A 72089-nucleotide genomic window follows, 5' to 3' on the forward strand; every position below is an offset into this window, starting at 1 on the left:
GAAGAAGGTAGGTTTTGAAGAGAAAACTGGGGTCTTTTATGACTCAAAGTGGTCATTTCTGAAAAGTTGAATTTGTTCTCTGATGGAAATCGTCTCCTATTATTGTTGTTGGAAGAATTGGAAAAGTGATATTCCTGGCGGACAAATCTCATATTATCAATTTTCCATCCTTAGTTCTAGGTCATTGATTAGTACTGCATGATGAGACGATGTCTGCTCCAATTTTTACTCAATTGTTTCCACTTTGCTCATCATTGTGTTTTGTGTATGGGTCACGTTTTTTATAGTGTTGTCAATGTTGTTCAGCACTTTGTTTTGGAAGATGGAATTTTCTGCCAGGAATAGGACTACTAAGAATAAAAAGAATTTGAATCTAAAACTACCAAGAACAAGGCTGGAAGGCAGGTACATCTTCAGTGCCAGCTCCCGTCGTCCACAACACAACTCCAAGATCTACACGCAAGGTGTATAAGTGTAGTATGAGTAGAACCGACCCCTTGTACTCAGCAAGTATCATAACTAACTTCGATGATGTAAAAGAAGCAAGAATTATAAATGATACTCGCCAATCACGTGTACAAGTTCATAAATTCCAATAAGTATAGAATAAAAAAATGATCAAATCATGAAATCACAGATAAAACCATCTCGGTGCTCACATAAGTTTCTTAACAAATTCTGCTCTATTAAAAATCCCTAATATAAAGAAGATATATAGATAAATAGGGTAAATAACCAAAGAAAATTGAAAGTAAAGATGAAATGCAATAACCAAATATCAATATGTTCCGGCATGCTACCGATACAAATAGAAATAATATCCTGGTTCTCAGGCCCACATCAGAATCTCAGTAACTGAACCAAACAAATAACACACTCTCCCAAACCTCACATCAACAAGAAACCCTTTGGGCTCTAATAATCCGCGTGTACACCATCAAGAGAGAAATATTAGAGGGTGACCCTAGGTGGATGGATCCATATCCATATGCTATAGGGATAACTCACGTGCTATCAGCCCAGCGTGGTCATATGATCAATATCATAATCCGCCCGGCGTGGTCACAAGCTTAATATCACAGATCCTCCTGGCTTGGTCATAGGCTATATCACAATCCACTCGGCATGGTCACATGAACAATATCACAACATGCATGACGTGGTGGCAGGAACAATATCACAATACTTTTGGCGTGGTCACATGCATTCCAACATAACCTGCCCTACGTGGTCACATGCATAGCAACACAATCCGCCCAGTGTGGTCAAAAGCATAACAACACAATCCACCCGACGTGGTCACAAGCATACCATCACGATCCGTTAGGCGTGGTCACAGGCATAACAACATAATCGGCCCGGCATGGTCAGAGGAATCTAGTCCAAATAATATCACATAAAAGCAAATATTCAAGAATACATGTATATGATCAATGAATATCAGATTTCATACTCGTGGACTGGTATGAATGGCACGCTAAGGTGTATGCATGTGCAAAGTGTGCTATCATAGCTCAAATCGGCAATTTCATAACGAAAATAGCAATTATCAAGTTTATTCAGGGGGTTAGCCTCTATGTAACCTCAAACATGGATCAAATAATTCCCAACAATGTTAAAAATATGAGAAACATCATGGAATGAAGCTTAATAATCAATCCAAGGTATGTCATCGCTTAGCACTACCCCGAGCATGGATAAATATCTCAGTGCTCGAACTCGGGCTTAAACCCATACATATGCATACCCATAGCACATAGAAATCATAAATAACTCAAGCAACTAGTGCCTCGACAATGTTTAGGTAAGATACTTACCTTAAGCAAGCCAAATCGATAATCCAAAAGTGCCATCCCGTACAAATCGACCTCCGAACGGCTCGAAACAAGCCAAAGCAACTCAAAACATCAAATAATGCCATAGGAAACAAACCCAAACGATAAAGGTTGAATAATTAATCAAATACTCAAAGTCAACAAAACAATCAGCCAGGGCTCGCAACTCGAAACTCGACAAAACTCATAAATTATGACAACCCATTAGAATATGAGTCTAGCCATATAGGTTTCATCCAAATCCGACCTCAATTTCATGTTCAAAACCCAAAAATTCATTTTCTTAATTTCAAGTCAAAACCCTGAATTTTCTTTTAGATCCATCAATCAAATGCTCAAATCGAAGGTAGAATCGTGAATATAATCAAACAAAGTAAAATAATACTTATACCAATCCAAATCAAGAAAATCACGTCCAAGATCGCCCAAATCCTAGCTCTATAACTAAAAATGTGATAGAATGAGTTCAATGTCCGAAATAGAGTACTTATATGCACTACCCAGTGGTACCCTACGCGATCGGAGTTGTACCCACAGCTGCTAGACCTTCACGAACACGGACACACATGCATGAATGCGAAGAAGAACCCATTATGTTCTACCTAGTCCAATTCAACACTACGCGAACGCATAGCCCTTAAGCGGACGTGAAGGATTAAAGCCCAAATCATCGCGAGCGCGAACACTCTACCGCGATCGTGAAGAAGGTCAGCTCCCATAACACTATGTGGTGGCGTATACCACTTACCGATCGTGAGGAATGCTTGAAACCTTAGAAACCAGCAGAAACCAACAATCACACATAAAGGACAAACGGTCTGAAACTCGTCCGAAACTCACCCGAGCCCCTCGGGATCCCGTCCGAATATGCCAACAAGTCCCAAAACATAACACAGACCTAGTCAAGACCTAAAATCACACATAATAACATCATAAAGATGAATCATATCTTTATTCCAGCTTAATGAACTATTTCAAATTTCCAAATTATAAACTTACGCCGAATAAGTTTAAACAACTTGGAATCACCTCACATTTTGTACACAAGTTCAAAATGGCATAACGAACATATTACAGCTTCTGGGATAATAATCTGAACCGAATATCATCAAAGTTAAATGTAGGTCCCTATAAAAGTTTGCAAAAGAAAATAATGTTTCGTGGTGCCGAATTGATTTTATGTGTTGAGGATTATAGAAATTCTTCGCGGCTTGGACTTTTTGGGTTGAACAATGCACTGAGCGATAAAGGAAAATTTTTGGCAGAAAAATGCATTTCTGCGGTCTATTATGTGACCGTAGAATCACTCTGTGGACCGCATAATGGTCGTAGAGTGAGACCAGAGAGGGGCAAATTTTGGATGCCATTCAGCGATCGACTATGCGACCGCAGAACTGTTCTGTGGTTTAATATGCGACCGCTGAATAGGTCTGCGGGCCGCATAATAACCGCAGACCCAGGAAAATTTTTGGCCAGCTTTGGACACCAATTATGCGGCAGATATGCGGTCCGCATATCGATTATGCGATCGCAGACCTTGTTCCGGAGCTCCATTTTTGGGTTTTTAAAACCCGACCTTACTACATTAAATACATTCTTTGGACCATTTATGAGCTAAAATCTAACATTTTAGAGTGAGAGAGAGAGAGAGAGAGAGAGAGAGCCCTAGAGTGAGAAGGTGTTCCTCAATAATTGATTCTTCAATTCTTTCTCAAATCTTGGAAGATTAACAAGGAAAAACCCACAAGGTCTTCATCCTAGAGGTAAGATTCTACACCTTAACCCCTAATTTCGAAATTATCTGAAAATGGATAATTAGCAAGATAATGTTTGGGCATGAGAGTTGTTCTTTTTACATGTATGTAATATAAAGAAGTGTAGGAATATTGTTGAACTAAGCATGGTAAAGAATGGGTTGTGGGATGATGGAATCCTCCATAAAAGGGCTCGAAACCTTAATGCACACCTAGTGTTTGATAAAATGCTCAAATGAGCTAGAACCATGATCATCTTCCTAATTTTGGTTCAATTTGTTATATTTATACAATAGATTGAAGTTGCTAAGAATTCCGGAATATTTTAGAGTTTAAGGAAGCTCAGTTGAGGTATGTTGGCTAAACTTCCTTCTTAGAATTGAATTCAATATTGTTCCCGTAAGTTTCAAATATGGATGTCTCAAGTTCCTTATTCTATGTTCCAGATTGTTCCTAATAAATTTGAATGTCCCAAATAAGCAAAGTGTCGAGAATTATGTAATCAAAATGTGTTTCGAATGTTCCTATCACATTATGTTATCTTTTGGAAATGTGTTCAAGAATGATATGTGTATTAAAATGCTATGTCTTTGACTGGTGTTTCAAAGGAAGGTTATGATGTCAAATTGTGTGAGAAAACTCAATATGCTTAAGACTCTTAATTACTCATATGTGTACCTAAAGTATTGATTGGAAATGTCTTATTGTTGGTAACCTATAAAGATGGTTGGAAGTGAAATAAGTGAATTGGGGATATAAAGTGTGGCCAACATGCCAAAAGTGAAAGTTATACTTGTGGCCAATGGTGCCAATGAAATGAGATGATGTGAGAAAGATTATGAAAAGAGTTTTAATTCAACTATTCTAAAATTGACTTTGAAAATACAACAACAACAACAACAACCCAGTATAATCCCACTAGCAGGGTCTGGGGAGGGTAGTGTGTATGCAGACCTTACCCCTATCCTAGAGTAGAGAGGCTGTTTCCAATAGACCCACGGCATCCTTCCCTCTAATAACTCCCCACCTTGCTCTTGGGGTGACTCGAACTCACAACCTCTTGGTTGGAAGTGGAGGGTGCTTACCATCAGAGCAACCCACCTTGTCTAAAATAGAATTGCCTAAAAGCTTATAAACTCAAGTGATGCCCATATGTGGCTGGTTTAGCTAATGCTATGTTTAGTGAATATTTTCAATGTGTTTTGCATTCTTACATATTCGTGAGTGAAAATTGAGTATTGTCCTTTTTGGGAAAAAGTAATTCAAGAAGAAACGATGTGTTACTTGTTTATGATTTTAACTTGTGCTTCGATTGCCAATAATTTTACTCTATTTCCCGGAAAGAAATCCATTAGGTTTAAAGTCTTCATTACTAATGAACCTAAAGTTGTGATTTACGGAATATTGTATATGTTGATATTAGGATAATGATCCATAAAAGGAAAGATATGAAAGTGTGGAATATGAAATATGACCATTGTGCCATGAAAGAAGAATCATATGTATGGCCAAGAGAGCCAATGAAATAATAATGTTGTATGTGGTTGAAAGTACGGATTACGTGATATAGGGTGTGAAAGGTTATGAGATGTACGTATTTGTACTTTTATTTCCAATGTGTTATAATCCCCTACGTTCTTGTGAGTAAAGGATCTGATGTTACTAAATACTCTTAATGTTCAATGATCACCCATGGAAAGTACAAGTAAGTGATAGTATGAACATGAAATGTGATCATTTCCTAAATGAGAATTTCTAAGTGTTGTATGTCCCAATAGTTTCAACTATAGTTGTATGATTCTGAAATAATATATGTAAATGACTTTGATTGTTAAGTCCCCAAGAGTCATGAACCTAGATAATGACCTCAAGCGATCAAGGGAGTGGATAATGAGATGGAAGGGAGATGTCCTTTGTTAAATAATGATGAACCTTAAGAAAATGAATTGGGCCCATGTGCCATTGAAATCGACTTATTGATTTACCATGCATGCGCTAATCTAATGAGTTGTGTTTCTCTATGATGAGCATGAACATGAAGTATTCCAATGATATAAGTAATTGCAATATTAAATGTAATGACAAACTATGTTACTTTGAGTTTATATATGGTATTGTGATTGGGATTACATCTCCACCCGCATGTATTAGGGTGAGGCGGCATGACACCTTTGTGTAGGGATTGTGGTATTGTGGAATACACCTCCACCTGCGTATATTGGGGTGAGGCGGTAGGATCGCTTTGTGTAGGGATTATGGTATTGTGGAATACACCTCCACCCACATATATTGGGGTGAAGCGGCTTGACCGCTTTATGTAGGGATTGTGGTATTGAGATACACCTCCACCCGCATATATTGGGGGTGAGGTGGTAGAACCGCTTTGTATAGGGATTGTAGTATTGTGGAATACACCTCCACCCACATATATTGGGGTGAGGCGGCATGACCGCTTTATGTTGGGATTGTGGTATTGTGATACATCTCCACCTACGTATATTGGGGTGAGGTGGAAGGACCATTTTGTGTAAGGATTATGGTATTGTGGAATACACCTCCACCCATATATATTGGGGTAAGGCGTCATTACCGCTTTGTGTTGGGATTGTGGTACTGTGATACACCTCCATCTGCATATATTGGAGTGAGGTGGTAGGGCCGCTTTGTGTTGGGATTGTGGTATGGTGATACACCTTAACTCGCATATATTAGGGTGAGGCGGCAGGGTCTCTTTGTGTAGAAGTTGTGGTATCGTGATACACCTCCACCCTCATATGTTGTGGGTAAGGCGGCAGGGCCCCTTTGTGTGAGGGTGGTTATAAAGGATCCCCAACTTAATATCGATAAATTTGAATGGAAGCTCTTAATAAATTTTCTTGACGTTAACGGCTATCTAAGCCCATTTATTGTTACCATGATTCATCATATTCATGTTGGATTTCCAAGACCTTGATTAGGTGTATTTGTATTGTGTAAGTGAACGTTGTGAACTGTCTATGAGACGCATAGGTGTATAATATGATATGTGAACACTAAGACCGGTATACGAAATATATATGTGTAAAATAAGGGAGGAAGGTGCCAATTTTGTTGGCATTGTTTGTACATGTTGTTAGAATTACATTATATTAAGTATTCCACATATAGCGCAGTTGATCCTAAAAAAAGGTTAGAATGATGCAAGTATAATAAGACTTGAAATGTGATTTTATTGGATGTTTCGTAGTTTCTTGATGTACTTTATTTGGCTCTTATTTGAGTTACCGTATTTTCATATGTTGTTTTGACTGCCTTACATACGAGTGCCATTCCACAAGTACTCATGTCCCTTTTACCGGGGGCGCTACATCTTTTAATGGATGCAGGTATACTTCTACAAGATGATATGGATCTTTATTAGGGATCTTCTTCACTACTCAGCTTATGGTAAGCCCGCTACAGTTCTAGTGGGTGTTCGGGTCTAGTTCGTTTTATGTATATTGGTATCCATTGTCATAGAAGCTCCATGTACACTGTGGGTCATGTAATTAAAGATTTGAGTTTTGTCATGTATTTATGTTAATACTATTTACATCTATTTATTGAGCTGTGTAACCACCATAAAAAAGAAAATATGGGTCACTGAGCCAAATGTATTCAATATGGAAGTCATGATGTAATTATGCTTTGATAAATCATGCATGAGTTATGATGAGAGGTTGATGTAATTTAGGCTTGCTTGACTGGGTTCAATCGGTTGAGCGCTGGTCGCACTCCTCGAGTTTTGGGTGTGACAAACTTAGTATCATAGCATGGTTTAGGAGTCCTAAGGTGTCATGGAACTGTGTTAGTAGAGTCCCTCTTATCGGTGTGTTGCCGGTCACACTTATAATAGGGAGTCTACAACGACATTTAGGAAATGTGTCTCTTCTTCCATCCTCAATCGTACGTTAAGGTTCCAATTTATTTACGGAGTTCCCTAAGGATTAAAGGAATGACGCACATGACATGTATAATATATGAATGATGGTGTGTTAACAATGGGGCTGCTTGTGTGTAGTATGAAAAACTGAGTTACATAAGATGCTAATAATAGATTTTGACCCTCATTCGAGGATGAATGATGCTAAGTGGGGGAGAATGTAAGGCCCCATAAACTTTTGCAAAAGAAAATAATGTTTCGTGGTGCCGAATTGGTTTTACGTGTTAAGGATTATAGAAATTATTCACGTCTCGGACCTTTTGGGTTGAACAATTCACTGAGGGATAAAGGAACATTTTTCGCAGAAAAATGCGTTTCTGCCATCCATTATGCGACCGCAGAATCACTCTGCCGGACCGCATAATGGCTGCAGAGTGAGACTGGAGAGGGGCAAATTTTGGATGCCATTCTACGGTCGACTATGTAACACCCCAGAAAATTTTGAAGTACTTAAGTGCTATTAATCAAGTTGATGTGCGCTAATTATATTATTTTATATGTAGTCAAGGACTACTTTATGAATGATATCAATTGATCATGATAATATATGTATGAGGTGTATTAAGAATGGTTTATGGTCTAAGAAGAGCCCTAAGGCTAAGTCAAGTTGAAAATTATATGATGGGATAATGTTTCAAGTGAGTTCGAACAAGACCTAACTTCAAACGAGCATAACTCTCAACATATGAAGAGTTATATGGTTTATAACCTATCAAAATAACATCAAGATCTTGTTCAAGCCTTGAAATCCAACAAGGAAATCTCACAAGATCTTCTTTCAAGAGGTAAGATTCAAACCCCTAGTCTTCAATTTCGAGTTTGGGGTAAAAGATGGGTGATTGGGAGTATGATTCTGGGGTCTAAGAGTATTAATTTTACATGCTTGTACCAATAAAGTTTGTGGGAAGATTGTTGAGCTAAAATAAGTAAAGATTGGGTTGAGGAGTGAAGGAAATATTGTAGAAGAACCTTGTAGTCAAATTTGCACATCTAGTGTTTGATAAAAAGTCTAAATGGCTTAAAGTATAGAAATCTTGCTAATATTGGTGCAATTGTGTTTCATTGTTGTAGATTGAAGTTTTTTAGTGTGGTGGAACGTCGTAGTATTATTAAGGGGTGAATTCCAGGTATGTTGGCTAAACTTCTTTCCTAGAATTAAATTCCATGATGTTCTTGTAAGTCTCAAATTTTTCTTTATAAACTAACTATTCCGAATAAGCTTTGTGCTAAAAGGTATATGTTCAAAATGTGTTCCAGATGCTCTTATCATATGATGTTATCCTTCGAGAATGTGTGCAAAGCATGAGTTAGGTATAAAAATGCAATGACTCCAAGTAGTGTTTCAAGTGAAGGCTATTATACCAAATTGTGTTAGAAGTCTCAATGTGCATAAGACTTTTAATTGCTCATAGGTGTACTAAAAGTCGTGATTAGGGATTCCTTGTGGTCGGTAATCTATATAGATGCTTGAAAGTGAAAGTAGTGAGTTGGGGATATAAAGTGTGAAGTAGTGAGTTGAGGATATAAAGTGTGAAGTAGTGAGTTGGGGATATAAAGTGTGAACACCGTGCCAAGAATGAAAGTTATACTTGTGGCCAATAGCACCTATGAAATGAAATGATATGTGAAATATTATGAAATGAGCCTTGATTCAACTATTCCGAATTGACTCCGAAAATAGAATTATCCAAAAGCTTATGTACTCAAGTCATGTCCAAATGTGGTTGTTCTAACTAATGCTATGCTTGGTGGGTATTTCTATTATGTTTTGAGTTCTTACATATTCATGAGTTGAAATTGTGTATTGCCCTTTTAGGGAAAAGAATTTCAAGAGTATTCTATATGATGATGTTTATAATGATAATCCTTTAAAGTAAAGAAATAAAAGTGCGGAATATGATATACAGCCACAATGCCATTAATGAAGAATAATAGGTATGGCCAAGGGATCCAATGAAATAATAATTTGTAATTAGTTGAAAGAAATTGTGAAGTGATATATGGTATGAAAGGTTATGAGATGAACGTATTTGTACTTATGTTTCCAATGTGTTATAAGCTCCTACACCCTCATGAGGAGAGGCTATGGTGTTCCTAAATATTTTAAATGTTCTTGATGTCCTATGATCACCCATGGCAAGTACAAGTAACTGATGGTATGAATATGAAGTGTGGCCATTTGCCTAAATGAGAATTATAAGGTGTTGTATGTCCCAATGATTTCATCTATAGTTGTATTCTTCTAAAATAATGTATGTACATGACTTCGATGTTATCCCCCACGAATCATGAACTTAGCTAATGACCTTAAGATGAAAAGAGACTATATAATGTAGTGGAAGAGGGATGTCATATGTTAAGAGACGATAAATCTTATGGATATCGCATTTGGTCCATGTGCCATTGTAATCGACTTATTGATTTACCATGCATGTTCTAATGTAATGAGTTGTATTTCTCCATGATGAGCACGGACATGAAGTATTCAAATGATATGAGAAATTACGATCGTAAATGTAATGACAAACTATGTCGCTTTGAGTTTATATATGGTATTGTGATACACCTGCACCAGCATATATTGGGGTGAGGCGGTAGGGCCGCTTTGTGTTGGGATTGTGGTATTGTAATACACCTCCACCCGCATATATTGGGTTGAGGCGGTAGGGCTGCTTTGTATAGGGATTGTGGTTTTGTGATACACCTCTACCCGCATATATTGTGGTGAGGCGGTAGGGCCACTTTGTATAGAGATTGTGGTATCGTGATACACGTCCACCCGCATATGGTGGGGTGAGGCGGAAGGGCTGCTTTGTGTGAAGGTTGTTATAGAGGATCCCCAATTGATATCCATAAATTATTAATGGAAGCTGTTAGTAAATTGACTGGACGTTGATGGCTATCTAAGCCCTTTTATTGTTACCATGATTCATCATATTCATGTTTTATTCCAAGACCTTGAATAGGTGTATTTGTATTGTGTAAGTAAAGAGAGTGAACGGTCTATCAAACGCATAGGCGTAAAATATGATATGTGAACACTAAGGACGGTCTATGAAATATATATGTGTAAAACAAGAGAGGAAGGTGCCACTTTCATTGACCTTTATTGTACATGTTGTTACAATTGCATTATATAATGTATTCCACGTATAGTTCATATGGCTCAGTTGATCCTCAAAGAAGTTTAGAACGATGCAAGTATAATAAGACTTGAAATGTGATTCTATGGGATCTTTCGTAGTTTCTTGATGTATTTTATTTGGCTCTTATTTGAGTTACCGTATTTTTATATGTTGTTTTGACTGCTTTACATACGAGTACTATTCCACATGTACTCACGTCCCTTTTGACGGGGGCACTGCATCTTTTAATGGATGCAGGTATACTTCTACAGGATAATATGGATCTTTGATAGGGATCTTCTTCACTACTCAACTTATGGTGATCGCGCTACAGTTCAAGTGGGTGTTTGGGTCTAGTTCATTTTATGTATTTAGGTATATATTATCATAGAAGCTCCATGTACACTGTGGGTAATGTAATTAAGGATTTGAGTTTTGTCATGTATTTATGTTCACAGTATTTATGAGGCTAGGCACCCATCATGAGAAAGATTGTAGGCCATTGATCCAAATGTATTCAATTTAAAAGTCAAGATCTAATTATGTTATGGTAAATCATGCATGAGTAATGATAAGAGGTTAATGTAAATTAGGCTTGCTCGACTGGGTTTATTCAGTTGAGCGCCGATCGCCCTCCCTGAGTTTGGGGCATGACAAACTTGGTATCAGAGCATGGTTTAGGAGTCCTAAGGTGTCATGGAGCTGTGTCAGTAAAGTCCCTCTTATCGGTGTGTTGTCGGCCACACTTATAATATGGAGGGTACAACGACATTTAGGAAATGTTTCTTTTCTTCTATCCTCGATCGTGCCTTAAGGTTCCAAGTTATTCTCGGAGTTCCCTTGTTAATACCAAGGAATGTTGCACATCGTGCTACAAAATGAGAAAAAGCCTAATGATTAAAAGAGTGATGCACATGACAGTCATAATGTGTGAGGTGCCCAATTGTCCTTGTAATGGAGGAATGAAAAGCCAAGGATACGACCAGAGCTAAGAAGAGTCATAAAGTTTTCTTCGAGAGTCATAGTTGTTGATTTCATATATGGTGCAAAGTGGTGTTATCTATATGTTGTTTAAGATTGATTTCTGTGATTCTCTGACAGGTGGATAGGCCTAGTTACAGGGGAAACTCTGTCGAAACTCTTAAGAATTTGTTAAAATAGCCAAATCTTAAGGTCCCTAAGTAATTTGAAATTTTGGAAAGGATGTGTGAGACCGATGTAGTCATAAGCGCCTATGTATAATGGTTGGGGGTAAAATGATGGTAAATCTATTCTTTGAAGGGACTTGTAAAACATTTGAGGACGTATGTTCTTAGGTGGGGAAGAATGTAACACCCCGGAATATTTCGAAGTACTTAAGCGTTATTAATCAAGTTGATATGCGCTAATTATATTATTTTGTATGTAGACAAGGACTACTTTATGAATGATATCAATTGATCATGATAATATATGTATGAGGTGCATTAAGAATGGTTTATGGTCTAAGAAGAGCCCTAAGGCTAAGTCAAGTTGAAAATTATATGATGGGATAATGTTTCAAGTGAGTTCGAACAAGACCTAGCTTCAAACGAGCATAACTCTCAACATATGAAGAGTTATATGGTTTATAACCTATCAAATTAAATCCCTTTGAGTCTATTTTCCAACTCATGAAACCGTTCATCATTTGGATATGTATACAGTAAGTTATGGCCATTTTATTAGAAATGTGTCATATACATGCCTAGATGCGCGGCTGCGCATATTTGAGAGTTTTTGCCTCAAGTGCGCGGCCAGATACGCGGCCGCTTGCCAGGTGCGTGACCGCACATTTAGGAACCCATTAAATAACACTAAGACTAGGTAGAGAGAGGGGTTAAGTCATTTCTTGAGCGAAAACCTGATATTTTAGAGAGAAGTGAGAGTGTTCTAGAGAGAGGAAGTAGATGAAGTGTTTTGTTCATCAAGATCTTGTTCAAGCCTTGAAATCCAACAAGGAAATCTCACAAGATCTTCTTTCAAGAGGTAAGATTCAAACCCCTAGTCTTCAATTTCGAGTTAGGGGTAAAGGATGGGTGATTGGGAGTATGATTCTGGGGTGTAAGAGCATTAATTCTACATGCTTGTACCAATAAAGTTTGTGGGAAGATTGTTAAGCTAAAATAAGTAAAGATTGGGTTGAGGAGTGAAGGAAATATTGTAGAAGAACTTTGTAGTCAAATTTGCACATCTAGTGTGTGATAAAAAGTCTAAATGACGTAAAGTATAGAAATCTTGCTAATATTGGCGCAATTGTGTTTCATTGTTGTAGATTGAAGTTGTTTAGTGTGGTGGAAAGTTGTAGTATTATTAAGGGGTGAATTCCAGGTATGTTGGCTAAACTTCTTTCCTAGAATTAAATTCTATGATGTTCTTGTAAGTCTCGAGTTATTCTTTATAAACCAACTATTCCGAATAAGCTTTGTGCTGAAAGGTATATGTTCAAAATGTGTTTCGGATGCTTTTATCATATGATGTTATCCTTCGAGAATGTGTGCAAAGCATGAGTTGGGTATAAAAATGTTATGACTCCAAGTAGTGTTTCAAGTAAAGGCTATTATACCAAATTGTGTAAGAAGTTTCAATGTGCATAAGACTTTTAATTGCTCATAGATGTACTAAAAGTCGTGATTAGGGATTCTTTATTTTCGGTAATCTATATAGATGCTTGAAAGTGAAAGTAGTGAGTTGGGGATATAAAGTGTGAAGTAGTGAGTTGAGGATATAAAGTATGAAGTAGTGAGTTGGGGATATAAAGTGTGAACACCGTGCCAAGAATGAAAGTTATACTTGTGGCCAATAGCGCTGATGAAATGAAATGATGTGTGAAATATTATGAAATGAGCCTTGATTCAACTATTCCGAATTGACTCCGAAAATAGAATTATCCAAAAGCTTATGTACTCAAGTCATGTACAAAGGTGGTTGTTCTAACTAATGCTATGCTTGGTGGGTATTTCTATTATGTTTTGAGTTCTTACATATTCATGAGTTGAAATTGTGTATTGCCCTTTTAGGGAAAAGAATTTCAAGAGTATTCTATATGATGATGTTTATAATGATAATCCTTTAAAGTAAAGAAATAAAAGTGCGGAATATGATATACAGCCACAATGCCATGAATGAAGAATAATAGGTATGGCCAAGGGATCCAATGAAATAATAATGTGTAAGTAGTTGAAAGAAATTGTAAAGTGATATATGGTATGAAAGGTTATGAGATGAACGTATTTGTACTTATGTTTCCAATGTGTTATAAGCTCCTACACCCTCATGAGGAGAGGCTATGGTGTTCCTAAATATTTTATATGTTCTTGATGTCCTATGATCATCCATGGCAAGTACAAGTAAGTGATGGTATGAATATGAAGTGTGGCCGTTTGCCTAAATGAGAATTATAAGGTGTTGTATGTCCCAATGGTTTCAACTATAGTTGTATTCTTCTAAAATAATGTATGTACATGACTTCGATGTTATCCCCCATGAATCATGAACTTAGCTAATGACCTTAAGATGACAAGAGACTATATACTGTAGTGGAAGAGGGATGTCATATGTTAAGAGACGATAAATCTTATGGATATCGCATTTGGTCCATGCGCCATTGTAATCGACTTATTGATTTACCATGCATGTTCTAATGTAACAAGTTGTGTTTCTCCATGATGAGCACGAACATGAAGCATTCAAATGATATGAGAAATTACGATCGTAAATGTAATGACAAACTATGCCGCTTTGAGTTTATTATGGTATTGTGATACACCTCCACCAGCATATATTGGGGTGAGGCGGTAGGGCCGCTTTATGTTGGGATTGTGGTATTGTAATACACCTTCACCCGCATATATTAGGGTGAGGCGGTAGGGCCGCTTTGTATAGGGATTGTGGTATTGTGATACACCTCCACCCGCATATATTGGGGTGAGGCGGTAGGGCCGCTTTGTGTAGAGATTGTGGTATCGTGATACACCTCCACCCGCATATGGTGGGGTGAGGCGGCAGGGCTGCTTTGTGTGAAGGTAGTTATAGAGGATCCCTAACTTGATATCCATAAATGATTAATGGAAGCTCTTAGTAAATTGGCTCGACGTTGATGGCTATCTAAGCCCTTTTGTTGTTACCATGATTCATCATATTCATGTTATATTCCAAGCCCTTGAATAGGTGCATTTGTATTGTGTAAGTAAAGAGTGTGAACGGTCTATCAAACGCATAGGTGTATAATATGATATGTGAACACTAAGGACGGTCTATGAAATGTATGTGTGTAAAACAAGAGAGGAAGGTGCCACTTTCATTGACCTTGTTTGTACATGTTGTTACAATTGCATTATATAATTTATTCCACGTATAGTTCATATGGCTCAGTTTATCCTAAGAGAAGTTTAGAATGATGCAACTATAATAAGACTTGAAATGTGATTCTATGGGATCTTTCGTAGTTTCTTGATGTATATATTTGGCTCTTATTTGAGTTATCATATTTTTATATGTTGTTTTGATTGCCTTACATACGAGTACTATTCTATATGTACTCACGTCCCTTTTGCCAGGGTCGCTGAATCTTTTAATGGATGCAGGTATACTTCTACAGGATGATATATGGATCTTCTTCACTACTCAGTTATGTTGTCCCCACTACAGATCTAGTGGGTGTTTGGGTCTAGTTCATTTTATGTATTTAGGTATCTATTGCCGTAGAAGCTGCATGTACACTGTGGGTAATGTAATTAAGGATTTGAGTTTTGTCATGTATTTATGTTCACAGTATTTATGAGGCTACGCACCCATCATGAGAAATATAGTAGGCCATTGAGCCAAATCTATTTGATTTAAAAGTCAAGATCTAATTATGTTATGGTAAATCATGCATGAGTAATGATAAGAGGTTATTGTAAATTAGGCTTGCTTGACTAGGTTTTCTCGGTTGAGCGCCGGTCGCGCTCCCTGAGTTCGGGGAGTGACAGACTATGCGCCCGCAGAACTATTCTACGACTCATTATATGATCGCAAAATAGGTCTACGGGCCACATAGTATCTGCAGACCCAGAGAGATTTTTGGCCAGCTTTGGACACCAATTATGCGGCCGATATGCGGTCCGCATATCGATTATGCGATCGCAGACCTTGTTCCGGAGCTCCGTTTTTGGATTTTTAAAACCTGACCCTACTTATACACAATTTGGGCCATTTTTGAGCGAAAATCTGATATTTTAGAGTGAGAGAGAGCCCTAGAGTGAGAAGGTGTTCCTCAATAATTGATTCTTCAATTCTTGCTCAAATCTTGGAAGATTAACAAGGAAAAACCCATAAGGTCTTCATCCTAGAGGTAAGACTCTACACCCTAACCCCTAATTTCGAAATTATCTAAAAATGGGTAATTAGCAAGATAATTTTTGGGCATAAGAGTTGTTTAATTTACATGCATGTGATATCTAGGGGTATAGGAAGATTGTTGAACTAAGCATGGTAAAGAATGGGTTGTGGGATGATGGAATCCTCCATAAAAGGGCCTTGAAACCTTAAAGCACACCTAGTGTTTGATAAAATGCTTAAATGAGCTAGAACCATGATCATCTTCCTAATTTTGGTTCAATTTGTTATATTTCTACAATATATTGATGTTGCTAAGAATTTCATAACATTTTAGAGTTTAAGGAAGCTCAATTGAGGTATGTTGGCTAAACTTCCTTCTTAGAATTGAATTCAATGATGTTAACGTAAGTTTCAAGTATGGATGTCTCAAGTTCCTTATTCTATATTTCGGGTTGTTCCTAATAAATTTGAATGTCCCAAATAAGCAAAGTGTCGAGAATTATATATTCAAAATATTTTCCGAATGTTCCTATCACATTATGTTATCTTTTGGAAATGTGTTCAAGAATGATATATATATTAAAATGCTATGTCTTTCACTAGTGTTTCAAAGGAAGGTTATGATGTCAAATTGTGTGAGAAAACTCAATATGCTTAATACTCTTAATTTCTCATATGTGTACCTAAAGTATTGATTGGAAATGTCTTATTGTTGATAACCTATAAATATGGTTGGAAGTGAAATAAGTGAATTGGGTATATAAAGTGTGGCCAACGTGCCAAGAGTGAAAGTTATACTTGTGGCCAATGGTTCCCATGAAATGAGATGATGTGCGAAAGATTATGAAATGAGCTTTGATTCAACTATTCTAAAATTGACTTTGAAAATAGAATAACCTAAAAGCTTATGAACTCAAGTGATGCCCATATGTGGCTGTTTTAGCTAATGCTATGTTTAGTGAGTATTTTCAATGTGTTTTGCATTCTTACATATTCGTGAGTGGAAATTGTGTATTGTTCTTTTTGGGAAAAAGTAATTCAAGAAGAAACGATGTGTTACTTGTTTATAATTTTAACTTGCTTCGATTGCCAATCATTTTACTCCGTTTCTTGGAAAGAAATCCATTGTGTTTAAAGTCTTCATTACTAATGAACCTAAAGTTGTGATTTCCGGAATATTGTATATGTTGATATTTAGGATGATGATCCATGAAAGGAAAGATATGTATGTGTGGAATATGAAATACAGCCATTGTGCCATGAAAGAAGAATCACATGTATGGTTTAGATAGCCAATGAAATAATAATATTGTAAGTGGTTGAAAGTACGGATTACGTGATATATGGTTTGAAAGGTTATGAGATGTACATATTTGTACTTTTGTTTCCAATGTGTTATATGCCCTTACGTTCGTGCCAGTAAAGGCTATGATGTTCCTAAATGTTCTAAATGCTCTTAATGTTCTATGATCACCCATGACAAGTACAAGTAAGTGATAGTATGAACATGAAATGTGATCGTTGCCTAAATGAGAATTTCGAAGTGTCGTATATCCCAATAGTTTCAACTATAGTTGTATGTTTCAGAAATAATGTATGTAAATGACTTCGATTGTTAAGTCCCCAAGAGTCATGAACCTAGATAAAGACCTCAAGAGGTCAAGGGAGTGAATAATGAGTTGGAAAGGATATGTCCTTTGTTAAATGATGATGAACCTTAAGAAAAGGAATTGGGCCCATGTGCCATTGAAATCGACTTATTGATTTACCATGCATGTGCTAATGTAATGAGTTGTGTTTCTCCATGATGAGCATGAACACGAAGTACTAAAATGATATGAGTAATTACAACGTTAAATGTAATGACAAACTATGTTGCTTTGAGTATATATATGATATTGTGATTGGGATTACACCTCCACCCTCATATATTGGGGTGAGGCGGCATGACCGCTTTGTGTAAGGATTGTGGTATTGGGGTGATGCGGTAGGACCGCTTTGTGTGGGCATTGTGGTATTATGTAATACACCTCCACCCGCATATATTGGGGTGAGGAGGCATGACCGCTTTGTGTAGGGATTGTGGTATTGTGATACATCTCCACCCGTATATATTGGGGTGAGGCGGTAGGACCACTTTGTAAAAAGATTGTGGTATTTTGGCCCTTGAACAGGTGTATTCGTTGGCATTGTTTGTACATGTTGTTACAATTATATTTTATTAAGTATTCCACGTATAGTTCATATGGCGCAGTTGATCCTAAAAGAAGGTTAGAATGATGCATGTATAATAATACTTGAAAATTGATTTTATTGGATGTTTCGTAGTTTCTTGATGTACTTTATTTGTCTCTTATTTGAGTTACCATATTTTCATATGTTGTTTTGACTGCCTTACATATGAGTACCATTCCACATATACTCACATCCCTTTTGCCGGGGGCGCTGCATCTTTTAATGGATGCAGCTATACTTCTACAGGATGATATGGATCTTTGATAGGGATCTTCTTTACTACGTAGCTTATGGTAATCCCGCTGTAGGTCTAGTGGGTGTTTGGGTCTAGTTAGTTTTATGTATATAGGTATCCATTGTCATAGAAGCTCCATGTACACTGTGGGTCATGTAATTAAAGATTTGAGTTTTGTCATGCATTTATGTTCACAATATTTACAGGTATTTATAGAGCTGTGTAACCACCACGAGAAAGAAAATATGGTTCATTGAGCCAAATGTATTCAATATAAAAGTCATGATGTAATTAGTTTTTGATAAATCATGCATGAGTTATGATGAGAGGTTGATATAACGTAGGCTTGCTCGACTGGGTTCACTTGGTTGAGCACCGGTCGTGCTCCTCAAGTTCGGGGCGTGACATCAAATCTCAGTCAAACTTATGAACTTTTCAAACCTTCTAATTGCCAACGTTTGGTAAATACAGCCAAAACCTTCTAGGAACATCCAAATACAAATCTGGTAATACGCCCAAGTCTAAAATCATCATTTGGACCTAATGAAACCATGAAAACCATGAACTGGGGTAAAATACATGGAAGTCAAACTTCGTCAACTCTTCCAACTTAAAGCTTCTAAAATAAGAATCATTCTTCCAAATCAATCCCGAACCACTTGAAAACCAAAATTGATGTTACCCACAAGTTATTATACACCATATGAAGCTACTCTTAACCTCAGACCACCAAATGGAATGCAAATGCTAAAAATGACAGGGTCGTTATAGTATATTTTGAGGATTTGAGTATCGATTTAGACACAATTTTGGGCACTAATTATAAATTTGAACACGGCAGGTTGTGGGTCATCAACTTGTTATATTGGATTTAGATTTTGGGTCATGCGGGCCCTGGTTAACGTTCATTGACTTTTTGAAAATTCTTCCATGATCAATACTTTACGGATTGAGATCGTTTCCAATAGCATTGATTGACTTCATTGGTTGATGTTTGGATTAGATTTTCATGATTGTAGGGCTAAATCGAGGTTTTAACGCGATTTGAGGTTTAAGTCTAGATTGATGAGGTAAGTATCTTACCTAATCTTGTTGTAAGGGAAAACCCCTTAGGATATTACCTTATTTGTCTAATTAGAATATGTGAGAATTGATGTATATGAAGGTGACGAGCGTATATGTGTGTACTATGTATGATTCATTACCGTAGTCATCTGTATCATGCCTTATTTTGAGTATTATGCTTCTTGATTTCATGTTTTGTATGTCTATATGAGTACGTGAACTTCTTGAATCATGCTAGATATCGTGTGTAGGCTTTGACCTCCTATTTGATCATGAGACCCCTTATTTTGTGGCATTCTTACCTAATTAGAAATGTAGTTGTACACTTCGAACATGAATACACCGTAGGATGATTTCTTCATCAGTTCATGAGTATGTTATTTAATATTCGTTGATTGTACACATGTATTCTTGTGTATGCTTTATATGTGAAGGACCAGATTGACGACACATGAGTGATCTGTGTGGGTTGAGTTATCATAGCACGTGAGTTGTCAAGGTTGTTCTTATAATTATATCACATGAATTATTTGTACAGCGTGGGGATAAGGATCCATCCCCCTAGGGTCATTGATAAGAGGGAATTTTGACTGCTTATTAGCGCCTTTTAACTTTTGTTTTAGTCTAAAAGCATTGAATTCTGTTCCCGAAACTCATGAAATATTGCAAAATTAAAGGAATGCTGAAAGTTGGGCTCCCGATATAAAATCTGACTAAAAAAGGAGCAGTCTGAAGCACGAGGCAATAAAGGGCACATAAGCATAAATGTGCGGTCCGCGGAAGGAATTATGCAGTCGTAGAAGAAATTGCGGACCGCCGAATTCCATCTGCGGCCGCAAACAAAGAGGAAAAAATTAGCAGACATTTGTGCAAAGTGGCGACCGCACACGAATTGTGCGGTCGCAAAGCTGGGCTAAGAGTTGAGATTAGAGAGTATGCAAAAAGACCAAGTCAAGGAGTTTCTGTAAATTGCGGACCTCACATGATTTGAGCGACCGCAGAAGAGTACCTTGCGGCCACAAGCCTAATTGTGTGGACCGCAGAGGAGTTGATTAACCTAATTAAAAGGTTCAACCTAGAGATAATAATAACTCAACTTGAGCTCTTATTAACTATTTTAGGTGATACCCATTTGGTCTTGAGAAAGCCAAATTAGGAAAAGTCACTCTCTGACCGAGAGGTATTGAGTGGGTAATTTAGAGTATAGAGCTATAAATACACCCCTATCAACACAACAAGCATTAAAGTCGTTATCCCATTAGGCAAACACCTAGGTCATGGTCATAACCGTAGGCCTTTTATCCATTTGGAAAAACATTAAAAACAAATATCTATGGTATTCGTTCTTTATTTTGAAATCATTAGAGTAAAATTAGAAATAGAAAACAAATCCTTGTTGTGGAAGTGCAATCTCGATAATCCAATTGCTCATTTGAATCTAAAACTACCAAGAACAAGACTTGGTAATTTAAGGAAAAACCTTATAAACAATTATCTCTAACTCTCATCTTAACTCCCTGTGGATTCGACCCCGACTCTTAGTTTTGTTTCTATTATTGCATACGACTGTGTCATATCTCTTTTGAGGTGTGCTTTGAATGTGATCAATTTCTGGCGCCGTTTCCGTGGAGTTAAAAACTGTGTTAACTATATATTTGGGTGTATTTTTGTATCTTCTTTTCCTTCCGTGTTACTAACTTGTTTGATAAATCATAGGTACAACCATGTCAAACAATGAGCTCGGAAATATTGCTTTGGGGGATGTGGACGTCAAGGATGACCAAGTTGATGAGGTTCCTCTTCAACTTCAAGCCAATAGAAGAGGCCGAGTGCCTCATGACAATGTCCTTGTTCCACCCCCGCATCCAGATGAGCAGCTCCACACTGGGTGTTTCCCATTGAAGAATATGTTGGTACAATAGTCCCTCCCCGTATTAGGGCGGGCATGTGATGCTCACTTTGCTAGAGCAACGAGGTTTCTTCACCGGTGCTCCAAGTTAAAATGCATACAAACATTTGAAGGAGTTTGTGGACACTTGTTGGGGGAGCAAACAAACAAATTTCTCAGAGGATGCATTGAGGCTAAGGATTTTTCTCTTCTCTCTATGGGGGAAGCTTTAGATTGGTTGGAACGCTTACCGAACCATTCCATTCACACTTAGGATGAGTTATAGGAAAGGTTTTTTTCTATGTTCTTCTCTCCGGGACACATGGCTACACTTCAGAATGAGATTTTGGCATTCAAGCAAGAGCCAAATAAACCACTACACGAGATATGGGAACACTATAGAACAATGGTTAAAGAATGTCCCAACAACGATATGACGAAGAATATGATTCAACAAACTTTCTATCGTGGGATTAACATAACCAACCAATATGTAGTGAATCAACTTGCCGGTGGGAACTTCTTGACCATGTCTTATGCAGAGGCATGTGAGATCTTGGATGAAATGGCGGAAACATCATTGGTGCGTCAATCCCAGGCTAATGTTCCAGAAGGTGATCCTAACGTGATCCACCTTCACAAAGAGTTGCATGACCATGGGTAAGACATTACCGAATTGACTACCACCATGAATCAATTAGCAAAGGCTAAACTTCAACAAGTGCAAAATCCTAAGCAAGTCAATGACATAGAGGGATTGAACATGATGGTGAACAAAAAACGTACCAAGGGTTCTCAAATGCAACATCGAGTGGAGAATTATGTGAAAGAGGATGGTAGTTTTGATCAAGATGATTCTTACAATGAACAAGAAGAGGAGGTGAAATACGTGAACAACTTTCAAGGGCAACGAAACAACTTCCAAGGCCCAAACCAACAAGAATGGAGACCTCAAAACAATCAAAGCAATTGGAATTCTACCAACCAAGGAAATTGAAGTGGTGGCAACAATCAAGGGAATTGACATAACAACAACAATAAAGGAAATTGGAGTGGCAATAATCAAGGAAATTGGGGAGGTAACAATAAAGGAGGAGGGAACAAAAATCAAGTCAATCAGGGGCCGGGTTTTCAAAGGCACCCCGATGTATCAACAATTGAGCAACCTGCCCCCTTATCCTTCCCATGGTCAAAGTTCTTCAAACAATGAGATGGGGCGTATTGAGAACATGTTCAAGCAAATGATGGAAAAGAATGCCTATTCGGATGCCCAACTTGCCTCACACAACACATTGATCCCCAACATAGAATTTCAAATGGGGCAAATCTCTCAAGCTCTAAATTCGCGTCCTAAGGGGTCCTACCATTTGACATGATAGTAAACCCAAAGGGTAGAAATAATATAGGGCATGCATTGTCCGTTACCACAAGAAGTGGAAGAGGTAGGAATGCACCCACTTCAAGTAAAAAGCAACTTGTAGTCCCGAAAAATGTGGTACAATTTAATGATGAAGTTCAGATTGATATTGATGATAGTGTGAAAGAGACTCAAGAGGAGATGAACCCGTCTAGCGATCACATTATTGACATACTGGAATCGGTAGTGAAAAAGGCTAAGGTACCATTACCTAAGCCTCCACCTCCATACCTTCAAAGACTTGCCAAACAAAATGGAGATAATCAATTCAATAAGTTCATTCAATTGATGAAGAGTCTCTAAATTAATGTGCCATTAGCTTAAGCTTTGGAACAAATGCACGGTTATGCAAAATTTATGAAGGATCTCATGACAAAGAAGCGTTCAATGAATTTTGAAACTATCAGAGTCACACATCAAGTGAGTGCTATTGTGCATTCAATGGTTCCTAAGTTAAAGGATCCCGGTGCTTTCACGGTTCCTTATACAATTAGAAGTGTCGAGTTTTCTAAAGCTCTTTATGATCTTGGGGCAAGTTTCAATTTGATGCCCTATTTGGTTTTTGAGACTTTGGGTATTAGGAAACCAAGGCCCACCTCTATGAGATTGCAAATGGCCGATCGTACTATGAAGAGACCGTTGGGAGTGATTGAAGATGTCTTGGTTCATGTTGATACATTTATTATTTCGGTGGATTTTGTCATTCTAGATTGTGAAGTTTAATATGAGGTGCCGATTATTTTTGGAAGACCTTTCCTTGGTACGGGAAAAGCTCTTTGTGATGTTGAAGCTGGAGAACTTACCTTCCGAGTTGGTGATAAAAAGGTTGTTTTCCATGTATGTAAGTCCATGCGGTAACCCAACAACAATGAGGTGTTCTCTTTTGTTGACTTGGTGACCAATATTATTGTTGATGATACGAGTGTTATGATCAATGTTAGTGATATATTGGAGGTCGTCTTCCTTAACTTTATTGATGACGAAATGGATGGATTCATGGAATGTGTGAACTCTTTGCAAGAAATGGGGTTATACAATTATGCACGCTGGAAAGTATATTTGGATCTTGAAAATAGGACAACTCCTCCTATAAAGCCCTCTATTGAAGCTCCTCCTATCTTGGAGTTGAAGCCATTGCCTCCACATCTTTGGTATGAATTTATTTGCCCTTGTTCTACCTTACCGTTTATTATTTCCTCTTGTTTGACTAACGTGCAGGTAGATTCTACATTGGCAGTGCTATAAAAGATGAAGAAGGCTATTGGGTGGACATAGGTAGATATTCGGGGGATAAGCCCCACATTTTGCATGCATAATATCAACATGGAGGGAGGCACCAAACCATCTGTCAAACATCAAAGAAGACTCAATGAGGCATTGCAAGAGGTTGTCAAAAAGGAAATTACCAAGTGGTTGGATGTCGGGGTTGTCTACCCCATTTCTCATAGTTTGTGGACTTCTCCAGTTCAATGTGTCCCAAAATAGGGGGGCATGATGGTGGTAACCAATGATAAGAATGAGTTGATTCCTACAAGAACAGTGATCGGTTGGAGAGTATGTATGGACTATCGCAAGCTCGACAAAGTCATAAGGAAGGATCTTTTTCCACATCCCTTCCTAGATCAAATGCTTGATAGATTGGTTGGCCGTGCTTTCTATTGTTTCTTGATGGATATTCGGGCTACAACCATATCCTTATTTATCCGGAGGATTAAGAGAAAATAACATTTACATGTCCCTATGGTACTTTTGCCTTCAAGCGAATGCCATTTGGTTTGTGCAATGCACCGATGACTTTTCAAAGGTGTATGATGGCTATCTTCATAGAAATACTGGAGGACTGCCTTGAAGTTTTCATGGATGAATTATTGGTGGTTGGAGATTCTTTTGATGACTGTCTTGCAAATTTAGATAAAGTGTTGGCGAGATGTGAAGAAATATATTTGTTGCTCAATTGGGAGAATTGTCATTTCATGGTCGGGGAAGGCATTGTCCTTGACCACAAAATCTCAAAGAATGGAATTGAAGTTAACAAGAAAAAGATTGAGGTGATTTCTAAACTTCCACCTCCAACTTCAGTGAAGGGTATGAGGAGTTTCTTAGGCTACGTAGGGTTTTACCGGCATTTCATCAAAGATTTCTCTAAGGTGGTGAACTTGTTGTGCAAACTTCTTGAGAAGGATGCTAAGTTCAACTTTGATGATAATTTTATGAGAGCTTTTTAATTGTTAAAGTTCAAGTTGATAACTAATCCCATTATCACCGCCCCAAATTGGAGTGTCCCTTTTGAGCTCATGTGTGATGGAAGTGACGTAGCGGTTGGGGCTATTTTAGGGTAACACATCAACAAGAGTTTTCACCCGGTCTACTATGCTAGTAAGACCATGAATAGTGTCCAAGTCAACTACACCGTTACGGAGAAAGAGCTCCTTGTCATTGTGTTTGCAATTGAGAAGTTTTGCCCGTACTTGATGGGTGCAAAGGTCATTGTCCAAATGGATTATTCGGCACTTCGTTATTTTAAGCAAGAAATATTACAAGGCTTGGTTGATGAGATGGGTGCTTTTGTTGCAAGAGTTTGATATTGACATCCAAGATAGAAAAGGGAGCGAAAACCAAGTGGCAGACCAATTGTATCGCTTGGAGGAGGAGGGGAGGCCACATGATGGCCTTGAAATCAATGACTCCTTCCCCGATGAGTAACTCTTGGCTATTTCAATGAACAAGGTACCTTGGTTCGTGGATCTAGCAAATTTCCTTCTGTGTGGAATCATCCCGGATGAGTTTGTTTCAAACCAAAGGAAGAAGCTCAAACGGGATTGTCAAGATTATTATTAGGATGAACCATACCTTTTCCGGATTTGTACGGATGGGGTGATTATAAGATGTGTACCGGAAGAAGATCAAGGTCAAATTCTTGGGGCTTGTCATTCTTTTCCATATGGTGGTCATCATGGTGGAGCACGAACGCCGGCCAAAGTGGTAAGTTGCAATTTTTATTGGCCCACTCTTTACAAGGATGCTAGTGAGCTAGTGAAAAGATGTGATGAATGTCAACGGACCGGTGGAATCTCAAAGAAAAATGAAATGCCACTCACTACCATTTTGGAGAATAATCTTTTTGATGCGTGGGGTATTAACTTCATGGGTCCATTTGTGAGTTCTTGTGGAAATACCTACATCTTGGTCGCAATTGATTGTGTGTCCACATGGGTTGCAGCCGTTGCTCTACCCAACAATGAGGCGAGAAGTGTGGTGGCATTCTTGAATAAGAATATTTTCACAAGGTTTGGTACTCCGCGGGCTATTATAAGCGACAAGGGGTCACATTTTTGCAATAAGAATTTTGACACTTAACTTGGCAAATATGGTGTTACTTATAAAGTCACGACCCCCTATCACCCACAAGCTAGCGGTCAAGTGGAAGTCTCAAACCGGGAGATAAAAGTATTTTGTCCAAAACAGTGAATACTGACCAAACGGATTGGTCCAAGAAGCTTGATGATGCATTATGGGCTTATCGCACGGTGTACAAAACACCTATTGGAATGTCACCATGCCGGTTCGAAAAAGCTTATTATCTTCCTGTAGAACTTGAGCACAAATGCATGTGGGCTATAAAGAAGTTGAATCTTGATTGGGATATAGCCTCTATCTTGAGGGTTGCATATTTGTATGAATTGGATGAGTATCGGTACCATGCTTATGCAAGTTCGACCTAGTACAAAGAAATGATGAAATATCTTCATGACAAATACATTTGGAACAAAGAGGTCAAGGTGGGCAATCTTGTGTTGTTGTTTAACTCAAGATTGAGGATGTTTATCGGGGAGTTAAAGTCTAAATGGAGTGGTCTTTTTGAAATTGTGGGTGTGACACCTTTTGGTGCATTGGACTTGAAGAAACAATGAAGTGTTCCGAGTCAATGGTCACCGGGTGAAGCACTATTTGGGAAAAGTTGGAGATAGCCACGTCGTGGCGGTCATTCATTTCAATTGATGGTATTATGCATCGTGTCGCGACGTTAAATCAGGCATTTCTTGGGAGGCAATTCGTGTTTCCATTCCTTCCTTTTTTTCATTTGTAATTAGGTGTTGTTTTTGTGCTAACTTGATTTGAAGTGTGTTACAGGGATGAGTTTAATTTAGAGGAATTGTGGACTCAAATCTGACTAAGTGTTGTGATGTTGCGCATATTTCTATGTGTTATAATGTTACTTTACCCATGTTTTAACCGCTTTCCGGTGCTATTTGATTTTTAAAATGCCCAACATGTGTTAATTATTGATTTTATGACTAATTGATTTGTGCTTGATGATTTAGGATGTTTGGAGTGCAAAAATATGAAGAAACGATGCTCCAACTATATGAGAAGAGGGTGGATGCATCGCATCCAACCTAGAAAAAAATGTATTTGGTGCACCTTTAGCAGTGAAATTTGGGAGAAGGCATCCGCACCTGGGCACAACAGAGATGAAAGAACAGAGGGTGGATGTGAACCATTAACCCCAGCATGCGATGCTGAAAAGTTGATGCTGAGGCGGACGCGAAGCATCCACCCCAGCATCAATCCCTGAAGCTGAGTCGGAATAGGAAAAAGGGAAAACTTTGGCCCACCACTTTTGTACGCAATATATAAGCCAAAAACGCCTCTTTTAGGTCATCTAACACACTTGGGAGTGTATAAAATCCATCACAGAGTTTGGAAACCACTAAATTCCTCTCGAGTTCTTACTTTTTCATTCTTTTATTGATTTTTATGTATTCTTGGGAATTATTTAATATTGCAACCATGACTATGCGTGGCTAACTCATTCGTTCTAGGGTTATGGTTTTACATGAAGGTTGATATTCGGATATTGATTTGACGAGTTAATTTAACATATTGGATTGTTTATTCATATACTGAGTTTAATTATTTTGCTGCCTAGCGAACAGTGAAATACTATATATGAATCTTGAGTTGAATTTGAAATTGGTAATTCTTGATTGCAATAGGATTGAATAGGGCGTGAAATTGAACCTAGTCATTGGGGAATTGATTTGCGAATATGGATAGAAATATACCTATTCTCCATGCTCAGCCAATTGTGCAAGAAATTATTAATGCGTTCTTTTTATCTCTAATCTCATATAAATATAGGGTTTAGAAATAATTGAATAGGCGAGTAGAAGTTGTTAAATTTCTACGAGTATCATTATCCTTGCAGGTTTATAACCCAGATAAAATAATGAGTCAAGTAGATTGCAGAATTCAACAGGACTGTTAACAAGACATAACCCTAGAATATTATTTCTCACTGATTTAAAATCCTTCGTGCTAAGTGTGCTAGTTCATTAGTTTTTCTTTTACTTGCAATTATCATTAGCAGAATTTATCAAACAAAAACCACATTGTAATTGTTCTTGACTCGATAAACTAGAATTCACTTGATTTAGTTGATAATTGATCATAAGTCCTCGTGGGAACGATACACTACTCGCTCTTTATTACTTGATTGACCGCGTATACTTGCGTGTGCGATTTTAGGCAACATGTTTTTGGCGTCGTTGCCGGGAACATCGAAATTAATTGTTTCACTAGATCAAGCTTTTACTACCTATCAAGTCAAGTGTTAATTTTTATTTTTTGTGTTTTCTAGTTTTAGTATAATCTAGTTTGTTTTACTTGTATTAGATGGAAGCTTTTAATAAATATTGGTTGGATATTGGTTATTCTTACTTTGGTGATCTTTTTCTATATTGTGGAGGACCGCACTTGTGACAAAATTGTAAATCGCAATATTATGAGTGGAATGTTTGCAATGTGTGCTGTTGCTGAGGTGGTCATTTGGATGGTTCTTCTAATTCCTTTTATCCTTCTATGAGCCCTTATTATGATATTTCTAATAATATTTATGAGTTTGATAGGAGAAATGAAGTAGAGGATGTGGAGCGTGCTACCCGTATTATGGACATGGTGAGTCAAGTAGCCGAGCAACAAGATGAAAATCAAAAGTCTATACAAAAAATTAGTGCATCAATCATGAGAATGAAGGCTGAGGCGGAAGAATTGGAAAAAGAGAGCGAGTTCCCACAAGAAGATAATTTTGAAAAAGCAGATATAGTGAGCCAATCTTGGCTAGAGGAACAAGCTCAGCTAATAAAATTTCACGAGTATCTCCGTTATGGTCTTTCAAATATGACAGAACAACTGATCGAAGGAAGAACTGAGCTCAGGTAAGAGATAGACCAATTTGGCTCAGGTATCCATGATCTGCAAACTCAATTTAATAAGGAGGTTGAGACGTCTGATGCCCAACAACAAATTGTTGTGGATACTAGACCGTTTGTAGAGCATAAAGACGAGTTTCAATTATTCAACAAAATTATTATTGATGGTGCCAAGTTTGAGGAAATTTGTAAAAGTGAGGACATCAAAATTTGTAAAAGTGAGGACATCAGAGAAATATAGGGTTTAGAATAAATTAAAGAGACGAGTAGAAGTTGTCAACATGTTGCAAGAATTGCGGACCGTAGTTGAATTGTGCGGACCACACATTTATAGTTGTTGCAGCAAAAGTGCTCTACGGTCTCACAATTAGCTAGCGGATCGCACAAATGGAATGTGAAAAATGCCAACTCTCTGAAGTTGGTCTGTTTGAAAAATTGTCAATCTGCAACCGCAACAAGGAATCTGCGGCCGCACACAAAATTCTGCGGACCACAGACAAGATGTCGACTTAAGCACACCAGGTAACAGAGTGCGGACTGCAACTGAAATTGTGCGGCCGCACTCGCCCCTCTTTCCCTAAGAAAATCAATAGTATAAATAGAGGGCTAGGGCAACTGTTGCACTTTTCACTATCTGAGCACAAAACTTGCACTATATTGAAAATTCTTGGTGAATCATCTTCCCACATGCCCAACAACTTTGATCACTCATTCCTTGCACTTATTCACATATGGTATGCTTAAATTCCTTGTTAGAATATTTTATTTATTAGTTTAATTTGTAGCTTTTTAATTATTTTTAGGCCATTTATCAGTAGAACTCAATTGTGCATTCATGTGGGGGTAAATCTGTAGTGGGTTAACTAATACTTGCTCACTGGGGACTAGGTCAACAAATTTCATGCCTATATGCTGTTACCATGTCACAATTTGCAAACAATTGCAAGACCTAGATAGAAATATTGAACTGTTCGTAGATTTGTTGTTTTAATTCTGCGGCCGCACTTGAAATTGCGCGGTTCGCAGAAGTTGATTCTAGGGCAACTTTGTAAAGAATGGGCCTGCGGCCGCAAGGTAAAATGAGCGAACCACAGAATTTCCATTGTGGCCGTAGAACAACCCTTTTACTGTCATCAGAGAGTCTACAAATTGTCACTCACATTTCAGGCGGCATGGTAAAATGTGTGGACCGCAAAAATCATGTTGTGGCCGCACATAAACTAATTCTCTATCATCAGATAGTTAGCATAATTTGGGTTTCTGAGTTGCGGCAGTAAGTGAAATTGTACCACACTTCACTCTTTGTGACCGCAAGACATAATTGTGCGGACCGCAAGGCCTCTTCTGCGGCTGCAAGAAAAATTGTGTGGACCGCAGATCCTTACGGCAAACATGTTTCAACTGTGAACCTCACTGTGTTTTTCGGTGTATACTTGCATATCTCCCTTTTTGACTGAACATTGAATTGTAACTAATAATCTCTTATGCTTGATACAGATAATGGTTCGATCTAGAGGCAGAGGCAACACTTCTAAAGGGAGGGTGAGCCTTCTAGTGGTTGAGGCAAGAGTGCATTACCCCTCGTCCAACAAAGGAAAATAACAAAGATACCTGCAACTAGCAGAGGGAGAGATACAGACCTCTCCGAGACGTGATCGTATGTCCCGTCTAGGGAAGCAGCTGAGGGTAAGGCAACCTCAATTCAAGAGCAGTCGGTTGTACAATCAAGGATGGCAGGGAGATATCAACTCAGGGATGAGTCGTTCTCATATCATAGCACTTCCAACGGTTCGGAAAGTGATAGTCAGGCTTCTGAGCCATCCACTACACCTGTCCCTGAGGCACAAGATACATCAGTTCAGAATAGCACTAATGATGGCAGAGGGGGAGATTCCACAGCTGCCGGGCTTGAACGCTCAAAGAAGAAAGAGGTATGGGAAGACTAGTTTTTCATCTTGGTCTCCTTCACCAGCTTTCGTACATGCTTGCCAGTGAGGTCGCTTACTCTTGAGCGATAGTTTCAGTTGAAAGATCTGGAGAAGTACAACCCAACAGTGTTGAGATAGTTCAAGGAACACAAAGGGTGGATGTGGTTCACTCAGAGTGTGGTGGATGCCAAAGAGTACCTTGTCCGTGAATTCTACGTCAATATGGCACATAACAAGAAGGGGACAAAAGTACTCTAATGTAGAGCCAAGGGATTATGAGACAGAGGTGAGGCCGAAGAAGCCTTTCACTTGGTATTCACTGATGGATGCAAAGAATCTAAAGAAGAAAGTTCAGCCTCCTACCACTGCGGGCTAGGTTAATGACCCAACTATGGTACCTGCCGAGGCAGCTGATATTCCATCCACTTCGACCGATCCTTCATCCAGTGTCGCAGCCATACCTCCGCCATAATCTATAGCCCCTTCTGCAGCTCCTGCTACAGCTTCCACTTTGGTTTAGAAGTTGGTGCCCATGCCTACTGCTCCACTTTCTGTGTTGCGAGTCTCCCAGACATTGGCGAGCCTCAACAACTGGATGCAGATAACAACTGCAAAGATGTCTGATTTATCTAGTACTGTTGCAGCACAGTCTACTTTTCAAGCACCTCAGCTTCCCCCGCCAGTTAAGGAGACACTGAAAAAGATCATAGAGAACCAGAACACCATTATGGCCACCTTGGTACAACATGGGTCAGTGATCAAAGAGCCAGGAAAAGAAGTAAAGAAGATGAAAAAGTCCTAGGCCAGAAAGAAGTTAGTGGAAAAGCTCCGGAGACATGTGACCAAGCTTGCTGCAGCCAGAGATACTCCCTTTGACATATGGATTGACCCACACTATGCAAGCCTAGATCCTGCAGCACCATCAGCACTGGTATCACTAGCTGGCCAGTTTGAGGAGCCAGACCTTGCTGCCGACACTACCGAGTCAGTGTGTCAAATGTTCACCATCCCAGTCACTACTAGAGTTGAGGATGATGAGATTCAGTTAGATGATACTGACGCCGGTGACAATACTGGGGACACAGAGATGTCCAAGGAGCCATAGGGAGTTTTCTTCACTCTTTTCCCTCTTTTACTCTTATTTTGTTAAGCATTGGGGAAAATGCTTGTATTTATTTGGGGGGGGGAGTTTATTGATCATATTTGATACATTCTGAGACATTTGGCCTGTAAAACTTGATATTATTTTCTTTCTCTTTTTATTCTGTATATATATTATGTCTTTTTCTCTCATTATGTTTATTCAGTAGTTTTTGTTTGTTAGCTTCTTTACTTTTGTTTCTTTGTGAGTTCTTAGTTTGATTTATTAGCTTCTTTTAATGTTCTAGTAGATATGAAGACTTTGGTTTTCTTAATGGCACAGTTCTTTCCAAAGGTAGTTGTTGTGTGAACCGGGTGATTCGTCCTAACGATGGATGGCGTGACAACTTTCTTAAGGGAATGTGTCTGTTTTTGGTGTTTAGGTAATAGTAGTAGTAGTAATGAATAAAAAAAGACCTAATAAAGTCATGCTCGAATAGTCAATCATGCTTTAATTTGTACTAACACACTTAACTATGTTCTTATGATTAGAAACAAAGTTTTTAAAAGAAATAGCTTTACTTGGTGACTTTGTGACTCTTGTGTTACCTTTGGAAACCATCGAGTGGTTTAATTGGAATATAGTGATTTTTAAACTTGAATGTGGTCGTTGTGGGACCTCTACTCTGTCCTCGTTAACAATCCGGTTTCGTGAGGAGTGAGATGAATTGTTGCTAGTCCAAGTATCCGTCCGAAGGATCTAGAACTTGCCCCGAATGTGTTTCAAGGCTAAATCCTAAGTTTTGCTTGGTTTGAAAAGTGATTGTAGGACCTCCTTGACCCGTTTGAGTTTTCTATTACCAACAAATGTCATTATCCCTAGTCAACCACTTTGAGCCTCAAACCATTATCATTTGATAATCATGTTACAAGCCTTTACCCGTTTTGTCGTGACCCTCTCTTGGTACCCGAGCTTTCCTTAATACTCTTGTGAAACAAATGGCTAAAAATATAAGTTTGGGGGAGAGACGAGGAACTTGAAAAATGTATCAAGGCATAAAAAGAGAAAAGGAATGCTAAGAAGGAAAGGCAAGAAAAGAAAAGAACAAAAAGAAAAATGCAAAACAAAAGTGAATTAGTGGAAGAGTTGAAGGTATTCAAAGATAGGTAATAATCCCAAACATGATGATATCGAATGTCATGACCCAAACTAGAGGGCCATGACTGGCACCCGGGCCATACCTGCTGAGCACCAACACACATGTTATCTAACCTTTCTTATTATCTATAAGGGCCGACGAGATCAATATAAATGGTAGACATGAATCATAAACAATCAAAAAATGACAGATAATGGCAGGAACATATATAACAAGGGCCGACAAGGCTCTCATAAAGCAATATATAAGGTACGAGCTGACAAGGTGCCATGAGAGACTATACAACAAAATTCAGTCGACAAGGCAATCCAGATTATACATGAGTCGACACCTGTCTATGACCCTCTAAAGGAACATAAGTGCTGCAACATTGCCGGAACAGGGCCCTGACATACCCATAATGTCTGTAACAAAAATGCATACCAAGACCACGACAAGTCCGAAGAAAGGATCTCACCAATAACCGCTAAATTGGGAAGCCTACTATGGTGGGGGAGCTTCACCTACCTGTCTATCAGGACCTGCATCATGACATGCAACATCCACAAATAAAAAGGACGTAAGTACAAATAAAGTACTGAGTATGTGAGGCATGAAAGCATAAGTAAGAATAGTAATGTAAACAGGGATAAAGAATATACAACCTATATCATCTGGGTACCTCTGAGGGCTACTGACATGAAATACATGATACATATATATATATATATATATATATATATATATATATATATATATATATATACACACACAAAAACTTTTAAAATATACGCCTTTGTGGGCATCATCATCATCATATCGTACCCGGTCGTAATAGGCTTGGTAAAAAACGTACCCGGCCATCATAAGGCTCGGTAGAATCGTACCGGTCACGTGGAGCTAGGTAAAACCCAACTGATCAGTGGTTGCACAATAGGTGTCCTACCCAGCCGAATATATGGCAGCTCGATATAGTAAAATAGATACATATATATGATGTGTGTTGGACTCATTGGATTCACATTGTGAACTTTCGGAGTGACGTAAGGTAGGTATCCTCCATGCACGTTATTATGATTAACTCTTCATCAAGAATCTTATAAGAATCAGGAAGTACCAACAACAATGATAACATAAGAATAAGAGAAGTAATATCAACATCAATCGTTCCATTAGAAAGGAAACAATGTAAGTACTGTTAGCTTCTAAGAGTGGAATATCTTTGGAAGCCCGTTCATTACATTATGTACAATCGAAGTCATGCAAAAGAAAGTATTGGATAGCCTCACATACCTTGTATATACTGCCCAACCTCAAGCTATGCAAATGCCATGACTCTTTAGTCTACAATGAGAGAAATGACACTATCGTTATCGTTTAAGCGCCTTAAGTATTATGTATCGACCGCATCCTATTTTACGATGAAACGGACAGCACCTCCCCTATTTATATGACTTACCACAAGTTAAAAAAATCACAAAATATCCCAAACAACATCAATACTAATCATATTGAGCCTCCTAAAATAGTCTACCAACCAACAACATTACTAACAAGCCTTTCGATATATATTGCACAAGTTCTAGCTTCAACGACTTAGCCGTAATTTGGATAATATTAAATACATGTAGGGTAAGAGGTTCATTATCTTTAAACAGAAAGAAAAACTCCAATTTCACCTTAATTGATCACGAAATATCTCGCCAATGCTGCCACAAGAAAAAGGAAGCAAAACTAGCAATCAATTAAGGTTTTTCGGCACTAGAATCACTTTAGAAGAGTTAAAATCACCTAGGGTTGATATTAAAAACTTGAGGGAGTATTTTACAAAACATAAACCACTTAAAACAACCTCCCACACGAGATGGAACAACACAAAAATCAGCATCAACAAGAAGAACAAGTAACTTACTAGTGACACGAGATTTCTGACACTTGATTTGTATTGTTTGCCCTTTGTTTTTGTCTTGGATCATGAGAGAATCTTGAGAGAGTATTTTTAGGATTTTAAGGTCTGAATATACTGAAAAATAATGACTTAAAACTGTTCAACCATCTATGTGGGCCCTATAGAGAGCTGTTTGGCGCAGTCTCGCGAAAACGCGAATATCTCTCTACTCCAAGATCGTATCGACGAACGGTTTAATGTATTAGAAACTAGACTCATAGATCTTCAATTTGGCGGACATATCACCCCGTAATTCGAAGTAAATTGGGAGAAAATCTTAGTAATATTTTACCTAAAGTTTAAGTAAAATTATGAACGTTAGTTGTAACAACTTTTGTCGACTTCTGTTTCATAGCTCGTTTGACTTCAAGACTTATGATACGGATATTATATGATTTAAATACCTTAAAACATGAACTCTTGGAAATATTAAACACCTCTAGTTTTACCCAAAAATACGGGTTTTAACATCCTTGATTCGTTTAACTTCTAATACTTGTTAACCACTCTTATACACCCTTGTATCGTTTAAGACCAATAGGATTAACTTCTTATTGTCTCAAAGATAATCTTTTCTCGAATTTACGTCGACTAAATTACGGCGTTGTTACATCCCATGTTTTCGCATGTAAATGTATGCCATAAATAAATTATTGAAAGCTCGGAAATGAGATATTACATCCCGCATTTTCATACGTTAAAGTTCCGTCGTAAGTTAATCGACGTAAGTTCGGGAATGGGATTATTTTTATAATTCTAAGCATTATGCTATTTCAAATAAGTGACGAGTAAATTCATGAAGGAGAAAGGGTAAGCAAATCGAAGAAAATGAACTTGGTCGAAATTTGGCATTTTGGGATAAAATACGGCCCGAGCTAAAATACCTTGTATTTATGGACTAGTACCATACAAGGTACCCCATGACCATGATAGTAAGTTATATAATGTATATTAAAAGTGAGTAGTATTTTAAGTAAGTTGAGATAATTCTTAACTATATGGATAATTGGGGTAATTAATGATTTTTGGTGGAAAACTAGCTAATTAATTAAAATCTTTGGGATAAAGATTAACGTGGCAGCGTTTTCCTTAAACACCTTGTGACTCTTACATTTACTAAATAGGTGGCATGAGGCCAAATTGAGTCTTCGATAAGGGATAGTTACGGTGGCAGTATTTAAATCAAGGAAATATAAGAGTTATTTCCTTTCCTTTCCTTTGATTCACTTTTTGGAGGATAACATTTCAATCTCTTAAGAAAGAAATCCAACAAAGCTTAAACGTTATTTTCTTATTTCTTAAGAGAAGTTTCAGCCAAGCATAGAAACGTTACTATTCAAAATCACTCTCAAATCCAAGAAACATTAGCAACGTTAATTCCATTTCCAAATAGCAACGTTGTTGCAAATTTTTTAAGGAAAGGTCTCGGCCAAGTTTTCTTTCCATAAGCAACATGATTGCTTCAAGTTTTTCATACGACTTGTTTCGTATTTTATCGTAACTAACGTGTGTTAGAGGAATTATCAAGAGAATCGGCTCAGGTAGGTTAAGGCTATCCTTTCTTTTTTTTGGCATGATCAATACGATACAAACGAAACGAGTAAACGCACAATTTTCATAAATGACTCTATTCATAGAAGTTTAGGGGTGTCTATATTATTGATTCCCCGTGTGAATTATTATTATATCTTCTATTCATGGGTCTCAAAAAAATACGTATTTGATAAAATTTATCCGACAGGCATATTATTTTTATGACATTCCGAGAAAATCTTATTAACGTATTTCTTAAGGCATATTATTTTTGTGGCATTCCGAGAAAATATTATTAACGTATTTCTTATGCATTTCATGCATTTATACATATACATTGATCCATGACCAGATGGCGTTATATACGTGTATATATGTATATTATATGTCTATGGGATATGGAAAAAGGTTATGGCGTTATATACGCACCACCACCTGATCAGCTGGTATACGTTAATGATTTGCCCACAGTGGCCAAAATGATATGATGGGATGCCCTCAGAGGCTTGATGATGTTATGAACACATATACCTATGCATGGTATGACATTTATACGCATATGCATGACGTAATAAAAATGAAATGATTCACAGAGTTATGCAGACGTACATGTCGAGTCTTTTACTCCATGTTTCTCTCATGTCTATTATTTACTGATTTTCATTCCTTACATACTCGGTACATTATTTTTACGGGCATCCCTTTTGCCTGGGGATGTTGCGTTTCATGCCCGCAGGTCTCGATAGACAGGTCGAGAGTCCTCCAAGTAGGCGATCGGCTCAATGTAAGATGTGGGTACACTCCATTTGTTCCAAAGTTGCTTATCTGGTCAGTATGATTAGGACATATACTGATTAGTATGGCGGGGCCCTGTCCCGACATTTATGGTATTTATGTACTCTTAGAGGCTTGTAGACATATGTCGTGTACGTGAAAGATTGTATGGCCTTGTCGGTCTATATTTTGAGTTTATAAATGATGATGTTGGCCTATTAGGCCCGTATGTCACGTGTATATGATGATGTAATAAGAAAGATACATTACGTTAGTACTCGGTTGAGTAAGGTATCGGGTGCCCATCACGGCCCGTCGGTTTGGGTCGTGACAGGCGTGATCTAACATACGTGAATATGGGTTGTCGAAGAGGGATAAAATGAATGTAATAATCAAGAAAGAGTGATGTTAAGTCTCTCTAATCCCCTAAGGAAAAGAAAGTGCCTCAGAGAATTGGCAAAGTGTGGGCTAAGAAATGAAGAATGTGCTAGATAAAGGTGTAACCACTCCCCATATTGTATCCAACCCTAATCCAAAACCCTTCATTACATCCCGAAAGAAGTCCCACTTGATTTCAAGACGAGTGAGCTTATATTAGTGGCGATCTACATGAGGGACAAGCCTATGGTACTTGAAGCCATACTTGTGTCATTCTCTTGAGAGAGATGAGTGAACCTTTCATAAATATTTGGATTGAGTGCTAAATTTCTTAAGTGGGCTAGGCAAATGAAAAGTAGAGGAGGAAGAGTTTGGAGTTCACCATGACCTACATGATAGAGGAAGAGTCCTTGATGAGTAAAGTCAATTCTTGAAGGTCAAATGTCACATTAGAACTATATGTGCATGAATATTTAACTTCTCACCTTGTTGGTAATACATGAGTAGTGTGGGTAATTGTTGGTCCAAACTGATATGTGGATGGCTCACCTTCGACTCACTGAAATGACCCTTAACTTTTGGAGGTGGGAACTAATTTATTTTCTAGAGGACACGCAAAGACTTAAGTTTGGGGGAGTTGATAAGTGGGATTTTGACTGCTTATTAACTCCTTTTAGCTATTGGTTTAGCCTAAAAGCATTAAATTGTATTCCCGAAACTAATGAAATTCTACAAAATTGCAAGAATGCTGGAAGTTGGTCTCCCGAGATAAAATCCAACTCAAAAAGTAGTAGTCCGAAGCACAAGGCAATAAAGGGCTCAGAAGCATAAATGTGCATTTCGCAGAAGGAATTCTGCGGCAGCAGAAGAATTTGCGGAGCGCAGAATTCCATCTGCGTTTGCAAACAAAGAGAAAACATTTAGCAGACATTTGCGCAAAGTGTGGACCGCATATGAATTGTTCATCCGCAAAGTTGGGCTAAGAGTCGAAGATCAGAGAATACGCAAAAAGACCATATCCAGGAGTCTTTATAAATTGCGGACCGCACAAGATTTGTGCGGACGCAGAAGAGTGCCTGGTGGCTGCAATCCTAATTGTGCGGACCACAGAAGAGTTGCCTTGCAGCCTCAGAAGAATGCCTCACAGCTGCAGCTTGGAAATCTGTGGCTGCAGAACTCCAGTTTCTGCTAGATGAAGAAATCTGCGGACCGCACATGGAATTGTGCGGCTGCAAAACCTCCCGATGGGCATTTTTGTCCGAGATTTTCAGCCTTGTACATTTAGACGAGTTTAACAAAATTAGGTCAAGTTTGAACATCTGAAGTTGCTGTAGCCATTTTTTCTTTACTACTTTAGGAAGTTTTACATGATTTTGGTATTTTAACATTATATTTCATTATTTTAATCTTCTATTATGAATTTAATTAGCTTTTCATCTCTATTTTCTATAATTTCTATTATGTAGCTAGACTTCTACTAGGGTTGTGATCCAACCCTAGTGTGTAAACCTTTTGGGTGAATATATTAGTACTTGTTTGTGCTTGGGTGTTGATTATGTATCTTAGTTTATGCGTCAATTGTAGAATTAATGGTTGCAAACATTGATTCATCCCTATTTGACTTAGTCTCTACTTGAGAAAGAGCGACCTAGTCTAGGATAACTTAGCTAACAAGGAATTGGGTTGATTGAGAGATTGATTAACCAAATTAAAGGGTTCAACCTAGAGATAGTAATAACCCGACTTGAGCTCTTGTCAACTATTTTGGGAGATACCCATTTGGTCTTGAGAAAGCCAAATTGGGCAAAGCCACTCTCTGACCGAGAGGTATTGAGTGGGTAATTTATAATTGAGAGCTATAATACACCCCAATCAATACAACAAGCATTAAAGTATTTATCCTATTAGGCAAACACCTAGGTCATGGTTACAGCCCTATGCCTTTTATCCATTTGGAAAAACATTAAAAATAATTATCTCTAGTCTTCGTTCTTTATTTTGAAATCATTAGAGTAAAATTAGAAAAAGAAAACAAATCCTTGTTGTGGTAGTGTAATCTTGATAATCCAATTGCTCATTTGAAATATATACCTCTAACTACCATCTTAGCTCCCTGTGGATTCGACCCCGACTCTTAGTTGGGTTTCTATTATCGTATACGACCACTTCATATCTCTTTTGAGGTGTGCTTTGGACGTGATTAGTCATCCTCTCATGATTCTCCTTGATTAAATACACGTGGATTATGGAAAATTGATCAGTGGTTGTTCTCATAAGACACTTCTGTACCTTGCGTGCAGATCTTGGAGCCGAGCTGCTGTGAGTGACGGAGGCTAGCATCGAAGTTGCATCAGCATTTCAGATACAAGCTACAACTTGTTCATGGTAGTTTAGAATTTGTACTTCTATTTATATATATTCAAACATATATTTTATTTTCGTCATACCAGCATTGTAACTCTAAATCTTAATGGCTTATGACTTGTACTACCAATCCTTAGGATAGTTATATGGATTTCAGTTATCTTATTTATTATTTATTGATGATCTTTCATTCAAATTGTGCTATTGGTTGTTTGTCTTACCTAGCATGTTGCGGTTAGCTGCCATCATAACTAGGTGGGATTTTGGATTGTGACACCAAGCGACCCTTTGCAATCTTACATGGGCAACCCTTGCATAGCTAAAGTCACAGTCTTGGACTGATAATCCAAGATAGATAGACACGTGGTTAACCAATCCGTACAAAGAATCACCTCAAAATTAACCATGTTTAACAATAAGAGATAAGCCACAGTCTAATAACCATTAATAGTAACTACACAAGACCGATAGACACAATCCACCACAATAGAATCTCCAACTGGTGTAGACACATAAACATGAGTATCTAAAGAATCACGAGTTATACCAAAATATGATGCAAATTAAGACGACACATATGAATAAGTAGAACCCAAAATCAAATAATACCGAAGCATACTTATAACAGACTAAACAATACCTATAAAGACTACATCAGATGCAACCGCCTCAAACCTACTAGGCAAAGCATAACATCGAGCTTGGATCCACCTCTAGGACGACCTCTACCTACTTAGTTGTCACGACCCAAAATCAAACCTATGGTTGTGATGACACCTAACATCTAAGACTAGGTAAGCTAATCATACAATGATACAAAATATCAAAATAAGATATAATAACTCTTAATTTTTAGCATAAACTATGGAATAAAGCCAAAACATATGTACATAAGTCGAACTTCCTAAAACTAGGTAATATTGAGTCATGAGCTCTAAAGAAAATACATAACGAGTCTCAATAAATACAATATTGTTTGAAAGTAATACAACAGTGCGAAAAAAAGAGAAGGGGACTCCAAGGGTATGTGGGGTCCATGCAGCACTATCTTGAATCCTCACGAACAGTCCAAAACTCAATCCCGAAGATCGCTACCTCCAGTACCCGGATCTGCACAAAAATATGCACAAGTGTAGTAAACGTATGGGACAACATATACTTAGTAATTATCTAGAATGACCTCGGTGAAGTAGCAATAAGGTTCATGTCATGTGATACTCACTAATCAAAGAACATGTACAATAACTCAAATAACTTGCGATAAGAAAATAACAGATGTAGTACCATCAACACAATAAAATAAGAGTTATCAATTCATCACAAGTATATCATGTTTGACAAAGAATTATCAGTCAATAATAGAGGCATATAGTAGCATCTTAAAAGCAACGTGAAGTCATGTAAAGTGCATAACAAAGCATAAAGAATGTACTTTCTCAATCAGGAATGCTACCCTTATACTCTACATTTCATCAACAAGAATGCCACACTTATTGCACCACATGTGTATAATCATGAATGCCACCCTTATTCCATCACATGTGCATAATCAAGAATACCACTCCTATTTCGCTACATGTGCATAATAATAATCATAATCGTAAGGAAAAAATCGTGTTCCACAATATCATCACAATCGCATGGCAAAACTTCGTTCCAACACCCAATTAATTTGCCAAACATGTTCACTTGTGCCATAATCATAATAATATAATATGCCAAACAACCACCAAAAGACACATGCTCTTAATTTGTCAACAAGGTGCACAAAGACATGATGATAATAATAAGTGGATGAGTGTTCAGCATGTAAAGCATGACTAAACCTAAATCAGTTTAGAAATGATTCTACAAATGCCCATCGTGGCTAGTTAGGAAATAATAATCCTAAAATATAATCTCTAACATGGAAGGATAAGCATGCGTAGTTATAAAAAGAATTATACATGTATCATAGATAGAACACAGCCACATCAAAACATAGTAGAAGCCTTGAGCCTAGTTCGGTCATGTTTCACACATAGCACCCGAATATAGGCTCGTCCATATACATCACATCACATACCTTACAATTAGGCAAATAAGGCCCAACTTTAAGGATTATTCAGTCACACAAGATTAGGCAAGATATTTACCTCAAATGGGCCAAATGAACCCTCCAAAATTGTCTTTCCTTTAGAAGCCACCTCTGACTGGCTCGCATCTAGCCAAAAATAACTTAATAATGTCAAACAAATCCATAGGAAACAAATCCAAACAATAAAGCTTCGATCTTTAATAAAATTTTCAAAAGTCAACCCGGGCCCACACGATCAAAACCTGAGACAAGAAGTAGATGCTGACTACCCATAATACCACAAGTCCAAATATATGATTAGCATCCAAAACTAATTCCAAATCGACTCCAAAATCCCCAATTTTCACTCACTTGTGTTGTGGACAAAAACCCCAAATTTTTCTTTAAATTTCCTAGCTTTAGGTATAGAAATCTATGGAAATTCAAGATATAAAGCCAAATCAAAGTAAAAATTACTTACTTCCAATGTAGTAGTGAAAATGCTCTTCAAAATCTCCACCTCTTAAAGTCTGGGGTTCAAAATATAAGAGAATGGGTAAAATCCCAAAATTATATCACTTATAGGTCTGCCCAGTGATACACTTCGCGAACGGGGTCACTGCCTCGCATTCACGAAGAACAAAAGTGAACTACCTCAAATTAACCCTTCGTGAACATGGCTCCCAGCCTTCTAACGCGATGAACAACACCACTGGGCAATGCAAAAGCGGTCCCCTTCCCTCGAATGTGAGGGCCAAGCATCTGATTATCCCTAACCTACCTCACTCATTTGCAAATGCAACGCCTCAGTGGCTAATGCGAAGGCCAATCTGCCTTACTCATCAAGAATGCGACCCACTATGGTGAATGCGGAGAAGAAAATTCTGCCCAGCTCAAAATGACCTCTGTGATTGTGATCCATCTTCCGTGATTGCGAAGAAAGACCTCACACTAGCAAAATCTATAACTTCCAACAACGCTACAGGTTGTCGGAAGTCATCTGAGCCACCTGGGACCCCGCCCAATCACATCAACAAGTCCATAACATTACCAAGACCTATCCAAAATCTCCAAACATATATGATAACATCACAACAATGAATCAAAGGCCAAAAAACAAATTGAACTTCTTGTAGGTACAAGAACCTTCAAACTTCAAACCAAGCGTCTGATTCAAGATTAACCAATCCGGATTTCAACCAAACTTGGAACATAAGTCTCAAATGACAAAATGAACCTATTCCAACTCACGGAACAACAATCAGTATGTCATATCATCAAAGTCAACCTCTGGTCAAGCTTAGGATCTCTCCAAACCTTCAAATTGCCAACGTTCGGCAAGTAGCACCAAAACATCCAAGGAACCTCCAAATCCGGACATATGCATAAGTCCTAAATTACTATATGAATCTATTGGAATCATAAAATCACTAATCAGAGGTTGTTTACACAAAATATAACCTTGGTCAACTCTTATAATCTAAGCTTCCAATAAAGGAACTAAGTGTTCTAAATCACTCCAAATCCTTACCGGAACCGAACCAACCATCCTTTCAAGTCAGAAAACAAGAACCAATTATACAAAAAGAATAAAATGGAAAAACTTAGCTCAAATATAAAAACACTAACCAGCTAGGTTGTTACACTAGCCTCTACCTCTATCTGGAAATGTAAGTGGTGTTCCCGTACATGCTTTTACTATTTTATGACTTGCGGGAATGGTTCGTTCGGGATTTGGAAGGGTTCAGGTTGAAATCGGAACACTTGGTTCCTTAAGGTTGGCTTAAAAGGCCAAGTTTGACTTCGATGAACATTTTTGAGTAAACGACTTTGGAATTGGGATTTGATGGTTCCAATAGGTTCGTATGATGATTTCGGACTTGGGCGTATGTTCGAATAGGGTTTTGGATGACCCGGGAGCGCTTCGGTGCCTAATAGTGAAAATTGATTCTTGAAGGTTTTAAAAGTTCTTTAAATTTGGTGTGGAGTGGGTTTTGGTGATATCGAGCTCAAACGGAATTCCGAGACTGGGAATAGTTCTGTAATGTCATTTAAGACTTGCACGTAAACTTTGGTGTCATTCCAAGTAGTTTAAGTACGTTTCGGCGCATTGGAAGTGAGTTGAAGAACTTAAAGTTATTAAGTTTGATTCAATTGGTTTTGGGGTGCGATTCTTAGTTATAATGTTGTTTCGGGCATTCCGAGAGTTCGAGCGAGTCCGTTCGAGCGGGGCTCCGAGTGTCAATCAGACGAGGCTCAGACCAAGATGTGAATTTTGAGCAATGGCTAATGCACCAGATCTATCAAGACCGCACCTGCGCTTAGCAGCCGCAGGTGCGAGCTCGCATGTGCGGGCCAAGCCTCGCAAAAACGGCCAAATGAGGGCAGCCCAGGTTCCGCAGATGCGGCCCAACCTCTACAGAAGCGGGTACCCGTCCGCAGAAGCGGTCCCAGTCGGCCCAGTGAATTCCGCAGAAGCGGACCCTTGTCCGCAGAAGCGAGGGCGCAGGTGCAGCCCTATGACCGCATGTGCAGAAATCGCTGGAGGCAGTGAGCCTCATTTATTACGGGCTAGGACCATTTTTATCACATTTTCTTCTACTCTTGGGCGCTTTGAGAGCTTCTTAGGAGGGGATTTCGACCTAGCTTTGTGAGGTAACTAAGTTCTTCTAAATATGAGTTTAGTACACATATTATGGGTTTATTTCCACATGAAAATTGGTAGAAATCATGGGTTGATATGAAAAACCCTAGGGTTTATTAAAAATGATCTTTTACCATGAAAATTATTATGAAACTTAGTGAAAACCATATATTATGTTCCTAAGGTTATGTGTAACAACTTTCTTCAAACATTTTCGGAATACGGGTATGTGGGCCCTGGGGTGAATTTTAGGAATCTTACAACTTTGGTTGGGTAATCACTTTAATAGTGGAGATATGAACTTTTGAGCAATAGATTGATCGATTTATATTATGTTTAGCTAGTTCCGAGTCGTTTGGCATCAAATTTGGAGGTTTTAGCGCATTCTTGAATTGGGAAGTAAGCTTTGAGATGAGGTAAGTTTCTTTTCTAACCTTGTAAGAGGAAACTTACCTCATAGGTGATCTTAATTAATATGTGTTGTTATTTGTGGGAGACTACGTACGCACGAAGTGATGAGAGCCCATACATAGCTACTATCCCTGCTTATGTACGGGTAGTTTTAGGTTTGCACCATGCTTGTGGAACACCGTTATTTGATCATAATTGTTAACTGTATCAAATGGAACTGAGCTGAGGATTTTTAAGGATTTAAAAGCTCCAGTAGAATTGTATTTATTTTGAAAAGAATCAAGGGAGAGTTATGATTTATTGATAAATTTATATTTGACCGCGTCGCATGTATGATTCGCGAGCGAGGTAATAGATGCATTTATAGTTCGCGTCGTTCGACCCTCAGCAGTGCACAGTTTACATTTATGTTGGATCGGGCCGAACACCCTCGGTGGTACTCGTGTATGATAATAAAACTGGAAGTTCCTTTCATAATCGGTATAAATTCATTGTTTTTGTGATCATATGTTTTAAAGGAAAGAAGTGATTCAAGCTCTTAAATATTATTGAAGGCTTGCTCAGTTATTTCTTGTTCTGAGTCTTATTGTTGTATATCATGCTTAATTAAAATTTCATATTATCATGTTATTGGCCCTAGTAAGTGTCGGAGTCGACCCTTCGTCACTACTTCTTCGAGGTTAGGCTAGATACTTACTGGGTACATATTATTTATATACTCACGCTACACTTATGTACTTAATTATACAGGATCTGAGGTAGATGCATCTGGTTACCAGTCTGGTGAGCAAATTTGATTCCCATCTCGAGACTTCACGGAGAGCTGTCTTCCGAGCCGTTCTGCAGTAGCCAGAGTCTCCCTTATGTTTTATTTCATTTCTGTCTATTTCATTTCCGACAGTAGGCTAGTGTTCTTTTGTATATTCTACTAGATTGCCCACATACTTGTGACACCGGATTTTGGCAGACACACTAATAGACTTATGATTTTGGTTTTGTCTACATGATTACGATTTGTACTCGTTTGCTTCCGTTTAATTATGTCACATTGGCAAATTTCTAAATCTCTTTAATAAATAAGGAAATGTTATCCACTTAGTATTTTATTTAAATGGAAAACCATTAGTTTGATCAGTGTTGGCTTGCCTAACAATGGTGTTGGGCGCCATTACGGCCTAAGATGGAACTGGGTCTTGACAATTAAGATCTGAATTAACATAAAATAAATTAGGTTTTATGGTAAGACCAACTAATTAAATCTTTCAATTAATAATTTAGCAAGAAAATCCAATTCAATTATTTTTTAATCATCATATGAGTAAAATTATTTTTCAAATTAAAAAACATCTTAAGGTACATAAATTTATTCCATAAAAAGAGCGTTAGAGATTTAAAAAATTAGAACACAAAGTAAAAAGGTTACTATACTATTAAGAATCAAAATTCCATACAAATGTCTGAGAAGCATAATCAAAGCTAAATCCTGAACAACAACAAGCTTTCAAGACTATATTATAAAGAGTCGATTCTGGTAAAACGGGATTATCCTTTTAGATGCCTCCGACGAAATCGAAATAATATTTTTATGTCATTCATTACTTGCAAATGTGAGATCAAGAGACATGATACTATTAGCAATAATAACAAGTGGTGTATCAGCAACAATTATATTATGAGGCCATTCACTTTAGATTTGATATACCTCTTCAAACAACTGAAATAACCATCATATATCAAAACAGAGTAATGGTGCTAAATTTATAAGGAAAGCAAAATTGATAATATGATATGAAGCGTTTATGGCTAAATGTCAAACGATCGAAATCATTGCCCGGAATAATAACTCATAATAAAAGGACATAACCGGAGTTCTAGACATTAGCCTTGTAATCCTATTAGTTTTAGTACATACTACACGTTAGGAATCCTACATGATTACCTTTAGGAATCTTATTAGTATAATTACTTTCGGGCATAGACATATAATACTACATGTTAGCATGTAAACCTAATACTTTTAGGAACACGTTAGGTTTCCTTTTAGTATAATTACTTTCAGAATAGACACATATTTTTAGTCATGTAATCCTATTACTTTTAGGATATACTTCTTAAAAAATTCTATTAATAATTTAATTTGAAAGCATATTATAATGTCCTATTACTAATTTAATTTGAGAATGAATTAAATTGTCCATATCCATTTAGAAAAAGGAGAGCCTATATTATTATTATTATAATTATTATTATTATTATTATTATTATTATTATTATTATTATTATTATTATTATTATAAAAGTATGAATATAATATTAATATACCAAAATAGCCCTAAAATAGTAAATAGATGAACTCATAGGGAAAGGACATAACTGTAATAACTTATTTTTTGGACTACAATACCTTCTATGTTAGTTTTTTTAATAATATAGATTCTAACATTAATAAAATTTTGTATATTAAATCCTTATTAAAAATATGTAGGAAGGTATAATAAAATCAATTTCATAAGAATCCTCCGTATTGGCATACATTACCTCTTAACAATGTCAAGTACCAAGAAAAAATAAAAATAATGTTAAACGAAATGCATAAAGCGTTGAACTTGATAAAAAAACTATCCCCACGATAATATATTTTTATATTATATTTGAACTATTTTCCTACTCAAGTAAAAAGAATTATCAATTTTTCGTGTAATATTAAAAAATATACCCAATTATTTAATAATAACTAAGAAAATATCTAAGAATATAAATATGTGAGAAAGATAAAGAATATACCACTAATGATTCTTCAAACATAAAGATATAAAAGTGAAATGTCATATCGATCTTTTTACTTTTTGAAACTAAAATTTATGGTGGATAAAATTAAAATTAAGATTAAATATCCAAAACAAAAGATGAACTAATATTAAGATTTGAATTAACATAAAATAAATTAGTTTTTATGGTAAGACCAACTAATTAAATCTTCCAATTAATTACTTAGCAAGAAAATCTAATTCAATTATTTTTTATCATCATATGAGTAAAATTATTTTTCAAATTAAAAAAATCTTAAGGTACATAAATTTATTCCATAAAAAGAGCGTTAGAGATTTAAAAAATTAGAACACAAAGTAAAAAGGTTACTATACTATTAAGAATCAAAATTCCATACAAATGTCTGAGAAGCATAATCAAAGCTAAATCCTGAACAACAACAAGCTTTCAAGACTATATTATAAAGAGTCGATTCTGGTAAAACGGGATTATCCTTTTAGATGCCTCCGACGAAATCGAAATAATATTTTTATGTCATTCATTACTTGCAAATGTGAGATCAAGAGACATGATACTATTAGCAATAATAACAAGTGGTGTACCAGCAAACAACTGAAATAACCATCATATATCAAAACAGAGTAATTGTCACGACCCAAACTAACCATGTCGTGATGGCGCCTATTGTGGAACTAGGCAAGCCGACTCATTTCCAAAACAAACCGATATTCTTCATTTCAAAGAAAATTTCAAGGCCATTTATCATAAAAACTTCGTAAAGGAGTTCAAATCAACACAAAAGTGCAGAAAAGAAAAGCCCGACATCGGGGTGTCATTAGTCATGAGCATCTACTACAATTTATCTGACAATATTGAGACTAACATAGTCTGAAAAATAGCTAAATACAAATAAAGGGAGATAATAGGGAGAAGAGCAGGGCTGCAATCGCCAGGCAGCTACCTTGCTATCCCCGAGCAAATCTGCAACCGGAATAGTCAACAACCGCTACCGTGTCCAGCTTCACCTAGATCTGCACACAAGGTGTAGGGAGTAACGTGAGTACGCCAACTCAGTAAGTAAAAACAATAAATAAAGACTGAGCAGTAGTGACGAGCAATAAGCATATAAAGTTCATATCATGAAATCTTAGTAAAATACCACATGCTTTTAAAATCAGGGTTTGAATCAAAACATCTCGTTTAAACCCAGTTCCAGTAAAAAATTTTAAAGATATTTTTCAACAGTTTTCAAATAGAGGCTCAATGTAAAGGTGAGCAAAAAAATGATGAAATCATAAGCAGCCCCTCGGGCAAAAACATCACTCATATACAACCCCTCGGGCAAACCTCACAGTCACTCGTATACAGCCCTTCGGGCATACCTCACCAACACTCATGCCTCTCAGTCATTCAGCACTCAGCACTCGGCACTCGGCACTCGACACTCAGTAGGTACCTGCGCTCATTGGGGGTGTGTACAAACTCCGAAGGGGCTCCTTCAGCCCAAATGCTATATTAAGCCAAATCATGGGATAAATCAATTAGGCCTTCGTACTATATCAAACATGCTGCGGCGTGCACCCTGATCCCAAAAATATTCTCACAAATCAGGTCGTTTGCCTCACTCAGTCATAAACCTTTCAAGCCACTCGGGCTCTCAGTAAAACAGGGTATTCAGCCCAAAACAACATTTATATGCATCAAGATAAAGTAATGAAAACTAAGTTATGCAATAAACAGGTATAACCATGACTGAATATAAATTTTCAATCGAAATCGGTGAGGGGATAGTAAGAAAAGGCCCCTAAGGGTCCGAATAGCTCTGGCACAAGGCCCAAACATGGCATTCAACCCAATTTACAGAAACTCTTTCTAAAACACATAAATATCATATAGTTTTACCAAAATATACAACTTTACAGTCGCTACGGGACGGACCAAGTCACAATACCTAACAGTGCATGCCCACACGCCCGTCACCTAGCATGTGCGTCTCCTCAAAATAGTAAAATGATACGAAATCCGGGGTTTCATACCCTCAGGACTAGATTTACAATCATTACTTACCTCAAACCGGTCAAATCTCTACCCCGCGATGCTCTTGCCTCTCGACTCGACCTTCAAATGCTCTGAATCTATTCACAATCAGTACAATACCATCAATATACACTAATGGAATGAATTCTACAAGAAAAACTACCAATTTAGACCAAAAACCCGAAATTGGCTCAAATATGGCCCCCGGGCCCATGACTCGGAATCGGGTAAAAGTCACAAATTATGAATACCCATTCACTCATGAGTCCAACCATACTAGTTTCACTCAAATACGACTTCGAATCGACATTCAAATTCCAAAAATTCATTTTAAGAAGTTTCTACAATTGTCCCCAAATTTCCACCTCAAAGTACTAATCAGATGATAAAATCATTGATATATTCATGTATATTAACCAAATTCGAGTTAGAATCACTTACCCTGATGAATTTCTTGAAAAACCCACGAAAACTCGCCACAAACCGAGCTCCCTAGGTCCAAAATGTGAAATAATACCCTAAACCTCCTTTATATAGTGCACCCTCTGAACTCCCACTATGCGGTCCACACAATTCCAAGCACGGCCGCGCCTCCCAGGTCCTGCGGTCGCGAAAAACTGGTGCGGCCGCACTTTTTCGTGGCTGTACTGCCAGGCTTTAGTATTTTGGCCATACCTTTCTCTACAAATGTCCAAATGATGACTTCTTTACCTTTCTGGAAACTAGACAAGAAGGGCTACAACTTTCGTTTTTGAATCATCTCAACCAAAGGTACCATCAAGTCCAAAAATACCATACAAACTCAATCGAGCTCTCGAATCACATCAAACAATAACAAAAACATGAATCGCACACCAATTCAAGCTTAATGGACTTGAAACCTCAAACTTTCACAACCGATGCCGAAACCTATCAAACCTCGTCCGAATAACCTCAAATTTTGCACACACGTCACAAATGACACTACGAATCTAATCCAACTCCCGGAATTCTATTCCGACTCCGATGTCAAATTTTCAACTACCGACCGAAAATCACCAAATTTCCAATTTCACCAATTCAAGCCTAATTCTACCACGAACCTCTAAATTACATTTCGGACACGCTCCTAAGTCCAACATCACCTAACAGAGCTATCCGAACCATAAAAATCCCAATCCGAGATCGTTTACTCATAAGTCAACATCCGATTGACTTTTCCAACTTAACCTTCTAAATAAGAGACTGAGTGTCTCATTCCACTCCGAAACTACTCCGGACCCGAACCTACCAACCCGACACAATAAAACAAAGCTGAACAACATATAAAGAAGTAGAAATGGGTGAAATGAGGCTATAACACTCGGAACGACCAGCTGGGTCGTTACAGTAATGGTGCTAAATTTATAAGTAAAGCAAAACTGATAATATGAGATAAAGCATTTATGGATAAAAGTCGAATGATCGAAATAATTGCCCGGAGTTCTAGAGATATATTGGATATCAATGAACCATTTGGTGAAAAATTAATGGTTTAGGAGGTGATTTCTGTCAGGTACTAGCAGTAGTTTCAAAATCAACGAAAGATGAGACTGTAAAAGGTAGCTTGCCAAAATTGTACTTATAGCCTCAAATGAAAAAGATTCAAATGATAAGAAATATAAAGCAAGAACATATCCAATATTCAATGACTTCTTTCTTCATGTCATAAACGAAGAAGAGCATCCAACAAAAGATGATTTGGTTATTCTAGAACACTTGGTTATCAACCCCAATAGTAATAGTAGTGCATTTAATAAGGGAAATATTTCCATCATTAGATTAAAATGTGTAATGACCCAACCGGTCATTTTGACTTTTAGAACCCCGTTCTCCTAAATAAAACTCCCCGTATGTGCTTTTATAAATTTATGACTTGCGGGGATGGTTGATTCGGGATTTGAAAGTGTTCGGGTTGAAATCAGAACACTTGGTTCCTTAAGTTGGCCTTAAAATGCTAAGTTTGACTTCGGTCAACATTTTGAGAAAACAACCCCGGAATTGAATTTTGATGATTCCAACAGCTCTGTATGGAGATTTTGGACTTAGGAGCGTGCTCGTAATTTTATTTGGAAGTCCGTAGTTAAATTAGGCTTGAAATGGCTAAAATAGGAATTTACGTTTGGGAAGTTTGACCGGGGGGTTGACTTTTTGATATCAGGGTCGGAATCCGACTCTAGAAATTTGAATACCTCCGTTATGTTATTTATGACTTGTGTGCAAAATTTTAGGTCAATCGGACTTGATTTGATAGGTTCCGGCGCCGTTTGTGGAAACTTAAAATTTTAAAGTTCTTTAGGCTTGAATTGGGGTATAATTCATAGTTTTAGCGTTGTTTGGGGTGTAAGTTCGTATAATGTTTTAGGACATGTTGGTGTATTTGGTTAAGGTCCCGAGGGTCTCGGGTGAGTTTCGGATGGTTAACGGATCAAATTCGAACTTAGAAGAAATCTGGGAAATTTTTGTCTTCTGGTGTAATCGCACCTGCGAGAAATTAGCCGCAGGTGCGATGCCACAGATGCGGCCCATGTTGCGTAGAAGCGAGAGGACGAGCACATGTGCGGGCAGGAGTGCAGGTACGATGTAATTTTCTGCACCTGCGAAGGCGCAGTTACGGTCCAAGGCTCGTAGAAGCGGAGGTAGCCGGGCTAAGTAATTTCCGCATATGCGGTGTTTCACCGCAGAAGCGGGGCCGCTGGTGCAAGAATTATGGCCGCAGGTGCGAAAGAACCGGGCAATGTACAAACCAGAAGGGTCCGAGAAAGTTTATCATTTTTGACATTTCCAAAAGCTGGTGAGGCGACTTTTGAGCGGGAAATCATGGGAAATCTTGAGGTAATCACATCTGATCATTTTTAGTCAATTATATTGGATTATCATTGAATATTTCAAATAGATTACATATTTTTGAGGTAAAATTAGAGGATTTGTGCCTAGGGATTTCAAAATGAGAATTTGAGATTTGGAGGTCAAGTTGATGTCGGATTTTAGTAAAAATAGTATGGTTGGACTCGTGGTTGAATGGGCGTTCATATTTCGTAACTTTCGCCGGATTCCGAGACGTGAGCCCCAGGGGCGATTTTTGAGCTAATTTCGGATTTTATCGAAAAATGTAGTATTTTTTTATGAAATTGATTCCTATAATTTTTGTTGACTGTATCGAATTAATTATGACTGGATTCGAGTCGATCGGAGTCGGAAAATCGAGGAAAATGCATATTACTTGGTTAAATTGGAGCAAGTCGAGGTAAGTGACTTGTCTAACCTTGTGTGTGGGAAATTTTTCCTAGGATTGGTATTGTTGTGATAAATTAAAATGTGTTAAAAGTCATGTACACGAGCTGACGAGTGTGTACACGGGCTAAATGTGAAATATTATATCTTTAAATTGTGTAGATCGTTGTTGCATATCAATTAAATAATATTTCCTTGTTATATTCTTCATCATTGATTTAAATGTCTATTACTTTAAATTGCTTTACCTTTTCCTGCTAATTATTTTATCTGTTTAATTGAAACTTGGTTTCTTTTATTCTGTGCATTATTTGAAGGTTGATTTTCTTTAAATTAAATATTATTAATATGAGTTATTGGATATTTTAAATTTGGCATTGAAGCAACGTATTAAAATTTTAAAATATTATTTTGTTGAGTTATTTATTCTCGAATATTTTTGGTGAGATTTTCGTACTCATTGTGATGGAGCCGTGAACTCTTTATTATGAAAAAATATTGTTGTTGATTATTTTTAGCAAATTGAAATATTTGAGCACTTGAGGTGCAAATTGTGATATATTGTGATATTGATACGCATGCAGTGGTATAAGGTTTGGGTGTGAAATGCATGCGGTAAAATAAGGGTGGATTGATACGCGTGGCTAGTAGGGGGAACTACTAGAAGTCATGCGGTGTGATAAGGGTGGCTAAAATGTGGGATGCTATTTCGGGAAAAAATATTTTCTTTAAAATAAATTATGAAGGCTTCCGTGGTGAGGTGAGGAAATAAAATATTGTGAATTTATTTATGATTTGGGACTACGAGGTGGTACCTCGGGAGTGCCCTTGTTGATATTTATTTATGGCCGCAGTTGCCTTTGATTATTGTTGTGATTTTGTTAAAGTTGAAAGAAAATTTTGTTTTGTTTCCACGAGATATTATTTTCCATTATTTGGTGTAATTAAATGGTGACATGCTACTTGATTTATTTTCATTGTCATTTTATTTTATTATATTGTTAAATATTTTATCCTGCCATTATTATTTCCAGTAGGGCTTGACCTGACCTCTTCACTGCTCTACCGAGGTTAGGCTTAGTACTTATTGGGTACCGCTGTGGTGTACTCATACTACGCTTCTGTACATCATTTTGTGAAGATCCAGGTACATCTTATTAGCCTAGATATCAGTGAGTTACCTGCGCATGGAGACTTCGAGGTATATCTGCCCGCGTCCGCAGACTACGGAGTCCCCTTCTATTCTTGTTATGCTGCTTCCTTATTTCTTTAGACTCTGATATATAGAGACATTGAGGATAAATTTTTAGACGCTTGTAACTTATTTCCACCAGGTTTTGGGAGTTGTAGTTATGTAAATTTTCAGATTTATTTATTTCAGATTTCTGTTTTTATTCCGTATTTATAGGCTTACCTAGTGTTAGAGACTAGGTTCCATCACGACATCCTACAGAGGGAATTTGGGGTCGTAACAAAATGCAATTTTCAAATTGCATGATAGAAATTAAAAGCTATCTTAACTAGCATATAAATATGTTGATCAACTAAATAAAATATTGATAGCAAATTTTATGGTAAAAATAAATTTTTCAGTTTTTGACTCGGCAGAAGATGATATTATTAATTACTACAAAAAGAATACTTAAGTATTTTCATATTAAATGGCCTTCTACCATACAGGTTTGTTGTCAAGTTTATTATTTTTTAAGTATGTTAGTCTCTCTGTATATATAACAGAATAAGTTAAATTGATCTTCCATTGAATATAAGTTGATTTTAAAGAAAAATATGTCTGTCATGCTACTGAAAAACTTAGATTCGCCTAATAACTTATGTAATAGTACACAGATGGTATATAGAAGTTTTGACAATAATGGCATACATATAAACATTATGATACCGGTCTTGTGCTTCTAAGTATATTTTTATCCCTGAATTTAACTTTCGTCTTCTGAAACTAAAGAATATCCTTTTAAATTTGTGTGAAAATAATTTTCAGTATGTTTATGTTTTGCATTTATAATATATAAAAGACAAAGACAAACATCCTAAATATTGGACTATATTTACCGCTGTAAGTTTTCTTGCACGAACAACTATATGTTGCACTTTCAAGAGGGATATCAATATCGACAACAAGAGTTCTGGTTATGGCAGAACAACAAATGCATTAGAAGAAAACATACACAAAAAATATATCGTCTACAAAGAAGTGTTCGGTAACATACCATCACATTAAATACTTCCAAACTATAATACGTAATTATCTAACTAACATGACTAAATTGATCATTTGTGTTCTGATGATCTCCTTGTTTGCAACAAATTCTCGCAGAAAAATAAATCTGCCATCACAAACAACTATAAAGAAAAAAGGATTTTATTGATAAACATGGCGAGTTACAACTCTGTTTATCCCTGATTCTTTTCTCCGATTTGTTGTCCGTAATTCGAGAGCCATAGTGGCATATTTCTCCAACGTAGGATGATATGCATCTCCTTGATATATTTGATGATCAAGAAGCATGTAGCATCACTCCATTTGGATCTTGAATGTTGCTAGAAATTTGAGCAAGCTAGAAATTTGAGCAAGACATATTTGACATGTCTTTGATCTCTTAATGAATATTCCAAGATTTTAATGAAATTTCGTAGATTGTATATTTGATCTCTTTGTGCATATTTCGATAGTTTATGGAATTGGTGAGATCCTCTTTGAAAGACATAGGTAGCGTTATTTATAGGCATGAATTAGGGTTTGGATGGAGTAGCCACCAGGTAACCCTAATAGACTCCTAATATTTCAAGAGTCGTCTTGTAGTGTCTTGAATTTAGGACTTATCTTGATCTGTTAAAATTTCAGTGTCTACGGTCCTTTCTTTTGGAATTCATGTATTATGCTAATGTAATAGTATTTGTCGTCATTTAGATGATTGTTGTATTATTATACATAAAATTTCTCTCATTAATTATATTTTATTTTTCCTTCATATAAATAAATATTTAAACCATCACGTTCATAGTTACTATATATATATATATATATATATATATATATATATATATATATATATATATATATATATATATATAGGGCAAAGAGGTATAGTTTATTCATGAGCAGTGATAATTAATCCGAAGAACTGGCATGTTTCAAGAGTAAAGTAAAGGCTCCCTATTTGTTCTAGTTAATTAGGTCTGCTAAGGGACTCTAGAAATCAGATACATAATTATTCATTAAATTAATAGGTGTTAGCCATAAATAAAGGTAGGTAATTGAAGGCTACCGATTTGTTCTAGAAATAAAATACTAAAATTAAGTAAACTAGTGTTAATATGTTAGATTCTCTTTTTCTAATTGGCTGCTATAATCTAACTTGTGGGTTACGATTATTACTTTAATAAATAGTGAACCCATTATAGATCAACAAGTGTTTATAATACTTGGTACTGTTAGAGAAAGTAAAGTATTCAGGAATATACTATATTAAATTATTTTTGTCGATCTAATAACGAAAGAGTATATTTATCATGTAATTGTATTCCAAGTTGGGAAAAAATAATAATGTGATTTTCCATCTGGTACACTAAAAAGAAAATATCTTTTTTACGTTGAATAAATTCTTGTCTTTGGAGTTCCACTCCTACTTAGATAATATCTAAAGTATAGTTGGGTCAGGATATTACATCACGCCATGTTTAATGCATGTGTAATGAATCTTTTAAAACTTAATTCTGGCCTAAATTACCAAGTTAAAGGTTCAATGTATTACTATAATGACCCCGCTGGTCATTTTGTGTATTTGAGCGTTGTTTTCCCTATTTATGTGCCCCATATGTTGTATGTTATTTTGTTACTTGCGGGATGATTGGTTTGGCTTCGGGAAGGGTTGAGAGTGAACTCAGACACATAATCTTATTTTTGAAGCTTAAGTTGTAAGAGTTGATCAAGGTTTGACTTTTGAGTTGACGACCTCGAACTGATGATTTGATGGTTTCAAAAGTTTCATACGGTTATTCTGAACTTAGGCATATGTTCAGATTCAAATTTGGAAGTTCCTTGAAGATTTGGAGAGTTTATAGGTTTGACCGGAAGTTAATTTTTATATTATCAGGATGCGGTTGTTATTCCTGGACTTGGAGTAGGTTCGTTTTGTTGAATGGAATTATGATCCGAAGTTGTTAGGCATGAATCGAACACTTAGTTGGAAGTTTAGAAGCTTATGAATTTAAAAGAAGTTCATTTTGTGGTTTCATCTTCGATTCGTAGATGTGATGATATTACATTTGTTTGGAAGCTTTGGATAGTTTCGGGTGGTGTTTATGGACTTGTTGGTATGATTGGACAGGGTCCCAGCTGGCGCGGGTGTAACGAATCGGCCGGTCATTTTGAGCATTTTAGTCCCATTTCCCCTATTTGATGCTTTACATATGTATATTTGTGGTTACGTGATCTACCGGGGTGTTTGGTTTGGTTTCGAAAAAGTTTTGGATTGAATTAAGATACTTAGTCCCAAGTTTGGAGGCTTAAGTTGGAAAGTTTGACTTTTGTGTAGTTGGCCTCAGATCGAATTTTTGATCGTTCCGCTAGGTCCGATGATGATTTTGGACTTGGGCGTATGTCTGAATTTGGATTTGGAGGTTCCTAGGCTGATTTGGCTCTAATTGGCGAAAGTTGGAAATTTTAAGCTTTAGAAATTCATGGGTTTGACCCATAGTTGAATTTATGGTTATCGATGTCGGTTCGTAATCCTGAGACTTGAAATAGGTTCGTATGGTGATTTATGACTTGTGTGTAAAATTTGAGGTCAATCCGAGTTGTTTTGACGTTGTTCGACATAAGTTTTGGAAGTTCATTAGTTCTTTAGGCTTGAATTGAGGTGTGATTTGTGGTTTTGATGTTGTTTTGTATGATTTGAGGCCTCGAGTAGGTCCATATCCTGTTTTAGGAATGGTTGGTATGATTAGACGGGATAGTGGGGGCCTCGGGTATGTTTCGGGGTGGTTTCAGACCATTTCCTTCGTGTTTGGGTTGAAGATTATTTTGATGTTCTGATGTCATTCGCGATTGCAATCACAGAGTGTGATTTTGGGTGGCTAGCATTTTGCTCTTGCATTTGCGATTGGGCAGTCATGTTCGTCGAGAAGGGTAGGTGGTGGCCTTCGCGTTCTCGACTTGGGCTTCGCGTTGGCATAGAAGGGGATGCCGGATAGGCCCGTCAAGCTTTTAGCCTTTGCGTTCGCGGGTGGAGGGGCGCGTTCGCGTAGGCTCAGTTGAATCAGGCACCACGTTCGCGACAGGGCGGTCGCATTCGCGAAGAAGAGGCAGAAACTGGTGTTGAGTATGGTCTTTGGAATCGTGAATGTGGTCCCGTGATCGCAAAGTGTATGACTGGTGTCACAACCCAGAATCCCAACCTCGGGGTTGTGATGACACCTAACATCCACATGCTAGGCAAGCCGATGTGAAATAAATACTTAACCAATATTAACAGTTAAAGACAAAATAATGATATTCTACGAGAAATAAATGCCAAATCTAACATAGTGCGAATATAAACCACGTGATAATAACTTGTCATGGCTCAATTTTTCTATAGGCCGTGATGGCGCCCAACGTCGCCGCTAGGAAAGCCAACAGTGAACTAGTCATGTATCCATTCTTTTTAATCTTTTAGAAATACTTGCCTTTTAAATTATTAAATAGGTAAGAGGTGAGAAATCAATAAAATAAAGTGTAAAGAATTCTAAGAACAAGTGTGGTGAAATAAATATTCAAAATCATCAAGTGTCTACTAGCATAAATCTAAAACCTAGTGTCACATCTGCGGACCTGGGGCCGCATCTGTGGCGCCGCACCTGCGGCAAATCCATCACAGGTGCGGTCCTAGCCCAGGCTAGCTGACCTCTCTTCTACGGACAGTGAAGTGCATCTGCGGTCCAGGCCTGGCAAGCCTCTTCTCGCACCTGTGGACTTTTTAGCGCAGAAGCGAGGCCGCTTCTGTGGAAGTTCCTCCCGTTTCTGCGGACCACTGGCCATACATCCAAAGCCACTTTTGCGGCCAAGAGCTTGCACCTGTGGGCTCGCACCTGCGTCCAAAAGCTCGCAGGTGCGGGCACACCAGAATTGGTGCACCAGCAGCCCCTTTCATGCTCAAATTCGATCTGTGCATCGTCCGAGTAGCACCTAAGGCCGTCGAGGCCTCGTCCAAACATACCAACAAGGTCGTGGATAATGCTAGTTAGATATTTTAATTTTATTTCGTGGTTTATATAAGTTATGGTGTAAACAATTTCATAGAATAGGAAAATATTTCTCATTTTGCTTCCATAAATATCAGAAATTATAATTTGTTGCAATAGAGAATATAACCGTTCCAATAGACCTAGTAAATAATAAGAGAAGCCCCTAATAGCCGTTACAATATGTTATAATATCCGTTGCAATAGGGTATTGATAATTGTTCCAATATATTACAAACACTGTTGCAATATATCATGAAAACCATTGCGATAGACTTAAAAAATCGGTTGTATTATTATAATAGAACGGTTTATATCCGTCCCAACAGAAAACAAAACCGTTCATATAGATAGAACAATGGTAGCAGTCCAAACCGTTACAATATCCATATATATGGAGACGGTTTTTAAACCATTGCAAATAACCATTCCGATAGACCTATTGTAACGCCGAATCCCGGAACGCGTCCATATCCGTCCCAATAGCAACGGTTTTCGAAGGGTTGCCATAGCTGTAATTTCTAGTAGATATCAAGATGAAATCACACGATATACCACGTAACTCAAACACTCATAGCGATAATTTCTAATCACAGTAGTTGCTCAAAACAAACCAAACGTCGGTAATAAACCTCTTATCAAACAAAACCTCATTCTAACACCTTCATATACTGCCAATGATGAAAGAAACACACAGAAACTCATAACCATTCATTAGATCAACCAGTTGTGGTATCTCCCTCTCCTTCAACAAGAAATATAGCAAATTTCTTTTTAAGACGACTTTCGATATTATCCTTCCAACATGTTGTAATCAATTCCGATAGTATCCATTCTAGGTCCAATGACCTCATCTCACCCAACACGACCACTCTAGTGACATGACACATCAGTAAAATCTAAAGCCACAACCCGTGCAATCCGTGCACCAATAAGCAACAATCCAAATGTACTCAAATCATGGAAAATGACTCAAACGAGAGAACTGTACCGCAAGCTTGACAATTACCACCACAATGAAATGCTAAGAACCTATCACACACCGTATAACGGAAAAACACGAATCTAACACAAAGGATCATATCCCAACATAACTTTGCTGTAATGCGCGACCCTATCCAAACACTGGTCCACCTGAAATACCTTAAGTCATAATGCTCAAAATCAACAACCACACGCAATTTGACGTCTAGTCCAAAAGTGCACGACCATAACCACTGAAGCAAATAACTCAATACCATAGTCCGAAATGGACATAATCGATGCGCAATCAATCATTCAACACCCAAATACCCATCTCGCTCAAATTCCGCTGCAAAGCCTAAATAGAACTGCACCGTTTGTGTATATAACCAATGAATCACAACTCCTCGTAGCATAGAAGGGTGACTCATAGAGCATCTCAGAACGCGAATAAGCTCAACTCAAACCGAATGACACATACCTCAACAACACCAGTATGGAGTCAACCAATCCAACCTCGTGTAGAACACACATCCTCATTGGGCCTACCAATGGACCCTAAATCAACTCTGGTCACCCAAAAATAGATACATAACACTCTGAAAGCCCACAATGACTGAACCATAATGCATACTACCCGCTGACTAGCCTTGGCTACATTTTCACTGTCTACAACCACAAAACCATCCACTCATGAGAACTCCCAGTCTCCAAATCCATAGAACCCACAGATCACCATATCCGATCTCAACTCCACCGCCTGAATGTCTGACACATCCCTTATACACAATCATCCCACGAGGAATACTTCTATAATTCTTCCGTGCCACATAGAAAAATTTGAATATCAACAGTCGATCAATCAGGAGAGTGCCGCAATACCAATGAAGTATCCCTACATCAAAACACATTGCCCCTTTTGAAATGTATACTTTCATCAAGCCATATCAAATAGTAATGTCATTCACCTAGTCATATGAAACCATCCATACTGCTTAAGAATTCATGGCCTCCCCTTTAAGACTGAACTTCTACCTCGTATATGTAGATTTTTAATCCTGCATAACACACCGCATCTATGATGCCATTAGGTGACCAGTACAAAAATCTCATTATCATCTTTGAGTCACCAACAATTTACATACCCTATTAGTTAGTAACCTTTCTCTTGCTTCTTTCCAGGAGAAATCACAATACACAACACGTTTCCCACACCGGTAGAAAAGTATCCGGCTCAAGCTATGGTAGAAACCATCAAGGATACTTTGGAATCCATTTGCACATAATCAAGTCACGCAGGTCGCCAAACCCTGGTGTATTTACACAAAGCACTTGTAGAAAACCCCCACATCATAAGCACACAAAGAACCGATCATATCCATTACCATACTGATCCAACCTACTACCTAGTTGTCTTATTTTCTCCGAGTTTCTTCTGAATTTGTCTTCAGATTGATACTTCTCCTTGCTAAAACACCACGATCTTTAACCACAAACTCACTATAAAATACCCTAACATAAAATCACACCGCCCTAAGGCCCATAAGTCAATGTATTCTTCTTAAGTACCCCAAAAGCACCACAAACGAGACATTCACTCTGAAAGACCTTATGTAAATTTAAGCTTGTTCTCCTTACCTTCCTTATACTAAAATGTAGAATCCATAGTCATACAAACTTTCCGTAAGTCCAGGCACCATCAAAATGCAAATCTCATATTTTATCCATACGCAAGTCCGGAAACATTCTCAATTGCCATATATAATTCTCAAACCCACTCGAATTTTCTCGGGAGTCACCCACATTGCTCAAATCTAAATTGCACCACCCAAATGGCCAAAAGACACGTGCCCCATTAGCACAACAACACTCAAAGAAGTAACTTTACTTTAACACCACATATCAAATTCATACTCCGTGCGCACTAAATCATTCCCCAATAACAACTCACTCATCCCACGATTTTCATATACTCATACGTGAAACATAACCTGTAACCAGGAATTTTCTTATTCGAGTCATCCTCGATCTCAACTTCTGCAAGTGATAACTAACCCACCAGTATGCCTCAGCCCAAAACTAAACCTTTACACATAACCATGAAATTGAATTACAATAGTAGGCTCCCCCACTTGGCTCAAAGCCATAGATTAAAATATTCCATAATACTCAAAACCAATACTCTATTACTGTCATAATGCCATAGTCAATTCAACGAAACTTCTTCTCAACTCATGTAATGCCAACCATAAAAATACCTCAAATCATCCGCTAAACTCGCAATCATTCTCTTGACACTCAAGTCAACTTTCTCAGCCAGATTCAAATTTCAATCTCCACACATATGCCCCACTGGCAGAAATAAAACCCTCCTCTCACATTACAAGGAACACACCTACGTAGATTACTCTCCAGGAGATAACCCACCTCCCTAGCCACAAATTGACACCTTGTTATATCTTTTCGCAGTCACAATTACTATGCAATCACTTAGTCTATCTCCGTCCAAACTCATTAACTAGTCATGAGAATTTAATTTATCCTAAAATTTAACAATTTGAAAGATCCTTCAAAATATTCATACTCGAGACTGTACGTCACATCAAAAAGAAAATCAAGCACCTAATGGCCTTTTCTTTACATTTCACAAAAACACTTCTCGTCACATTCAAATCGTCTTAACACATTCCGCAGTTACATCGTACTCATCAGAAGGCCATTCCACCGCTCATAGATCTACAAATTCCACTTGTAGGGACATTACCAAACATATGAGTCCAAATGTAAAAGTTATAACCGAAGCTACCGAGCTTAAACTGCGGTATAACCATGGCCTCAAGTCCTCCAGACTGGCCCATCACCAAAACATAGAATACATATCTTGAACCTCGTTCATAGAATCATAAGATGGCGATGCACAGCTGATATAGAGCGCTCATTTGCGCATACGAATGCGTGAAAGGAATTGAAAGAGTTATGTTTCAAGCTGAATCAATTACGCACGATATGGAAAGAAAGATAGGAAGTATATATCCTAAATGCCTTGTAGCATCTTGAAGATAAGTATGGACGTCATCATACTGATCCGCAAGACTCAACTAGACACTTGCTCATGACTTGTAGAACCTATGAACCTAGAGCTCTGATACCAATCTGTCATGACCCAAAATTCAACTAGTCGTGATGGCACCTAACCCAACCCGTTAGGTAAGCCAATTACCAAGTATCCGATTTCAATGAAATTAGTAAGGCAATTGATTAAAAGAAAATATCTAAAGCCAATACTTCTCCCTAAGAACTGGTAGTACAAATCACAAGCTTCTAAGAATAGAGTTTACAAGGTTGGTATGAAATAAACACATCATCTGTTAGAAAAGTACATAAACAAAATTATATGAATCTAAGGCTACCATGAACAAGAGATAGCTACAATAGGTATGCAAGTACATCTTCAAATCCAGCAACCATCGAACACAATAACAACAACAGCCCACATCTGCACGCAACGTGCAGAAGTGTAGTATTACTACAATCGACCCCATGTACTGAGTAAGTAACAAACCTAACCTTAGGTTGAAAGTAGTGACGAGCTTCTACCAAGGTCGGGTCCAAAACCAATAGTCCATAACAATGTAAAGAAAAAAATAGTAGAAGTAACTCAGAGAATGAAATGCTCAGCTAAATCATGAGAAAAAAAATATTAGTTCCTCCTATCAAGTACATCAGTAAAAACGCAAATCGTTTACCGGAGTTGCCAAAAATATGAATAAGTTTCAAAACAATAATTTTTTCCCAAAATATTTTCAATAATAACTGAGATGTTTCATTTTCTTTCTAGATAACCCATGTAAAACAAGTGCATCACTATGCCCATCTGTCAACATGTATGAGAAATCATGAATGATGTGGTACTGTTTCTAAAGGTCACAACATTTACCGTTTCTTTGGGATTCTTTTTAGTATCAGCTGGCAGAGTACATGGGCTTCTCTTAGACAATATAGTTGAAATTTGTCCCACTTGTCTCTCCAAGTTACACAAACCTTTCCCAAGTTCTTTGATAGCTGCACCATGAGCATCCAACCTTTCATCCATCTTGACAATGAAGGATTTCATTAGATCTTCTAACCCAGATAGAATTGGTTGTTGAGGCTGAAACTGTGGCCTCTGATGATTCACAAAATAAGGAGCTCCTTGAAATATGGAGTTATTTTGTTACCATGCATTTGATGTACCCCTAGGAGAAATCCATGAAAAATCGGGGTGCTTCTGACCCATTGCATTGAATTTATAAGTACCATAGTATTAATTTCCTGAGTTGAGGCTTGACACTCATGAGTAAGGTGTCCTCTTCCACATATGGCACATGCTGCATGAGGCTCATTATGTATTGAAGCTAAGGTTAGCTTCCTTATTGCTTTTTCCATGGCATCAAGCTATACCTGCACAAATGTGTTAGCATTAACCTGGTGAACACCAGTTGAACTTCTTCTTTCAGGAATCTCAGAGGGCCACTGATTTTCATCTTCAGATAACTCATCTAGAATTGTGACTATTTCCTCTAGAGTCTTTTTCATCAACGGGCCTCCAGCTGCATTGCTCAATATTCTGCGTGAGGCCCGTGCCAATCCATCCCAAAAGTCCTGGAGTTGCATCCAGAGTTCAATTCCACTATGTTGACACTTTCACACTATCTCCTTAAACCTCTCCAAAGCTTCAAATACACTTTCACTCTCTTTTTTGCAGAAGTTATTGATTTCTCTTCTAAACTTGCCCGTCTTAGTTGAGGAGAAATATTTAGCAAGAAATTTTCTGGTCATCTCCTCCCATTTTCTAATTGATCGATGGGGAAAGCTTTGAAGCCAGTGCTTTGCATCATCTTTAAGTGTGAAGGGGAATGCCCTTAAATAAACTGCATCTTGTGACACACCATTGTATTTAAAGATGTTCATAATCTCCTCGAAGTCCATTAGATGGTTTTTTGGATATTCATTCATCATTCCTCTGAAGACACAACTGTTTTGGAGGGTTTGGAGCAACCCCTGCTTCAACTCAAAATTATTGGCTACAACTGGAGGTGGTCTCACACTGGATAAGCCTTGGTTGTAGACCAGTCTAGCATAATCACCAAGTGGTCTCCCAGCATCAGGAGCAATGTTTTCGAACTGATCTGGAATTAAAGCCTAATTTTGAGCAATTCTCTGAGCCCTCTCTTATTCATATGCAATTTGTGCATCTCTAATAGCTTCTTCATCCGCATCTTGTGCAGCATTTTCTCTTTGCTGGGCTGCCTCTCTTGCAGCCAAATCAACATTATCATCATCTCTGACCATAATTTCTTTGGTTGAGGATTTCCCAACCTTCTCTGTATTCTCGGTGAATATATGCAAGAATTCGTAGTAGATTGGTCTTTAGGAAAACCTCTTCCGATTATTCTCCTAACTAGATTTAATCAACAATTCAAGTAGCCTCTTCCGATTACTAAGAAGAATTAATGAATTTAACCAATAAAATATAATGCAAAAATATCACAAGTTATGCCTCTCTCGATTACATGAACAAGTGAATCTAGATGCAATGATTAAAACATCCAAAATGATTCAATACATAAAACTAGAGTTAACACCTACAAAGAAAGATAAATACACCAAATACATCGAACCCTAAAGAGAACTACTCTATGGATATGGAGAAATTCATCACAAATACATTTAAGTTAAAGGAAAACATAAACAATCATAACTCTTGTCTTTAGTGGGGATTGAATGATGAAATCCTTGTGTTTTTGCTTCTCCACCTCCTCCTTGGATTCATTAGGTCTAAGATGTGTAAAAAGTTCCAAAAATAATATTTTTACATGTATTTATATCAAGTAGGGTAACGAAACCACCTTTTCCTAGCCGAAATAGGATTGTGACTCTATAAATAATGCACATGCGACCCGTATGGGGCGACGCGCCATGCGGGGCATTAGTTGAGTTTATCAGGGAGCATGCAAAATTGACAGCAGTAGAAACATGTGCAGTCGCGGCGCGGCGAGCGTAGCACAGTGCGGCGCTTTAGTGACCATTTCCAGAAAATTGGCCAATTTCAATTCATCTACTACTGTGTCTTGTGTAATGATGAATTGGGCAGCTACTTCAATGTTTCAGACGTCACTTGCATGTCTCACTTCGGAGCATTAAATTACTTAGAGAATTTTGGATTCATGTTGCAGTCACTTGCATGTCTCACTTTGGAGGATTAAATTCCTTAACTTAGAGAATTTTTGCTTCATGGTGCACATCTTCCAACAAGCAGTGTTATGCCATTTGTTTGTCTTTGGGCATTTTTCTTTCACTTTTTTATATATATACGCGGTAATCGACCCCCGAACACGATCCTGACTTAATTCTTTGGGCTTTTACTCAGACTTCAAAGCTCCAAATGGCTCGAATTAGCTCCATAACATCTACATCACTCGGAATCACTCCTACAAGGCTTAAAACATGAAATAAGTACAAAACACTAGTGATTAAAGCACAAACACAATAAAAGTGTGGTAAATTAGAGTCCAATAAGCGACAAATATATGATATTATAGCCTACCATCACATAATTAAACGTTGTTCCCACACGTAAAACACGTAGCAATTAGACCAAAAACTCATAATCCCTTAAGTTAAGGTTAACCACGATACTTACCTCACTCTGCAACTAAATCAATGCTCAACTACAGCTTTTCCTCTAGAATTAGACTCCAAACCAATCAAATCTAACCAAATATAGTTCAAATAAATAAGCTTTAGAAACTACCAATGAGTGAAAAATATTTAATCTTTAATGATTTTCGAAAAAGTCAACAAAAGTCAACCTCAGGCGTTCTTGGTCAAAACCCGAGATTTAGACTAAAATCCAATTACCCATTCACCCCGAGCTCAGTTATGTGAATAGTTTCGAAATCCAACCTCAGTTTGAGGTCTAAATCTCAATTTCTCAAAATCTCCAATTTCTACCTAAATCCCTAATATCTACCATGAAAAAGCATAGATTAAAGGTTAAGAAGCAATGGGTGTTTAGGGAAATAGAAGGAAACAAGTTAAAATCTACTAACCTATGAAGATGGGATACATAACCTCTTCAAAATCGCCTCTAGGCCGAGCTCAAACTTGAAAATGGTGAAAAATGGGAAGAATCCCAATTAAGGGATGTTTTAAATCACCGGAGTCAGTTTTTCTTCGCGTTCGCGAAGCATCTAACGCGATTTGCATTCACGAGACACTCTTTGTGTAACAACCCGACCAATCATTTTTCTTTCTAGATCCTCGTTCCCCTAAAAATGACTCCATGTATGTGTTTTTACTGTTTTATGACTTGCGGGGATGGTTAGTTCGGGTTTGGAAGGGTTCGGATTGTAATCGAAACACTTAGTTCCTTAATATTGGCTTAAAAGGGTTAAATTTGACTTGAGTCAATATTTTAAGTAAACGACCTCGGAACCGGGATTTGAAGGTCCCAATAAGTTCGTAAAATGATTTTGGACTTGGGCATATGTTCGGATCGGGTTTCGGATGACCAGGGAGCATTTCGGCGCTTAATATTGATAGTTGGTGCATTGAAGGTTTTCAAGTTCTTTAAATTTGGTTTGAAGTAGGATTTAATGTTATCGAGGTCCGATTGAGATTCTGAGCATGGGAATAGTTCTATATGGCGGTTTAAGACTTTCACACAAAATTTGGTGTCATTCAAAGTAGTCACAGTATGATTCGGCGCACTCGGAGCAAGTTGAAAGCTTGAAGTTCATAATTTGATTCAATTTGGTTTTAGGGTGCGATTCTTAGTTTTGATATTTTTTACGTGTTTTGAGAGTTTGAGAAGGTCTATATTATGTTTACGGCAATCCAGGTAAGTCTCTGCGTTCGCAAGGCACTAGCGTTCGCGATGGGCCGTTTGCCTTCGCGATCGCGAGGCCTCTTCCGCGATCGTGAAGAAGGCATACCTGGGCAGAGACTTGTTTTAAAAACGAGACTTAGGCCATTTTCTTCCAGCTTTCATTTCATTGGCCGATTTTGGAGCTCTTTGAAGAGGGGTTTCCACCTGGCTATTGAAGGTAAGTAATTCCTACCCAATGTAAGTTTAATACATAGATTGTGGGTAGGTTTTAACATGTAAAATTGTGAAAATTATGGGTTTAGTTGAAAAATCTAGGTTTTGACAAAAATAAGATTTAACCACGAAAATGATTATAGAATTGGTGAAAATTTTATATTTGAGTTCGTGAGGTTATGCGTAATATTTATCTTCAAAAATTTCTGGAATCCGGGCATGTGAGACTGGGAGTGCATTTTAGGAATCTTCCAATTTAGGTTGGGTAATTACTCTAATAGTTGAAATATGAACTTCTGAGTGTATATTGATTAATTTATATAATATTTGGCTAGTTTCGGGTTTGTTTGGCACCAAGTTGAGGATTTGGAGCGGATTTGTGGACTGGAACTGAGCTTGAGAATGAGGTAAGTCTATTTCCTAACCTTGTAAGAGGGAACTCATCCCCTTAGGTGTATCTTGTTGAGTATTACTTGTGTGGCGAGCAATGTACGTACTAGGTGACGAGAGTCCGTGCGTAGCTATATTTCATGAGACGCCCGGGTAGTCTAAGACCTACAACATGCTTTAATTGTACTGTTATATTTATTATGCATATTTATTGTCTTAAACAAAGCAGAGACTAGGTATTTTAAAGTTGAAATTTTCCAATTTAGATTTCTTATTTTTGGGAAGAATTGAGGAATACATAATAACTCCGAGAAATCTATGTCCTCTTGCATCGCAAGTACTTCCGCGAGCGCGGTAAACTTCTCTACTCTCATGGGAGCGGGCCGTTCGCCTCGGCAGTATACTAGATGCATCTATGGTTCATGCCATTCGACCCTCGGCAGTGCACACAATATTTGTGAATCGGGCACTACGACCTTGGCATAAATGCATGATAATACTCGTAGCCGATTACACTTGATATTATTTTTATGGCTTGAGAGGTTATAATTTGTTTAATGACTGAAATTGATTTGGAACTAGTATGTGTTAGTTGGAGATTTTGGAATTTACTATCAGTTAAAGAATCATTTATTCACTGCTTGCTATAGTGTTATTATTATTATTCACCTATTGCATGCCTATTTAGAATCTTTGTATTTTATTTGTTCGCCCATCGTAAGTGTCGATGTCCACCCCTTGTCACTTAATAAATAAAAATCAACTACTTTGAAATTATTAAAAATAATAAATGCATGGCTAGTTCACTGTTGGCTTGCCTAGCGACAACATTGGGCACCATCACGGCCTGGGTCGTGACAACATGGTATAAGAGCACTAGGTTCATGTAGGTCTGACAAGTTATGAGCATGCCTGATAGAGTCTTGCGGATCAATGCAGAGACGGTCATACTTATCTTCGAGAGGCTATAGGTGTTAGGAAACTACTCTTTCTTCATCCCCTATCACACACTTGATGTTGCGTTAAGTATATTTCTCTTATTATCTCACAAATGATGAGAACGCGCGTGGCAGATGTTCCCGACCATGGAGGAGCTGCTCCCCATATTGCTAAAGGCCAAGGTAGAGGCCGAGGGAGAGCTCCAGCTCGTGGTAGAGGACGGGGGCATCCTAGAGTTGGTCCAGTGGTGACACAAGTGGATCCAGTGGAGGATCCTGTAATTTAGGAGCAGGGCTAGGTTCCTGCAACGGAGTCGGCCCTAGTGGAGTTCATGTCCGCGCCAGGATTCCACGAGGTCATGGGACGTATGTTGTGGTTCATGGATTTTATGACTCATGCTGGTTTATTTCCAACAGACCCAACCACATCCCAGGCAGAAGGGGGAGCACAGACCCCTACCGCTCAGGCTCCAGGACATGCAACTGCCATATATCAGACCCCGGGCACACTACCCATGGGCGGAGCTCAGCCAGTTACAACGGCTATACCTGAGCCCAGAGCAGCTGCGGATGGCGAGCCGTAAAACCTATTAGATAGATGGACCAGGCTACATCCTCCTGTCTTTGGAGATGAGCGACCTGACGACCCCCCAGGACTTTATTGATCATTGTAGGGACAGACTGCACAATATGAGGATATTGGTGTCCTACGAGGTGGACTTTACCACCTTTCAGCTGGAGGGAAGGGCCCGTTGACGGTGTCAGTCCTATCTTCTCGGCAGGCCAGTAGGTTCTCCTCCCTTGTCATGGGACCAGTTCATACGTCTCTTTCTGGATAAATATATTCCACCCTCTCATAGGGAAGAATAGCGATTTTAGTTTGAGCAGCTCCAGCAGGGTCAGATGTCGGTGACCGACTATGAGGTGATATTCTCTGATTTGTCTCGCCATGCACTTATGATACTCGCCACCGATGTAGAGAGAGTGTGGAGGTTTGTTGCAGGTTTGCACTCTGGTATTCAGGCCACTATGGCCCGAAAGGTTGAGATAGGGACCTCTTACGAGCTAGTTGTGGAGATAGCTCGGAGGATTGAGGGTGTTCGTTAGCGGAACCGAGAGCAGGTGCCGAGGGACAAGCGGTTTCAATATTTTGGAGGGTTCAGTGGTGCTTCGTCTAGGGGCAGAAGTCAGTTTGTGAGGGTTCAGTCTAGCAGGCCCACATATCTAGCACCGACGTCTTCTCGAGTTGCTCCAGTGCGGCCCTATTTTAGCGCCATTTCAGAGAGATTTTACCCTCCACGATCTATTTAGGGTTTCTCCAGTGGGTATTTTTTCCATCAAGGTCAGACTTCAGACCAGCAGTCCACCATTTATAGGTATTGTTACGAGTGCGGGGATCTTGGCCACATGAAGAGGTTTTGTCCCAAACGTCGAGGAAATGTAGTACAGCAGGGTCATCAGCTAATGATTACCGCACCAGCTACCGCACCAGCCCTCCGGCCACCCAGAGGCGGAGGGCAGGTGGGTAGGGGCCATCTTGGAGGTGGAGGCTAGTGAGGTGGCGCTCTAGCAAGGTTCTATGGCTTTCCAGCCAGACCAGATGCAGTAGCATCAGATGCCAAGATCACATGTATTATTTCGGTCTACAGTAGAGATGCTTCAGTACTATTTGATCCAGGGTCTACGTATTCATATGTTGCATCTCTGTTTGCTCATTTTCTAGGTGTTCCTCGTGAGTTCTAGGGTACTCCTATTTATGTGTCCATGCCAGTGCGCGATTCTGTTATTGTGGATCAGATCTATCAGTCCTGTATCGTGACTTTCTGTGGTTATGAGACTAAAGCGGATCTTTTATTGCTTGATATGACCGACTTTCAGGTCATCCTTGGCATGGATTGGTTATCTCCATATCATGTCTCCCTTGATTACCATGCCAAGACTGTTACCTTGGCGATATCAGAGTTGCCTAGATTGGATTGAAAGGGTTCATCTATCAGTGCATCTAGTTAGGTTATCTCTTTTATGAAGGCTCTACACATGGTCGAGAAGGGTTATTTGGATTATCTAGCTTATGTTCGGGATAGAGTTTCAA

General features: G+C 38.0%; 1 protein-coding gene across 1 annotated transcript; it reads left to right on the forward strand.

The window, feature by feature from the left end:
• Nucleotides 1-23191: 23191 nt before the first annotated feature.
• Nucleotides 23192-23578, forward strand: LOC138910811 (uncharacterized). Its single transcript, XM_070202058.1, has one exon. It carries the CDS (start codon nt 23192-23194, stop codon nt 23576-23578), a length of 387 nt encoding a protein of 128 aa, XP_070058159.1.
• Nucleotides 23579-72089: the final 48511 nt, after the last annotated feature.

Source organism: Nicotiana tomentosiformis, chromosome 1 (assembly GCF_000390325.3).
Source record: "Nicotiana tomentosiformis chromosome 1, ASM39032v3, whole genome shotgun sequence".
NCBI lineage: Eukaryota > Viridiplantae > Streptophyta > Magnoliopsida > Solanales > Solanaceae > Nicotiana > Nicotiana tomentosiformis.

Excerpts from the sequence above, each read along its gene's own strand:
- LOC138910811 (XM_070202058.1), top strand. The coding sequence starts at position 23,192 with ATGCACGGTTATGCAAAATTTATGAAGGATCTCATGACAAAGAAGCGT.